At 44.8% G+C, this 55,026-nt stretch overlaps 1 protein-coding gene across 1 annotated transcript; it reads right to left on the bottom strand.

Annotated features, from left to right (window-relative positions):
• Positions 1-5,182: 5,182 nt before the first annotated feature.
• On the bottom strand, positions 5,183-49,894 carry LOC143769668 (uncharacterized). Its single transcript, XM_077258431.1, has 5 exons — positions 49,756-49,894; positions 45,806-45,923; positions 18,354-18,500; positions 18,194-18,256; positions 5,183-6,631 (listed from the first exon to the last, which is right to left on the bottom strand). Exons 2-5 carry the CDS (start codon positions 45,896-45,898, stop codon positions 6,602-6,604), a joined length of 333 nt encoding a protein of 110 aa, XP_077114546.1. The 5' UTR covers positions 45,899-45,923; positions 49,756-49,894; the 3' UTR covers positions 5,183-6,601.
• Between the last annotated feature and the right edge of the window lie 5,132 nt (positions 49,895-55,026).

Here is a 55,026-nt window from a genome sequence, read left to right on the forward strand (position 1 = left end):
TCAGTAAGACATTGCTGTCAGAAAATGTAAATAGTTGCTATTTTATTGTTTTAACTACTCCTGATTGTTTGCTGCTAAAACCCGTCCAGGGTAAACTTTAAAAGGTGACCCCTTTGTTGACCCGGGGTCACTATTGCTGTTTCCTTGAAGTTTTGCACAAAAGTTACACAAACTGTGAAATCATGGACTGTGCATGATTCAAACTTCCTTGTAAATAGTTTGCACCTTCTTAAGGGTGCCTCCTACTGGTTTTAGTTAAAAGACACTTTGCGAAGATACCTTTCCTATTGGTTTTAGTTAAAAGACACTTTGCGAAGATGCCATTCCGGAGCCTTTGCGTGGACTGGTAGGCTGAGAAGACGAGCTACCTCAGAAAGGCTTGGTCCCCTCTTAAAGGGGATGCGTGGAATTGAACTTGAAAGCGATACTGTTTTAGAACGGTAACATGATGATGCTTTGAGAAAAAGAATGTAACTGTTTTACATGAAAAGTTATATGTGTTTAAATTGTTTGAATTTTGAAATCTGAAAATAATGTTTTGTGAAAGGAAAAGATGCAGAGAGCCCGCAGGGGTAGAAGTAGAGATCTGCGTAGTTGAAAGTAAAGAAGTAATGATGAAGGTGAGGATAGAAGGTAAACCCTGCATCCCCATAGAAAGTTACTTTGTTACTAAGGACAGAAAGCGAACCCGTAGGGGTTAGAGAGTGAGTCCTTAAAGGAGCCGAGTAGAGCTGGCTCAGAGTTCTTTAAACGAAAGGAATGTTATGTCTATACTATGTATAGTAGCGAAAGGCAGTAGGCTCTGGCTGAACGGGGCGGTCCTGTAAAAGAAAGGAGAGGCAGTAGGTCTGGTGCCATAGGGACAGGCGGTCCTGCAGGTTCAAAGTAGGAGAATGTGAAGTTACCCTACCCTGTAATGTGATTATAGGAAGGCCTTTGGTAAACTAAGAGTGTATGTTTCTTAAAGGCAATGTTAATTTATTGTTCCAGAATTTGCACTAAGTAGAATACCCGGTTGGGTAACAGGAGTTATGTATAGCCTGTAATTTATAATGTTGACTATGTTTGTAACGTTAAAAGTGTCCTCACCTCCCATAAAGGGAAGCCTGTTCAAGTATACTTATTGTTTTGCACTCAACAAAATTGTATGTCTGTTTACTAATCTGTATTGTTGTTTTTCTTCCCAGTCCCGGAGTACTGTGTTTAACCAGGGGGGAGTGCAGCGCCCCAGAGTTCTGGTCGTTGCAGTACTGTGGCTCTGCCACTAAGGGGAGCCATGGTACGTTCGATGGCACTGAAGGAGTTCCTCCAATCAGGTATCACAGACACCAATATGTTTCACAGCAGGGCCTCCGGGGGGAGCTAAGGGTGCTATTCATTAGGCCACTCCCCACCATAGTGGGTAAACTGGGGGTCAGGCAGGAAGTTAGAAGAGAACGCTGACGGGATTGAACAGAGCAACACCCTGTGGCAGAGGGTGTTGTGAAGGGAGAGACTGTAGGGTCTCTGCCAGGGGTGGGATCCTGGCAGAGGCTTGGCATTGAGAGAACGTAACGGGACCGTGCCTGCTCAGCTTAGCGGCGGTGCCCAAGAAAGGACTAGAAGCGAGGCAGATTGTGCTGAGTGAGAAACGAGATCAAGCAGAAGGAGAATACCAGCAGGGGTTTTGTTGAAAGAGGCAGCACCCTGCTGAGGAGCAATACCGGTGGCCGGAACGCCGAGGGAGTGGATTAGAATACAGCTTCAAGCCATACTCCAAACAGCGGCAGGACAGTCGGTCTCAGGCGGGCTGTCTACCACATATCACCTATGAAGTCTTGGGGGGCAATTGCGGGAGAGGGGCGTCTCTAGGGTCCCGGAAGAACTCCAGGCCTACCTGACAAACGGGTGCCATTCCAACCTGAATACAGGGAAGGGGTGGATTACAGAGGAACATCAAATCGAGTTGTGAGGGAACTTAAGAAACAGACACAACCGTTGTGGGGTCACTTTCCGTGAGCACAGCAGGGAAGGACTACAACACATAGCGCTAGAAGGAAGGCACAGATCTCCACCTGAGAGGAGGACTCTGGAGGTGCCATTGGACCGGCTGGACTTGCGTAGCCTGGTGAACCGTGTTCTGGACTGAGGACTCAGAGATCTCCAGTAAAGAGGTAAAGAGACTGCAACCTGGTGTCCTTGTTATTTACCGCGACCTGCACCCCACAACTGCACCGCTACACCACCATTAGCACCACTTATTTCACCGGACGTCCCCCACTGACGGACAGGGCCACGGACCGGGTCTAGCCACCGTGACAACCCCAGGACTGAGACCTAGAGGCCCGGCTCCGGGTACCCCTCGGCCCTGCGGCGGTGTGGGGGCGCGCCGCACTAGTACTTGGTTGAAAACCCTTTGTTGGCAATGACTGCCTGAAGTCTTGAACTCATGGACATCACCAGACGCTGTGTTTCTTCCTTTTTGATGCTCTGCCAGGCCTTCACTGCGGTGGTTTTCAGTTGGTTTGTTTGTGGGCCTTTCTGTCTGAAGTTTAGCCTTTAACAAGTGAAATGCTGCTCAATTGGGTTGAGATCAGGTGACTGACTTGGCCATTCAAGAATATTCCACTTCTTTGCTTTAATTAACTCCTGGGTTGCTTTGGCTTCATGTTTTGGGTCATTGTCTATCTGTAGTATGAAACGACGACCAATCAGTTTGGCTGCATTTGGCTGGATCTGAGCACACAGTATGGCGGCTCTGAAGACCTCAGAATTCATTCGGCTGCTTCTGTCCTGTGTCACATCATCAATAAACACTAGTGACCCAGTGCCACTGGCAGCCATGCATGCCCAAGCCATCACACTGCCTCCACCATGTTTTACAGATGATGTGATATGCTTTGGATCATGAGCTGTACCACGCCTTCGCCATACTTTTCTCTTTCCATCATTCTGGTAGAGGTTGATCTTGGATTGATCTGTTCAAAGAATGTTCTTCCAGAACTGTGCTGGCTTTTTTAGATGTTTTTTAGCAAAGTCCAGTCTGTCCTTTTTATTCTTGATGCTTATGAGTGGCTTGCACCGTGCAGTGAACCCTCTGTATTTACTTTCATGCAGTCTTCTCTTTATGGTAGATTTGGATATTGATACGCCGACCTCCTGGAGAGTGTTGGTCACTTGGTTGGCTGTTGTGAAGGGGTTTCTCTTCACCATGGAGATTATTCTGCGATCATCCACCACTGTTGTCTTCAATGGGCGCCCAGGTCTTTTTGCATTGATGAGTTCACCAGTGCTTTCTTTCCTTCTCAGGATATACCAAACTGTAGATTTTGCCACTCCTAATATTGTAGCAATTTCTCGGATGGGTTTTTTCTGTTTTCGCAGCTTAAGGATGGCTTGTTTCACCTGCATGGAGAGCTCCTTTGACCACATGTTTACTTCACAGCAAAACCTTCCAAATGCAAGCAACACAACTCAAATCAACTCCAGGCCTTTTATCTGCTTACTTGAGAATGACATAACGAAGGGATTGCCCACACCTGTCCATGAAATAGCCTTGGCGTCAATTGTCCAATTACTTTTGGTCCCTTTAAAAACAGGGTGGCACATGTTAAGGAGCTGAAACTCCTAAACCCTTCATCCAATTTTAATGTGGATACCCTCAAATGAAAGCTGAAAGTCTGAACTTTAACTGCATCTGAATTGTTTTGTTTAAAATTCATTGTGGTAATGTCCATAACCAAAATTAGAAAAATGTTGTCTCTGTCCAAATATATATGGACCTAACTGTATGTGTATATATATATAAAATGGAACAGCACAATGCTCACCAATGGTGGGTGCCTGGCCCCCCAGACAGAATGGTCCACTCATCTATCCAAGATGCATACAAAGGTAGTAAAAAGAAGGCAGCACTCCAAGACTTTCCAGTAGAAAAAATGTGAAGTTTTAATCGACCCACATCACTGCGCGACGTTTTGGCTCCATGAGCCTTTTTCAAGCCTTGAAAAAGGCTCATGGAGCCGAAACGTCGCGCAGTGATGTGGGTCGATTAAAACTTCACATTTTTTCTTCTGGAAAGTCTTGGAGTGCTGCCTTCTTTTTACTACCTATATATATATATATATATATATATATATATATATATATATATATATATATATATATATATATATATATATATATATATATATATATATATATATATATATATATATATATATAACAAAATATATATTCTATAAAATATATTGATAAATATATATATATATATATATATATATATATATATACACTCACCGGCCACTTTATTAGGTACACCATGCTAGTAACGGGTTGGACCCCTTTTGCCTTCAGAACTGCCTCAATTCTTCGTGGCATAGATTCAACAAGGTGCTGGAAGCATTCCTCAGAGATTTTGGTCCATATTGACATGATGGCATCACACAGTTGCCGCAGATTTGTCGGCTGCACATCCCAAAGATGCTCCATACAAGGCAGGATGGATCCATGCTTTCATGTTGTTTACGCCAAATTCTGACCCTACCATCCGAATGTCGCAGCAGAAATCGAGACTCATCAGACCAAGCAACGTTTTTCCAATCTTCTACTGTCCAATTTCGATGAGCTTGTACAAATTGTAGCCTCAGTTTCCTGTTCTTAGCTGAAAGGAGTGGTACCCGGTGTGCTCTTCTGCTGCTGTAGCCCATCTGCCTCAAAGTTCGACGCACTGTGCGTTCAGAGATGCTCTTAGGCCTACCTTGGTTGTAACGGGTGGCGATTTGAGTCACTGTTGCCTTTCTATCAGCTCGAACCAGTCTGCCCATTCTCCTCTGACCTCTGGCATCAACAAGGCATTTCCGCCCACAGAACTGCCGCTCACTGGATTTTTTTTCTTTTTCGGACCATTCTCTGTAAACCCTAGAGATGGTTGCGCGTGAAAATCCCAGTAGATCAGCAGTTTCTGAAATACTCAGACCAGCCCTTCTGGCACCAACAACCATGCCACGTTCAAAGGCACTCAAATCACCTTTCTTCCCCATACTGATGCTCGGTTTGAACTGCAGGAGATTGTCTTGACCATGTCTACATGTCTAAATGCACTGAGTTGCCGCCATGTGATTGGCTGATTAGAAATTAAGTGTTAACAAGAAGTTGGACAGGTGTACCTAATAAAGTGGCCAGTGAGTGTGTGTATTATATATATATCCCTCTATTGTTCCTCCTGGAAATTTATTGACAAATAGCAGTTCGATCCATTTTTCAATACGTTCTGTCCCTGCACGGTCTGGACAATGTCACAGAGAGCCTCATTTATAAAGGAACATCTTCCAGGAAGAGTAACAGAGGAATAATTAAAGAAAAAAACACTAATTCAAGAATTGACTAAAACAGGGATGTCAGGAAAGCCGCTGCGTCCTCTTTAAAAGAACAAACAAACAAAAAAAAAACCCACAAAAACTAAAACACAATTTTCCCTTAAAATTGCTAGTGAACTACTTGGATATAGAAGTCCCTGAGTTGTCCTGTCGAATGTGACGACCGGTGACAGAACGTTACAGCGTCCATATGGGTTGTCACCCATCATCCTATACACTGTGAAATGTATACTGTATAACTAGAGCTCCGCTGAGCCCTGCTAATTAGATTTCCTTTTTCTTTTCATGTTAGTTTTATATAACTAGCATTAAATGCATGAAACAGAGAGCTCAGGATGAACAGAGTGGCATGTTCTTTCCATAGGGAGTGTATTATATATATATATATTATATTATATTTATATTCTAAATGTGCTATAGACTAGTAATCAGTGCAGTCTCTGGCAGCCTCCTGAAAGGCAGATAGAAATATTTTGCAGCGCACAATGTTTTTTTCGGGATCCAGAAAAATGTATTAAAATGGGATAACATAATAAAAGTCCATGTACTCATAGGTCAAATCGCTCTGTTGTTCCGATTCTCCCCGCTGTTTACTTCATTATGTGCTGGCTACCACATGTGACCACTGCAGCCAATCACAAACCTCAGTGGAACACCTCTGAGGCCAGTGATTGGCTGCAGAGGTCACACGTGGTCCAAAACACGTCATCGATGCACCTAAGTAAACAGTGACCAGAGAGAGCACTGGTACAGCAGGGGAAGGGGATTTGATAGGTATGAACACAGACCTATTATTTTTACATAGCCCCTCCGAAAAAAAACAAACCTTTAAAATAGATCAATTGGATCAGATCAGGGTCTGATCACGACCGAGTACATATGTACATGACTGGATGGAAGCCAATGGGTTAGTTATGTTCTGCCATTGTAAAAGCAAAGATCATCAGAGTTCTTGGTAAAAGCCAATTACTTGTCACAGCCTGCTGTGACTTGTAGTACTACAATACTTAGATAGTCACTGATTAGCTGCCAGAGGATAGTGGTTTCCAGACTTCACATGGAATAAACCATAGGATCGTTTGGATGGAGACCTTGTCAGCAGGTGAGTCGGAGGGAGTTTCTACAGTTCAGGCACTGTATGAATAAACGTAGCATAGCTTGTGAGACAGAAAAAACTAAATCCTTCTCCTCGGAGGGCGTCTTACAGCGCAGTGAGGTCCTCCGTCCACTTCTGTCCTGCAGCTCTAGAGTGGCAATATGTGATTGATGTGGCCCTGAAATTAAAAGACCGGATGTTTATTATACAATTATTTACTGACACATGAAAAGAGACCAAAAAGGACCAAAAAGTGTGCCGGTATACTCCCAATGGATTTTCTGTATCAACATTTTCTATATCTCTGCTTGCTGTCATTCTAGAATTTACTTAAAAGGTGCAAAAAAAATAAAATAAATAAAAATCTGTCTTTTTTAGGGCTCATACTCGCTTGCGTGAAATACGGCCGAGTCTTGCAGGTTAAAACCCGGCTCTGCCGCCGGCACTCCAGAGCGGAGCATGCGGCCGCACAGCAATACATGGAGCTGCACGCTCCGCTCCCAAGTGCCAGCGGCAGAGCCAGGTGTTACCATGCCAGACTCGGCCGTATTTCACGCAAGCGAGTATGAGCCCTTAGAGGCGGTCGTCTCATTATATGACTTGGACACAGTTGTATCCCTTGGAATTAAACAATGAAGATTCGGACTTTGGGGCAGCAAGCAGAGATCTTGAAAAGCCGCAATGAATGGACTCAAAGTATATTGGAAACTTGTACAAATCTTCATTGTGCAAAAGAAAACTAGAAACAGGAACATCCCTTCAAGTATTTCCTTTACATATCATTTGTGCCAGTCTTATATTTTTGGGGTAATTTCAGCTGCTTGCGGTCAGTAAAAGGATCACTCGCTGCTCATACGGGTGCAGCGGTTAGAGGTTTCCAGACTCTCAATCTAAACAAACATTTTCCCAGTCAGTGACAGCAAACAGAGATCTTATATACTGTCTGGAGATTTCACTGATACGGTGGATAGGCGATTACTTGTTCAGGCTGGATTATCTTCTAGCATAATTTAAAGACTAAAGAAGGCATTTCAAGCTCAGTATATTAAAGGGAAGGAGCACTCAGAAAATTACCTTTTGTTCAAATCAGGTTATTTTTTAAAAATGTTTTATTTTATTTTTTTTTCACACCACCATGTATATATATTGAAAATCAGAAATCCCCCAGCGTTTTCAGACTCTTAATAAGAGTAATACTGCCTGTTCTACACATATGACTTTTCAGCAATTACATTATCATCCAGACAGGATTACAATGGAAGATAAAACCGCTATAATCTATAGAGAGTAGATAATGTCACAGCTCACCTCCTCCTGTACAATGACTGATAACACCTCTATATACAGTAGATAACAGGATCCACCATTCACAATAGGTGATGTTACAGCTCACCTCCTCCTCCTGTACAATGACTGATAACACCTCTATATACAGTAGATAACACAGGATCCACCATTCACAATAGGTGATGTCACAGCTCACCTCCTCCTCCTGTACAATGACTGATAACACCTCTATATACAGTAGATAACACAGGATCCACCATTCACAATAGGTGATATCACAGCTCACCTCCTCCTCCTGTACAATGACTGATAACACCTCTATATACAGTAGATAACACAGGATCCACCATTCACAATAGGTGATGTCACAGCTCACCTCCTCCTCCTCATGTACAATGACTGATAACACCTCTATATACAGCAGATAACACAGGATCCACCATTCACAATAGGAGATATCACAGCTCAGCTCCTCCTCCTGTACAATGACTGATATCACCTCTATATACAGTAGATAACACAGGATCCACCATTCACAATAGGTGATGTCACAGCTCACCTCCTCCTCCTGTACAATGACTGATAACACCTCTATATACAGTAGATAACACAGGATCCATCATTCACAATAGGTGATGTCACAGCTCACCTCCTCCTCCTCATGTACAATGACTGATAACACCTCTATATACAGCAGATAACACAGGATCCACCATTCACAATAGGAGATATCACAGCTCAGCTCCTCCTCCTGTACAATGACTGATATCACCTCTATATACAGTAGATAACACAGGGTCCACCATTCACAATAGGTGATGTCACAGCTCACCTCCTCCTCCTGTACAATGACTGATATCTACTGTATATAGAGGTGTTAGGGTATGTTTCCACGGTCAGGAAATAGCGTGTTTGACGCTGCGTAGAGCCGCAGCGTCCAGATGTTACAGCATAGTGGAGGGGATTTCATGAAATCCCGTCTCCACTATGCGTTTAAACACGAATGCGGCAGACCGACGTAACGGACATGCGGCGCGTGTTTTCAGAACGCAGCATGTCTGTTTACAATGCGGCGACACTCCGTCGCTGCACCGTAAATTTCCCATAGATAATCATTAGATGCGGTAAAATGCATAGTAAGTGCGTAACGGCAGCTTACTACGTATGTCTCCTAATTTAAATAAGTTCTTACCTGTCCCGCCGCCAGAAGTCCCGCGTCCACTGCAGTTGTCGCGGTAAGCTAAGTTCTCGAGATAACTTATCTTATCGCGAGAACTGCTGTGCACGTGACCGGGGTTATCTCCGGTCACTAGTCTGGTTCTCACGGTCGCTGAGCAGCTGATTGTGAGAACGCTGCAGTGTAGGTGATCGCTGGAGAGTTATCGCCAGCGATCATCTACAAGCTCTGCTATGTCTGGATGTCAGGCATCCCAATGTAGCAGAGCTGGACTCGTTGTGGGACACTCGTTATTAAGGACTATGTCGGACACAGGGAGTATACTGTTGGTTTATTATTTTTCTTTTTTTCCAGGAGACGAAGGCATCGCATGGATTGAGCATATAATAAAAATATGGTCTAAACTGCGTGGTTTTTTATTTCATTAAAATACTTTATTCTGCATGTGTGTGTGTGTGTGTGTGTGTGTGTGTGTGTGTGTGTGTGTGTGTGTGTTATTAACCCTTTCACAACTATAGGATTAGTAATGGATAGGTACTGTAACTTATTGACGCCTCTCCATTACTAAGCCGGCTTAATGTCACCTTACAAAGGTGACATTAACCACTTATTACCTCATATGCCACCGCTACAGGGGAGTGGTAAGAGAGAGGCTAAGCACCGGAATTGGCGCATCTTACAGATGCGCCATTTCTGGGGTGGCTGGGAGCTGGTATTTGTAGCCGGGGGGGGGGGCAATATCCATGGCCCCTCTCTAGGCTAGGAATATCAGCCCGCAGCTGTCTGTGTAGCCTTTCTGGCTATAAATTATAGGGGGACCCCATTTAATTATTTTTTGGGGGGGTCCCCCTATTTTTATAGCCAGTAAAGGCTAAATATACAGCTGCGGGCTGATATTCATAGCCTGGGAAGATCCATGGGTATTAACCCCTTCCCAGGCTACAAACATCAGTCCCCCAGTCGTTGGCTTTCCCTCTCTGGCGCAGAAAATTGCGCAGGAGCCCACGCCATTTTTTTTTTCACATTTTTTAAAATTAAACAGATATTGCTTTTAAGGCCGGGGTCACACTTGCGAGAAACTCACACGAGTCTCTCGCCTCAATACCCGGCACTGCCGCCGGCACTCGGACCGGAGCGTTCAGCTACATAGAAATACATGCAGCTGCACACTCTGGTCCCGAGTGCTGGCGGCAGTGCCGGGTATCGAGGCGAGAGACTCGTGTGAGTTTCTCGCATGTGTGATCCAGGCCTAACTCTTTATAAACATTTTATTATGTTTATTACTAAACATCGGGCTTGGTATTATCTATCATCTATCTATCTATTGTATCTATCTATCTATTATCTACCGATATATCTATCTCTCAATATATCTATCTATAGGTAGATACAGTTAGGTCCATATATATTTGGACAGAGACAACATTTTTCTTATTTTGGTTATAGACATTACCACAATGAATTTTAAACAAAACAATTCAGATGCAGTTGAAGTTCAGACTTTCAGCTTTTATTTGAGGGTATCCACATTAAAATCGGATGAAGGGTTTAGGAGTTTCAGCTCCTTAACATGTGCCACCCTGTTTTTAAAGGGACCAAAAGTAATTGGACAGATTCAATAATTTTAAATAAAATGTTCATTTTTAGTACTTGGTTGAAAACCCTTTGTTGGCAATGACTGCCTGAAGTCTTGAACTCATGGACATCACCAGACGCTGTGTTTCCTCCTTTTTGATGCTCTCCAGGCCTTCACTGCGGTGGTTTTCAGTTGCTGTTTGTTTGTGGGCCTTTCTGTCTGAAGTTTAGTCTTTAACAAGTAAAATGCTGCTCAATTGGGTTGAGATCAGGTGACTGACTTGGCCATTCAAGAATATTCCACTTCTTTGCTTTAATAAACTCCTGGGTTGCTTTGGCTTTATGTTTTGGGTCATTGTCCATCTGAAGTATGAAACGACGACCAATCAGTTTGGCTGCATTTGGCTGGATCTGAGCACACAGTATGGCGGCTCTGAATACCTCAGAATTCATTCGGCTGCTTCTGTCCTGTGTCACATCATCAATAAACACTAGTGACCCAGTGCCACTGGCAGCCATGCATGCCCAAGCCATCACACTGCCTCCACCGTGTTTTACAGATGATGTGGTATGCTTTGGATCATGAGCTGTACCACGCCTTCGCCATACTTTTCTCTTTCCATCATTCTGGTAGAGGTTGATCTTGGTTTCATCTGTCCACAGAATGTTCTTCCAGAACTGTGCTGGCTTTTTTAGATGTTTTTTAGCAAAGTCCAGTCTAGCCTTTTTATTCTTGATGCTTATTAGTGGCTGCACCGTGCAGTGAACCCTCTGTATTTACTTTCATGCAGTCTTCTCTTTATGGTAGATTTGGATATTGATACGCCGACCTCCTGGAGAGTGTTGGTCACTTGGTTGGCCGTTGTGAAGGGGTTTCTCTTCACCATGGAGATTATTCTGCGATCATCCACCACTGTTGTCTTCCCTGGGCGCCCAGGTCTTTTTGCATTGTTGAGTTCACCAGTGCTTTCTTTCCTTCTCAGGATGTACCAAACTGTAGATTTTGCCACTGCTAATATTGTAGCAACTTCTCGGATGGGTTTTTTCTCTGTTTTCGCAGCTTAAGGATGGTTTGCTTCACCTGCATGGAGAGCTCCTTTGACCACATGTTTACTTCACAGCAAAACCTTCCAAATGCAAGCACCACACCTCAAATCAACTCCAGGCCTTTTATCTGCTTAATTAAGAATGACATAACGAAGGGATTGCCCACACCTGTCCATGAAATAGCCTTGGAGTCAATTGTCCAATTACTTTTGGTCCCTTTAAAAACAGGGTCGCACATGTTAAGGAGCTGAAACTCCTAAACCCTTCATCCGATTTTAATGCGGATACCCTCAAATGAAAGCTGAAAGTCTGAACTTCAACTGCATCTGAATTGTTTTGTTTAAAATTCATTGTGGTAATGCCTATAACCAAAAGTAGAAAAATGTTGTCTCTGTCCAAATATATATGGACCTAACTGTATATCTATAGATAGCTAGATAGATACAATAGATCTATTGTATCCATCTATCCATCTATTATCTATCTATCTATCTATATCTATCTGTGTGTCTAAACATTATTCTTCAATGGAGTATGTAAATGAAGAGGTTGGACAAGAAATGACATCATAATTCTTTTTTTTTTTATAACTTTATTTAGCTTACAAAAACACACACAAATCCGCATAAAAAACGCATGTAAAAACGCATCAAAAACGCAGGTGACCTGCCAGTGACCTCAGGTGCAGATTTGGTGCAGATTTTACCTGCGTCAAATCCTGAGCAAATCCTGACCGTGGAAACATAGCCTTATCAGTCATTGTACAGGAGGAGGAGGTGAGCTGTGACATCACCTATTGTGAATGGTGGATCCTGTGTTATCTACTGTATATAGAGGTGTTATCAGTCATTATACAGGAGGAGGAGGTGAGCTGTGACATCACCTATTGTGAATGGTGGATCCTGTGTTATCTACTGTATATAGAGGTGTTATCAGTCATTATACAGGAGGAGGAGGTGAGCTGTGACATCACCTATTGTGAATGGTGGATCCTGTGTTATCTACTGTATATAGAGGTGTTATCAGTCATTGTACAGGAGGAGGAGGTGAGCTGTGACATTATCTGCTATTTAGGGAAAATTTATTTCACTCACCTGTACTGATAATAGTTACTTATTTTTTTTACTTCCCCTACACAGTTTTACAAAATCCTGGAAAACTCATGTAATGATTCTGAGGTCTGGTAAATGTAAAATATTTTTTTCTCTACACAGATTTGTTCCATTGTAATAAAAAAGTATCAGAAAAAAATATTTAAATTAGGAGAGGGTCTGGAGTGGACAATCACCTACTTGTTAGAAGGGACTCTAATAAGCTGATCACAAAGTGATTGCCTACAGGAAACCCCAGTGATCAGCTCTAATCTAAGAGGAATCCTGGCAGTTAGGCTAGCTTCACACTAGCATTCGGCAGGGCTGCGGACGAAATCCTTCTTCTCTGTGAAGCCCCACCCACTGCCGCGCCTCTTAAGCTCCGCCTACATCTGCATGTGTTCTGTGTATCCTATCTTTAACATTGCGTACGCAGGCCATGCGGATGTATGCGTTTGCTTCCGCATGCGTCGTTTTGAAGCTGCGCCGACCGCAACAAAACGCAACATGTTGCGTTTGACGCAGGATAGCCCAGCATCAAGACGACGCATGCGGAGACATCCTCATACATCCGCATGGCCTGCGTACCCAATGAACACATGCAGACGTAGGCGGAGCTTAAGGAAGAGGCATGGCAGTGGGTGGGGCTTCATAGAGGAAGAAGGATTTCGTCCGCAGCCCTGCCGAACGCTAGTGTGAAGCTAGCCTAAGTATACAATTTCCCCACAGCTCCTCCACAGGAGAGATGTGTGTACTGCAATGCAAAAATCAAGAGATACTCTTAATAGCCAATTTCCACTATGGTCAAAAGATGACGAACCGGATAGAGGACACCACTAGGGTTGAGCGACCTTTAGTTTTTTAGGGTCGAGTCGGGTTTTGTGAAACCCGACTGTCTTAAAAGTCGAGTCGAGTGAAATCGGCCGACCACCGTGAAAAGTCGGGTTTCGGCCGAAACACGAAACCCAATGAAGTAATTTAAATTAACATTTTTTTTTTTTTTCCGCTCTCTCGCTCTCTCCCAGCACAGAAAATTTTGTATTGCACATTCAAAATCCCTACTGCGCACAAGCGATAACATGACGATAGGCGTTCACTCCCCTAAGACCCATGTCATCACTCTGCCCACGCTCATTCATTGGCTGAAAAAATGGCGCTAAACGCGTCATATGAAACGCGACTTTGGCGCCAAGATCGCGTACCGCATGGCCGACCCCGCACAGGGATCGGGTCGGGTTTCATGAGACGCCGACTTTGCCAAAAGTCGGCGACTTATGAAAATGCACGACCCGTTTCGCTCAACCCTAGACACCACCTCATTAATTTTTTTTTCCGGAATTAGACCCCCCCTCCATTTTGAGAAATGCGGCTGTAGACCAAACCAAGATTGCATCATATGTTTGCATGATTTTTATGCCACCTTTCATAAAATGAATTTGCTCTTATGTTCACAGTTTGGCTTCTGTTACATATTTTGAACTTTTGTCTCTATCCAACTTTCTGTCGGTGTTGTTCTAGCTCCTCACTGCAGTCACAGGTTGTCTCACCGCTTCCTCGACTCGAGCAGTCAGTCAATCTACAATGTGAAGTTATTGTCGCGGTGGCAGCAGGAGGCCCAGATGAGCGGAACGTTTTGAGAAGACGCGCTCCTCCACCGTAGTCTTATGAATTCACGGTGTCTACCAGCGAGATGTCTCGCTCGGAATCAAACCTTTTATCCCGGGCTTCCCCGCTGCTCCTGGAGCTCCATCTTGATAGAGCAGCGCATGCAACATGATCCAGACACAAGAGCGACGTCCCCCAAGAGAAAGCGAGACGTGGGACAAGAACCTGCCTACATTTATACAATTTTATACAAGTAATAAAAAAACAACAATAAAGGATCTACTGCCCCGAGTCTAACATTTTAGCGCCTAGTATAGGGTTATACGACCATTTTCTACACACCCGAGAAAAATGGTCCGATTATTCCGTTCTGAATTTGATCAAATTGACGTCAGTTTTCTCAGACGTGTAGAGAAAAAAAAAAATTCTCCACCTGGAATGTGCCGGGAAAGATGTAGGCTCACGCCGGATCCCACATCAAAGGGAGAGACACGATATACGCCGTACGTGTACGCCGCATGTCGTGAAGGGTTTAAGAGAGTTTGCTAGTTTTGAGACCTGGGCAGGTATATACTGATGCACTTTTTTGTGTTAATTATTGAATTATTGCTGGAATTGTAATTCCTCTTTATGTGGCTTTGCTTTTAAATCAAATAAACTACTTTGTGCTGAACTCAAATTGGTTGGTCCATTAAAAACACTCATCCCACAGGAGAGAGGATCAATGCATTATTTTTTAGGTTCCCGTTGTTGAGATCCTCCCTAATCTCAAGAATGTGGACCTGTGACGACTGTTTAATAGAAGCTGTGGTCTTAGATGCACATGTCATTGAGACTGAGAGAGATAGCCAAGCACACCCGGACTGGCCCACAGGGGAGAAGGAGAATCCCCAGGTGGGCCCCTCCCCGGGAGTAAACCACTTATCCCCCAAAATGAGCTGTATTTGCTCCAACAAATTTGATTCCCTATCTACAGACAAAAGCACCATCTCAATCATTCAATAAACTACCCGGTGTATTAATAAATTGAAGAAAAGGTAAATTTGCAAATGAAAGCAACGTAATATTTGCATGTAGCTGAACAGTCAGTCCTGGAGTCAAGGTTACTGGTGGACCCTTGTCACTGTAGTCCGACATTGTAGCCAAGCAATGTACTTCTATAAAGAGTTAATATAACAGTAGTGTGCATGTGTGACCACCACTCCATTCCAAAGGGATCCTTGTTTTTTAGGATGAATGGGGGTGGGGAATCCCAGCAATCACACATGTATCACTAATCTATGGATAAGGGATACATTTTTAGTTTTAGGCCATGTGCACACGTTGCGGCTTTTACTGCGGATCCGCAGCGTTTTTGACACTGCGTGTACAGTACCATGTTAACCTATGGAAAATAAAAACCGCTGTGCACATGCTGCGGAAAAAAAACGCAGCGGTTTATTTTCCGCAGCATGTCCATTGTTTGTGCGGAATCCGCAGCGGTTTGACATCTGCTCCATATTAAAAAAAACGCAGGTGTAAAACCGCAGTAGAATCCGCACAAAAACCGTGGAAAATCCGCAGAAAATCCACGTAAAAATCCGCAGGAAAAACGCAGTGTTTATCAAAATCAGTGCAGAAAAATCCGCACACCAGTCCGCAGTGTGTGCACATAGCCTTAGTCATCCAACCCTACAAAGCGTACGGCCAGCTTCAGATTCCGTTCACCCTTCAGATGGACACGCGTTCACATTCCATGTAATTCCACAGAGCAGGCTCGTACTCGCCCACAGGGGAGCAGAACAATCCCCCGGTGGGCCCCTGTGCAAAACTGAATAGTCCTCCGAGCGGGAGATTTCCCTGGAGCAAACTTGTTTTTGCCTAAGCAGAACCAAGAAGTTAGAAATATAACAAATATTTGTGCTAAAAAGGACTTAAATAAATATAAATAAATAATAATAAAAAAAAAAACATTTAAAGTTCAATTTGCAAAAACGTTCAACTATATGAAAAAGGGCAGAGTACATTTTGGAAAAGTTTTAAAGTTTATATTTCATTGTCAAAACCTGGGATACATTTGAAGACAAATGTAAAAATATTTCTAGCTTTGATAAGAAAAATAAATATCACAAAAAAAAAAAAAAAAAATTACAATTCCATCATAGGAATAGGAATCATAGGAATTTTTCATATTATAAAAATAAAGTCTCAGTAAATGTATTTTTTAAAGGAGAATTTCAGGATCTATATTCATAGTTCTATTGACCGATGCAATATGGCTGATGCATAAGAGAAAAATAGAATCAAAATTTTGCACATCGTACGATTCCAGAAGTTTATGAATGAGTGAGTATATGGGAAGAGATAGTTTCAGGCCAGTGACTCTATATCGCGTGGACGCACATCATACATGCCTAAATTAATTTCAGCAAACAAGCGCTCTCAGACCGGGGTAGAGCAGACCGGCTTGTCAGACAAGATCAGTTATCACCTTCCTCTCCTAAACGCTCATCATGGTGGAGGCTACGGGCGATGAAAGGAATAGATGGAGAAGCCGTATTGTTCGCTAAATAATGTATTCTCCAATCTTATTTATAAGATATGCAATCAATACTCGTACAGAGATAAGAATCCACTCGGCCCCGGCTCCCCGCACTACATTATTTGTATGCTCAATATTTATTTAGTCAAATCAACATAAAACGCTATTTTGTTATTTCAATGTAGTCGGCTTCTTAAAATGCATTGAAAGCCGTTTCATTTGTAATTATATGTAAAGCCTGCCGCTTGCCCAAAGGAAAGTCTATCAATCTTCCTTCACCATTTACAGACCTTATTGCTCAAGGACGTAATTGTCGTTTTTATTAACTACATTATATAGATCGGATACTGCAGAGACTAAAAAATTACTGATCTTTTTTTATTCCTTTCATTTTAAAAAGCCAAGATAAAAAAAACGTAACAATATATTAGAAATATATATATACATACACACGAGAAAAAAAAAAAATTTAGTAAGATTATATCTAAATTTTGCTAAGTGCTTTTTTCTTTTTTTCTTTTTTATAGTGTGTGTGTGTGTGTGTGTGTGTGTGTGTGTGTGTGTGTGTGTGTGTGTGTGTGTGTGTGTGTGTGATAGATATATATATATATACATACATACATACATACATACACACACACAAAACACTATATGTGGCGATAAACTAATACTGCACATCACCATGAAACACCATCCCCTCCGTCACACATGGTGGTGGCAACATGCTGTGGTGAGGCTTTTCTTCAGCAGAGGCAGGGAAGCTGGATGAAGCAAAATACAGGGCAATCCTGGAGGAAAACCTTTCAGAGGCTGAAGAAGAAGACTTGAGATTAGAGCCCAAGTTCACCTTCCAGCCAGACAACGTCCCTAAACATAATGCGAGAGCTACAATGGATGGTTTGGATTAAATCATATTCACATGTTTGTGAATGGCCCAATCACAGTCCAGGACCTAAAGCCCATTGAGAATCTGTGACAAGACATGAAAATTGCTGTTCACAGACACCTCCTTCCAATCTCACTGAGTGACAGCGAGTATGTAAAGAAGAAGGGGCAAAAATGTAACCTCTTGTGGTACAAAGCTGGCGAGACAAAAAAGACTTGCAGCAGTCATTACAGAGAAAGGGGGTCCTGCAATATATTAACTCAGGGGGGCAGAATACAAATACAAGACAAATTTTTCAGATATATATTTTTAAAATATTTAGAGAACCATTTCTCATTTCCTTTGTACTTCACAAATGCTTGCTACTTTGTCTTGGTACATCACATCAAATCCCAATAAAATACATTTACGGTAACTTTGTGGGTGCAACATGAAAAAAGGTGCTAAAATTCACAGGGTATGAATACTTTTTCAAGGCAGTGAATACATACACAGTATATCACTAATAAAATAATTAATGGTAATAAAAAAACAAAAACAAACATTCTCACCGATTCTCCAGCCATACATCTCAGGCAGATTTGGGGGGTTTCAGTTTGTGCTTTTTGAAGGGGCTAAAATATAAGAAAAAATAAATATATTAGATTATAGTTTAACAGAATGAAAGACAACGAAAAAACACAAAATAAAAACAAAAAATAACTACTGTACCATACAGTGCTGCTGAATGCCGCCATTCGGCACAAAGCCATTAACAGGTTCTTTTACGGGCGCTACCTCCGCCTGCCAGCACACCATGTCATAGTCATTCAGCAAAACCCCGTTTGTATAACTTTCCAACCCTTGGCACGTACGCTTCTGTGCAAAAGTAAAAAAAAAAAAAAAAAAAATAAGAAAAATTGTAAGAAATTATGTGACACAGTTAAATTACCAAACATCAAAAAAATGTCTTCTTTAAATGGGTTGTCTACCCTTGGGGACAATTTTCATTTTCTTACATAAATGCATGGAATTTGGGCTATATATTTTTGCCATTCATGTTGCATCTTTTGCCTTCTGCAGCCTTCGAGGTGCACAGTCTATTGCTGGCTGCAGAACGGGTTAACTGAGAATCCATCAGTGAGCCCCGTTCTGACAGTCTAACAGGAGAGCTTGTAACTTATCAGTCTTTCTGAGCTCATCTAAGCTGATTCATGACCACATCCAAGTGCAGTGTACAGGGAAGCAGAGCATTTAAAACCATTATGGGCCCTAAAAAACCCTCAACGCTGCATTTGTCGTAGACCGTGGGCCCAGTTAATTTTTTTTTTGTAAATAATTCCCAATTAGTGACTGCGATAAACTCAAACAATTTCGACTTGCGCCTTTTGTCAAGTTGTCTTTGGTGAATTTTTGCGCCAATGTAGATTTTCCAGATGTTTTAAACGGATTCATGAGAAAAGACTTTTTAAAAGTCGCACAGTGTGATGTAGCCTTATTCCAGTCTACCCCCTGGAGTGATTTTGTGTCGCTCTTTGTAAGACACGTTGCATTTTTAAGAGGGTTCCCCAGGAATAAAAAAAAATAAATTAATTAAATGTCATAAAATTAGCAAATCTTATTCGTTTTGTCTAGGGAGGTAAGAACTACAGAATTAAAATGGTCGCCGCCTTGTTTCACTGAGAAACCTGTCCTAAATTGTTAGGAAATGGTGTTTGTGAGCATGTGCAGTAGGAAGCCCCGCCTTCTTCATATGTAGGAAGTTGTGCTCCACTAAAACTTCAGTGGTGCTTCTGAGGTAAGAAGAGGCTGCTCACACGGCTGTCCACCCTGTCTATATAATCTAATACTGAAGATACCAGGGGTGCTGAGGTAAGAAGAGGCTGCTCACACTGCTGTCCACACTGTCTATATAATCTAATACTGAAGATACCAGGGGTGCTGAGGTAAGAAGAGGCTGCTCACACTGCTGTCCACACTGTCTATATAATCTAATACTGAAGATACCAGGGGTGCTGAGGTAAGAAGAGGCTGCTCACACTACTGTCCACCCTGTCTATATACACCGTGTGCAGAATTATTAGGCAAGTTGTATTTTGATCACATGATCCTTTTTATACATGTTGTCCTACTCCCAGCTGTTCAGGCTTGAGAGCCAACTACCAATTAAGTAAATCAGGTGATGTGCATCTCTGTAATGAGGAGGGGTGTTGTCTAATGACATCAAAACCCTATATAAGGTGTGCTTAATTATTAGGCAACTTCCTTTCCTTTGGCAAAATGGGTCAGAAGAGAGATTTGATGGGCTCTGAAAAGTCCAAAATTGTGAGATGTCTTGCAGAGGGATGCAGCAGTCTTGAAATTGCCAAACTTTAGAAGCGTGATCACCGAACAATCAAGCTTTTCATGGCAAATGGCCAACAGGGTCGCAAGAAGTGTGTTGGGCAAAAAAGGCGCAAAATAACTGCCCATGAATTGAGGAAAATCAAGTGTGAAGCTGCCAAGATGCCATTTGCCACCATTTTTGCCATATTTCAGAGCTGCAACGTTACTGGAGTAACAAAAAGCACAAGGTGTGCGATACTCAGGGACATAGCCAAGGGAAGGAAGGCTGAAAAACGACCACCTTTGAACAAGAAACATAAGATAAAATGTCAAGACTGGGCCAAGAAATATCTTAAGACTGACTGTTAAAAGGTTTTATGGACTGATGAAATGAGTGACTCTTGATGGGCCAGATGGATGGGCCAGAGGCTGGATCAGTAAAGGGCAGAGAGCTTCACTCCGCCAGCAAGGTGGAGGTGGGGTAGTGGTATGGGCTGGGATCATCAAAGATGAACTTGTGGGACCTTTTCGGGTTGAGGATGGAGTGAAGCTCAACTCCCAGACCTACTGCCAGTTTCTGGAATACAACTCCTTCAAGCAGTGGTACAGGAAGAAGTCGGTATCGTTCAAGAAAAACATGATTTTCATGCAGGACAATGCTCCATCACATGCCTCCAACTACTCCACAGCGTGGTTGGCCAGTAAAGGTCTCAAAGAAGAAAAAATAATGACATGGCCCCCTTGTTCACATCATCTGAACCTAATAGAGAACCTGTGGTCCCTCATAAAATGTGAGATCTACAGGGAGGGAAAACAGTCCACCTCTCGGAACAGTGTCTGGGAGGCTGTGGTGGCTGCTGCACGCAATGTTCATCGTAAACAGATCAAGCAACTGACAGAATCTATGGATGGAGGCTGCTGAGTGTCATCATAAAGAAAGGTGGATATATTGGCCACTAATTTTTTTGGGTTTTGTTTTTGCATGTCAGAAATGTTTATTTCTAAATTTTGTGCAGTTATATTGGTTTACCTGGTGAAAATAAACAAGTGAGATGGGAATATATTTGGTTTTTATTAAGTTGCCTAATAATTCTGCACAGTAATAGTTACCTGCACAAACAGATATCCTCCTAAGATAGCCAAATCTAAAAAAAAAAAACCACTCCAACTTCCAAAAATATTAAGCTTTGATATTTATGAGTCTTTTGGTTGATTGAAAACATAGTTGTTGATCAATAATAAAAGTAATCCTCTAAAATACAACTTGCCTAACAATTCTGCACACAGTGTAATTAATACTGGAGATACCAGGGATGCTGAGGTAAGAAGAGGCTGCTCACACTGCTGTCCACCATGTCTTTCTGAATAACGATATTTAGCATCTCAGAGGCTTCTGTCCCAACATTCTAGGGGACGTTTCTGTCAGAGTAACATGGTGATGGCCATTTTAATTGCATATGTGCAAGGCAAGGCAATTGTGATGTGCTAATTAAATGTATTAAGGAATTTATTTATAATGATATTTCCTTTGGATATTACTTTTTCTATTCCCAGAAAACCTCTTTAAGACACTTTTCTTTTTTTACTTGTGGCATTCGTAGCTGTTATTTTTTTTTAGCACCAAATTTTTCAAAATGGTACACTAGGGCTCTTTTATCAAGAATCTTTATTTTTGTCTTTTTGTGCCTTTTTAGAGAAAAAAAAAATATCACGTGCGCTGTTAAAATGGTACAGGCAGCTCTAGCCTTTATATAAAAACATTTCTGGCATACGGGGGGGGGGGGGGAGAAAAAACAAAAATACTTCGGGAAGTATTAGCACAGAAAAACAGTAAATCAGCAGTACACATCTGGATTGCGAACCCACACACACACAATGCAACCAGAGAAAAAGAATCCCCCTCAAAAAAAAAAAAAAAAGATGAGGGAGTAGAAAATAGAGTTCAAAAACAGGTACAAATGCAAAAATAAACCAGGCCGTTTGTTGTCTTACATCCCAGCGTCCGCCGTCTTACGCCCCAGCATCCGCCGTCTTACGCCCCAGCATCCGCCGTCTTACGCCCCAGCATCCGCCGTCTTACGCCCCAGCATCCGCCGTCTTACGCCCCAGCATCCGCCGTCTTACGCCCCAGCATCCGCCGTCTTACGCCCCAGCATCCGCCGTCTTAGGCTTATGCATCTGCACTACAATCGGGTTACTTTATTTTTTTTTAGACATCCATGATTTGGGACACAATTATCGACAGCCCAAACATCGTAAGTGAAAGCAGATTGCACTTTTATCTGATAAAACAACACTGTACCAAGAACGCTGTCTACTCGGCTGCCTCCACTGCCCGTCACAGACGTCCTCCATGAACCTATTAATAATGATGTACTGACTGTCATGCACCACAGTCAAGGTGAATGGGAAGACTACTCCTTCATATATTTATCACATGTAGCCAACCAGGCGGAACTAACGTGAAACATATGAATAATACTTGATGCATTCAGAGGATTATTCGGAGAAGCCCTTTTCTTTTTGGACAGGTGACCCTTCTGCTTTGGATTAGACGTGAATCATTTAATCCACTGGTGGCTTTAAGCTCCCACAGCAAGCACTAATGGACTTTACATTTGCACTTAGCAATGGAAAATGTTTTGCGATCCCACCGACATTAATTCTGGTCTACTAAACTGCTGTGACCATACGAGTAACATATCCTGGCTTCCAAGTCGGGCAAAACATCATCTTATTAAAGCCGAGAGATACTCTGTCCTCTAGTATGAGGACTTATAAAAATGGGATTACGAGACACAGCAAGTGCGATTTAATGGCCGGTCCTGTATCTGGTACAGAAGGAGCATTTAGCGGATTAAAAAGGACACTGTATACAAACAAAGCAAAATGGCCGATAACATTATCTGCACTAATAACCTAGTGTTACTTATAACACGGTCACTATAAACCTGTCCATCAACAGCTGTTCCTCTGGATTCCGCCATTAATTTCAATAGATAGAGAGTAGTAAGTTATTTCTAGACTCCGCCATCAGCCACTTATGTCCAGCAATAACAAAGGATTAGGCATGTTAAAATCCAATATGCCCAATCTTTCTTCCACCTCCAAAATCTGACCTCAGTGCAAAGTAAGTAGAACCCTATAAGCATAAGGTAGCCATCTATCCCTGACAAAACTGTCTAACAGTAATGAGTGAATGTGTTGGGATAAGGTGTTATCTGAGCATGCTCGGGTACTAACCAAGTGTCTTCGGCGTGCTTGAAAACAAGTCCCCGCGGCTGCAGATCTCGTGCCTGTTAGACAACTGCAACACATGCAGGGATTGTTTGTTTGTTGGCTCCCATAAACACTAGAATATATCACTGGAATGGGATTGCTTTCAAGTTGATTGGGGGCAAGTCAGAGGCAAGGCATCCTCTTCATACAGATAGACAGAAGGTGTCAATGGCGGGCACCACCTGACAGTCCAATATAAGAGCTCATGCACATGACCGTATTTTCTGTCCCAGTGAGAGAAAATAAAAAACGTCAGATCACACTCGGACCAATGTTATTCTATGGGGCCGTGCACGTGAGATTTTTTTGCCAGTCCAAGACAAAAATAAACAAATCAGGGATCCCCAAGTTTGATTAGATATTCGGTTCGCACTCGGCCATGCAAGTCAATGAGTCCGTGGAAAAAAAACACCAGGCTGCACTCAGGTGGCATCTGAGTGCAGTCTGATTTCCAAACACTGACACAATGGAGAAGGAGAAATTTTGTTCTCCATCTTCTCCTCATCTGAGAGAATCGGACCACAGTCTGATCAAAGTGTGATTTGCGTAATCGACCCGATTCTCTTGGAGAGTAGAACACACGGTCGTTTGCACCTGAGCCTGAGAGTAATGAATCAACGGCATCAAGATGAAATGATTAGATTTTATGCAACTTATAGTTTTTTGCCCATTGAAAGCAGGAGGACGTCAGACTAGAATTTTGCGACTTCTCACGTACAGGCACCAACCTTCCTTTCTTGAAATAGTTTGCAAAAGTACAGAATGGAATAGATGGGTTTCATCTCACTAATATATTCATAGCAGAAACCCCGGGTTTACACCACACTGAGTTATTACAGCTCATCTAAGAGCCACTTTTAACAATCGACTGGAATTTCAGCTCTTTGATTTTGTTCTCGTAAAAAGAAGAAAACGCATATTGTTATGCAGTTCAGTTCTGCATCCAAAGAAAGCGGTTAGGTAAACAGCGCCGGGTTTTATTCATTTACAAAGATTTAATCTGAATATCTACTTTACATGCATTGCGGCCCTTTCCTATATCCTATTTGGCTGGAGAAAAGAGGAACACAGGCACAACTTTTGGGCTTTAAAAAGAGCAAGAGATGCAAAATTTAAGAGTAAACTTAGCAAAGTTTCCCTTAGCCCTGTGCTCCCCACCACCAGTCCTTAAGGTAAGTTGCAATTACCTGCCTGTTAGTCCTTAGATACATTTTTTATTTTTGCAAAGTCCTGGATACACCCTTTAAGGACTGGATTGGGAAAATAGTACCTTCGCGGGTTATTACTTAACCCCTTCATGACCCAGCCTATTTTGACCTTAATGACCTGGCCTTTTTTTGCAATTCTGACCAGTGTCCCTTTATGAGGTAATAACTCAGGAACGCTTCAACGGATCCTAGCGTTTTTTTCGTGACATATTGGGCTTCATGTTAGTGGTAAATTTAGGTCGATAATTTCTGAGTTTATTTGTGAAAAAAAACGGAAATTTGGTGAAAATTTTGAAAATTTCACAATTTTCACGTTTTTAATTTTTATCCTGTTAAACCAGAGAGTTGTGTGACACAAAATAGTTAATAAATAACATTTCCCACAGGTCTACTTTACATCAGCACAATTTTGGAAACAAAATTTTTTTTTGCTAGGAAGTTATAAGGGTTAAAATTTGACCAGTGATTTCTCATTTTTACAACAAAATTTACAAAACCATTTTTTTTAGGGACCACCTCACATTTGAAGTCAGTTTGAGGGTTCTATATGGCTGAAAATACCCAAAAGTGACACCATTCTAAAAACTGCACCCCTCAAGGTGCTCAAAACCACATTCAAGAATTTGATTAACCCTTCAGGTGCTTCACAGCAGCAGAAGCAACATGGAAGGAAAAAATTAACATTTAAATTTTTAGTCACAAAAATGATCTTTTAGAAACAATTTTTTTATTTTCCCAAGGGTAAAAGGAGAAACTGGACCACGAAGGTTGTTGTCCAATTTGTTCTGAGTACGCTGATACCTCATATGTGGGGGTAAACCACTGTTTGGGATCACGGCAGGGCTCGGAAGGGAAGGAGCGCCATTTGACTTTTTGAAGGAAAAATTGGCTCCATTCTTTAGCGGACACCATGTTGCGTTTGGAGAGCCCCCGTGTGCCTAAACATTGGAGCTCCCCCACAAGTGACCCCATTTTGGAAACTAGACCCCACAAGGAACTTATCTAGAGGCATAGTGAGCACTTTAAACCCCCAGGTGCTTCACAAATTGATCTGTAAAAATGAAAAAGTACTTTTTTTTTCACAAAAAAATTATTTTAGCCTCAATTTTTTCATTTTCACATGGGCAACAGGATAAAATGGATCCTAAAATTTGTTGGGAAATTTCTCCTGAGTACACTGATACCTCACATGTGGGGGTAAACCACTGTTTGGGCACATGGTAAGGCAGGGCCGGTTTTAGGCAAAGTGGGGCCCTAGGCAAAAGTTTAAAATGGGGCCCCAAATGCTAACATATTGCACCAACAGAAACATTTTGGTTGTAGCTACATGCGCTGATTTCAGGCCACTAAACGAGCGTGATCAACAATATTGAAGTCATTCGCCACTTGTTTCCAGCCTCTTTACACTGGCTGGGGACAGAATGATCACTAGTAAATCAATCTGTCCCCATACAGTATCATCTTAGCAGAATATCTGCAGTTTTAACTGGGCGATGTGCTGATGAGAACAATGATTTTTGTTCCGGCATATACTGTACATACATACACCGTACATACACAGATACACATACCGTACATACACAGACATACACCTTACATGCATACACACATACAGTTATATACACAGATAGTATACACATACCGTACATACATATACCATACATACACACAAATACACATACATACACCGTACGTACACACAGATACACATACAAATACAGTATATTGCAAACACATACATATACCATACATACACACAGATACACATACATACACTCACTGGCCACTTTATTAGGTACACCTGTCCAACTTCTTGTTAACACTTAATTTCTAATCAGCCAATCACATGGCGGCAACTCAGTGCATTTAGGCATGTAGACATGGTCAAGACAATCTCCTGCAGTTCAAACCGAGCATCAGTATGGGGAAGAAAGGTGATTTGAGTGCCTTTGAACGTGGCATGGTTGTTGGTGCCAGAAGGGCTGGTCTGAGTATTTCAGAATCTGCTGATCTACTGGGATTTTCACGCACAACCATCTCTAGGGTTTACAGAGAATGGCCCGAAAAAGAAAAAAAATCCAGTGAGCGGCAGTTCTGTGGGCAGAAATGCCTTGTTGATGCCAGAGGTCAGAGGAGAATGGGCAGACTGGTTCGAGCTGATAGAAAGGCAACAGTGACTCAAATCGCCACCCGTTCCAACCAAGGTAGGCCTAAGAGCATCTCTGAACGCACAGTGCGTCGAACTTTGAGGCAGATGGGCTACAGCAGCAGAAGACCACACCGGGTACCACTCCTTTCAGCTAAGAACAGGAAACTGAGGCTACAATTTGTACAAGCTCATCGAAATTGGACAGTAGAAGATTGGAAAAACGTTGCTTGGTCTGATGAGTCTCGATTTCTGCTGCGACATTCGGATGGTAGGGTCAGAATTTGGCGTAAACAACATGAAAGCATGGATCCATCCTGCCTTGTATGGAGCATCTTTGGGATGTGCAGCCGACAAATCTGCGGCAACTGTGTGATGCCATCATGTCAATATGGACCAAAATCTCTGAGGAATGCTTCCAGCACCTTGTTGAATCTATGCCACGAAGAATTGAGGCAGTTCTGAAGGCAAAAGGGGGTCCAACCCGTTACTAGCATGGTGTACCTAATAAAGTGGCCAGTGAGTGTATACCGTACATACACAGATAGTTATATACATATAGTACACACATACCGTACATACATATTAAATACACCCAAATGCACATACCGTACATACATACATATACCGTACATGCATACACACACATATACCGAACATACAGATACACATACACGTACCGTACATACACACATACAGTATATACACATACCGTACACACATATACATACACATATACTGTATGTACATGCACATAAACATACATATATACCATATATCCATACAAATTTATTTCACATACACAGATACACACATACTGTACATGCATACACACACAGCCATACAACTATACCATACATACACACATATACTGTACATACACAGATACACACACACAGATAGAAACATACACATAGATACACACAGATGCGCACATACATATACAAGCATATACATACATACATACTAATCTTGTATAGGTGATCAGATGAGCCCTGCAGGTCAGTTCAGCTGGAGAAGGCTGCAGACCCCACTGTGGGGGATGGGGCACAGAGCAGACAGCACCTGATGATAAATTCCCAGTAAGGGAGGAAAAGACTCAAATTCAAAAAGTTCCATGACTAAAATTATAAAGAGATACGTTATAAAGAGCACTATAACTGCACATTACTTTTCAGGTCACTTCACAGCATACATTTTGCTGCCGTGCTGCCCCTGCAGTGAGCTCCTCCCCCATCTCTTCTCTGTGAGGAGACGCTGCAGCCTGCTCTGAACAGAACAGTGGAGGGAGCAGAAGACCCCCTGTAAGTCCTGCTCTTCCTCCATGATGGCTCTATGTGCTGTGCTGTGGGGCCCTGACTGTAGGTGAGCACTCACGATTGGGACGCTCCATGCAGGGGGACAGACGGCAGCCAGTGAGCGCTCTCCTCAGTCTGGTCACTGTGAGGTAAGGAAAGCGTTCATTGGCCAGCGTCTCTCCCTGCATGACACGCCCCCTTTTTGATCTCCTGCACTTCGCGCCCCGCTCTCTCCCCGACACTCGGTGTTCCATGATTACAGGAGGGAGTGAGAGGGGCCCGACCCTGCATGATACCGGGCCTGCCTGCAGGGGCCCCCCTCCACCTCTGGGCCCTGGAGCAGTGCCATCAACAGTATGTCTGCCCCTGGCTGGGGGCCCCTAGGGCAGCGGGGGCCCCAGGCAGCTGCCTAGTCTGCCTGCCCCTAACGCCGGCCCTGTGGTAAGGCTCGGAAGGGAAGGCGCGCCATTTGACTTTTTGAATGGAAAATTAGCTCCAATCGTTAGCGGACACCATGTCGCGTTTGGAGAGCCCCTGTGTGCCTAAATATTGGAGCTCCCCTACAAGTGACCCCATTTTAGAAACTATACCCCCCAAGGAACTTATCTAGATGCATAGTGAGCACTTTAAACCCCCAGGTGCTTTACCGAAGTTTATACCGCAGAGCCGTGAAAATAAAAAAATAATTTTTCTTTCCTCAAAAATGATATTTAGCCTGGAATTTTTTATTTTCCCAAGGGTAACAGGAGAAATTGGACCCCAAATTTTGTTGTCCAGTTTGTCCTGAGTACGATGATACCCCATATGTGGGGGTAAACCACTGTTTGGGCGCACGGCAGGTCTCGGAAGGGAAGGCACGCCATTTGGCTTTTTAAATGGAAAATTAGCTCCAATCATTAGCGGACACCATGTCGCGTTTGGAGAGCCCCTGTGTGCCTAAACATTGGAGCTCCCCGACAAGTGACCCCATTTTGGAAACTAGACCTCCCAAGGAACTAATCTAGATGTGTGGTGAGCACTTTGAACCCCCAAGTGCTTCACAGAAGTTTATAACACAGAGCCATGAAAATAAAAAATAATTTTTCTTTTCTCAAAAATGATTTTTTAGCCCACAATTTTTTATTTTCCCAAGGGTAACAGGAGAAATTGGACCCCAAAAGTTGTTGTCCTGTTTCTCCTGAGTACGCTGATACCCCATATGTGGGGGAAAACCACTGTTTGGGCACATGCCGGGGCTCGGAAGGGAAGTAGTGATGCTTTGTATTGCAGACTTTGATGGAATGGCCTGCGGGCATCATGTTATGTTTGCAGAGCTCCTGATGTGCCTAAACAGTAGAAACCCCCCACAAGTGACCCCATTTTGGAAACTAGACCCCCCATGGAACTTATCTAGATATGTGGTGAGCACTTTGAACCCCCAAGTGCTTCACAGAAGTTTACAACGCAGAGCTGTGAAAATAAAAAATAATTTTTCTTTCCTCAAAAATGATTTTTTAGCCCGCAATTTTTTATTTTCACAAGGGTAACAGGAGAAATTGGACCCCAATAGTTGTTGCCCAGTTTGTCCTGAGTATGCTGGTACCCCATATGTGGGGGTAAACCACTGTTTGGGCGCACGTCAGGGCCCGGAAGGGAGGGAGCACCATTTGACTTTTTGAACGCAAGATTGGCTGGAATCAATGGTGGCGCCATGTTGCGTTTGGAGACCCCTGATGTGCCTAAACAGTGAAAACCCTCAATTCTAACCCCAACACACCCCTAACCCTAATGCCATCTCTAGCCATAACCCTAATCACAACCCTAACCCCAACACACCCCTAACCCTAACCATAACCCTAACCACAAGCCTAATCTTAACCCTATTTCCAACCCTGGCCCTAATTCCAACCCTAACCCTAAGGCTATGTGCCCACGTTGCGGATTCGTGTGAGATTTTTTTCGCACCATTTTTGAAAAATCCGCAGGTAAAAGGCACTGCGTTTTACATGCAGATTTACTGCAGATTTCCAGTGTTTTTTGTGCGGATTACACCTGCGGATTGCTATTGAGGAACAGGGGTAAAACGCTGCGGAATCCACACAAAGAATTGACATGCTGCGGAAAATACAACCCAGCATTTCTGCGTGGTATTTTCCGCACCATGGGCACAGCGGATTTGGTTTTCCATAGGTTTACATGGTACTGTAAACCTGATGGAACACTGCTACGAATCTGCAGTGGCCAATCCGCTGCGGATCCGCAGCCAAATCCGCACCATGTGCACATAGCCTAATTCTAAGGGTATGTGCACACACGCTGCGGAAAACGCTGCGGGTCCGCAGCAGCGTTTCCGCAGCTGCGGGTCCGCAGCAGCGTTTCCGCAGCAGCGGGTCCGCAGCAGCGTTTCCGCAGCAGCGGGTCCGCAGCAGCGGGTCCGCAGCAGCGTTTCCGCAGCTGCGGGTCCGCAGCAGCGTTTCCGCAGCTGCGGGTCCGCAGCAGCGTTTCCGCAGCTGCGGGTCCGCAGCAGCGTTTCCGCAGCTGCGGGTCCGCAGCAGCGTTTCCGCAGCTGCGGGTCCGCAGCAGCGTTTCCGCAGCTGCGGGTCCGCAGCAGCGTTTCCGCAGCTGCGGGTCCGCAGCAGCGTTTCCGCAGCTGCGGGTCCGCAGCAGCGTTTCCGCAGCTGCGGGTCCGCAGCAGCGTTTCCGCAGCTGCGGGTCCGCAGCAGCGTTTCCGCAGCTGCGGGTCCGCAGCAGCGTTTCCGCAGCTGCGGGTCCGCAGCAGCGTTTCCGCAGCTGCGGGTCCGCAGCAGCGTTTCCGCAGCTGCGGGTCCGCAGCAGCGTTTCCGCAGCTGCGGGTCCGCAGCAGCGTTTCCGCAGCTGCGGGTCCGCAGCAGCGTTTCCGCAGCTGCGGGTCCGCAGCAGCGTTTCCGCAGCTGCGGGTCCGCAGCAGCGTTTCCGCAGCTGCGGGTCCGCAGCAGCGTTTCCGCAGCTGCGGGTCCGCAGCAGCGTTTCCGCAGCTGCGGGTCCGCAGCAGCGTTTCCGCAGCTGCGGGTCCGCAGCAGCGTTTCCGCAGCTGCGGGTCCGCAGCAGCGTTTCCGCAGCTGCGGGTCCGCAGCAGTTTCCCATGAGTTTACAGTTGAATGTAAAGCTATGGAAAACAAAAAACGCTGTGCTCATGCTGCGGAAAAAACTGCGTGGAAACGCAGCGGTTTACATTCCGCAGCATGTCACTTCTTTCTGCAGATTCCGCAGCGGTTTTACAACTGTTCCAATAGAAAACGCAGTTGTAAAACCGCAGTGAAATCTGCAGAAAAACCGCGGTAAATCCGCAGCGGTTTTGCACTGCGGATTTATCAAATCCGCTGCGGAAAAATCCGCAGAGTACCAGAATACGTGTGCACATAGCCTTACCCTAGCCCTAACCCTACCCCTACCCCTAACTCTACCCCTAACCCTAGTGGAAAAAAAATATATATATATTTTCTTTATTTTATTATTGTCCCTACCTATGGGGGTGATAAAGGGGGGGGTTCATTTACTATTTTTTTTATTTTGATCACTGTGATGGGTTATATCACAGTGATCAAAATGTACATTGAACGAATCTGCCGGCCGGCAGATTCGGCGGGCGCACTGCGCATGCGCCCGCCATTTTGGAAGATGGCGGCGCCCAGGGAGAAGACGGACCGACTCCGGGAGGATCGGTAAGTATGAAGGGGTGGTGGTGGGGTGAATCGGAGCACAGGGGGGTGGATCGGAGCACAGGGGGGAGCGGACACTAGGACGGGGGAGCGGACAGGCGGACGCAGGGGAGTACCGGACTGAACGGAGGACCGGGGAGCAGATCGGTGGCAGTGGGGGGGGGGGCAGATCAGGATTTCCAGCCATGGCCGATGATATTGCAGCATCGGCCATGGCTGGATTGCAATATTTCACCATTTTCATAGGTGAAATATTGCAAATTGCTCTGATTAACTGTTGCACTTTCAACAGCCAATCAGAGCGATCGTAGCCACGTGGGGGCAAAGCCACCCCCCCTGGGCTAAAGTACAACTCCCCCTGTCCCTGCAGATCGGGTGAAATTGGAGTTAACCCTTTCACCCGATCTGCAGGGACGCGATCCCTCCATGACGCATACGGTGCGTCACAGGTCGGATTGACACCGACTTTCATGACGCAGCGTATGCGTCAAAGGTCGGGAAGGGGTTAAAGGGGTTGTCCTGGCTTGAGCTTCCATTCTATAGGTCCTCTACGTAAATGCAGACTTCTTAATCCTCACAGCGTGCAGTGCGAGTGCTGTCAGGATCCTCCGGTGCCAGGCAGGCAATATGCATACATGCGTTCACATGCCGACTAGACGTGAGGACGAATTGAGTGAGGACGGACAAGTCTAGTCGTAATGTAGCTGGAAGTATGCAAATCACATACTTGTGGTCAAATGACTGCCTGCTCCAGGTGCCAGCGCTGGAGAATCCAGTAACTGCAGACTTGAGCCCCCCCCACCTGGACAACCCCTTTAACCAAGGATAGGTGATAACTTGCCAACCACTGGGATCCCCATTCATCAGGATAACAGGACTCTTGTGATAAGACTAGATACAGGTCAGAAATAAACATCAATAGCAAATCAGTGGAGAGAATTCAACACCTAGTACCACCGCCAACCAGCTGATGAATATGCCAATATACACGGGCCTGTATTATTCATAGTGGCCACGCTGGGTATTGCAGTTCAGTCTTATTCGCTTGATAAGGGTCGAACAGCAGCAAACTACAATACTCAGCTGATGGCTCCAATATTGGAGTATCCAGGAGGTCCCCACATACATGAGATTAAATGTCACCAATTGCAGCAAGAGTGGATGTCTATTTATTAAGCATGGGGCGGGGGGGGGGGGGGGGTGTCTCGACTCTTTCCAACCACCCACGAATGTTTTGGGGTGGGTGGAGGTAAAAGTTTGGGCATCTTGCATTTCCACATGCCTGATCCATTGTACTCATGAAAGGCAAGTTACGCCAAGGATGTGTAGAGAGTGGGAGGTACAGGTTGCCCGTCACCTCAGGCTTATGGCAACTGAAAAATAGGTCATCAATATATCAAGTTTGGAAATACAGCTTTAAAAGGGAATCTGTCAGCACGTTTTTGCTACCTTATCTGAGATTGGCATAATGTAGGCAAAGAAAAGCCAAATCCAATGATGTATCACTTAAATTATTGGGTGCAAGAGAGCTATGGGCTCTGTATGTACAAAGTCCATAGACAGTGAGCTGCTTATCATAGGACGCTGTCTACTACGTCTGAGTGTCTGTAGAGGGAACTGTACTAAACCAATGACATCATTAGGGGTGGACATACCGCATGTACAGCCGATGCAGCTGCAGCACCGGAGGTGGAGAGGGGTCCCTGCAGGGCGATTAAAACTGAGGGCAATCTGGCCTGTTTCTCCAGCCCTGAGGTTCCAGGATGCCCCTAGCAAGAATGCTCTCATGTGCGGCAGACAGGGAGTGATCCCTGCAGCTCCCTACAGGGAAAAAAGACAGTGGAGCGGAGCTGCAGGGGTCAGTCCTCCACTTCCAGCCCACACTTCCTATCACAGACGCGCTGTTGAATGACGTCAGCATTCAGCGCGCGCCTGTGTCATGTTACATATAAAATGACTGCTGATGGAGCAGCTGTTGACCAGATGACCAGTCCGTCAGCTCCCCATTAGAAAAGAAGCTTTCCAATGCTCCAACAGCGCGCGCCTGTGTCAGAGAGAAAGTTGCCAGCAACAAAGATGCTGCAGCTGCGGGGGAGCGTGTGGAGCAGTGGTGTGTGTGTGTGTGTGTGTGTTAGCGTGCGGAGAGGTGAGTGGTGATATATGTGTGTGTGTCAGCAGGTGGAGAGGTGAGCGGGGCGTGTGTGTGTGTGTGTGTGTGTGTGTGTGTGTGTGTGTGTGTGTGTGTGTGTGGGCAATGCTTGGGTTGGTGGTGGAGAAGGCAATGATGGAGGTGTGTACATGTGTGGGTGTGTGTGGGCAATGTTGGGGGTGGTGGTGGTGAAGGCAATGATGGAGGTAGTGGAGAGGGCAATGATGAGGGTGGTGGAGGACAATGAGGGATGTGGGGGATTGGGATGAGAGGAAGGGAGACTTATAATGGACTCACAAACGGGGGGAGGAGGATGATAGATATTGATAAAAAATGAATTTGGTGGCGGAGGAGGGTGCTAAGCCCGATAGCATCATAATGAATTGTGAGATGGGAGAGGATGCTATCGGGACTTAATATTTATTGGGGAGTGGGAGAGGAGGCGATAACGTGCATACGACACTTTATAATGAACTGAAAGGTGGAGAAGACGCTGTCAGGGACTTATAATGAATTGGGAGATGGCGGAGGATGCACAGTACCTGATGGCGTCTTCTCCCACCCCCAAATTCATTATGATGCTATCAAGGACTTATAATGAATGTAGGGGAGACACAGGACAGGGACTAAGGCTATGAGCACAAGTTCAGGATTTGCAGGAGAAAATTCTGTTACATATCCTAATGTGTTGGCAGGAAGAAAGTTGCTAAAATAATAATTTTTTTTTCCACATTTTTCCCATGCTGCACAAATTGATATGAGACTTTAATCTGTTGCAAATCTGCAAGAAAACGGTAATTAGTCTTACCGATAATTGTATTTCCAGGAATCCATCCTGACAGCACCATGGAGGACGTCCTCCTTATCCATAGTGGGACAGGAAACCACGAGAGTTTAAAAGGACCCTCCCCCTTCCACCCTTCAGTGATCTTCCCAAGTAACACATCTGGATGGATGCAAACAGAAATTTTATTTCGAACATAACAGGTTTAATACAAATGTTACTCCACATAAGTATATCACATATTTATATTAGGGAGGGAACTAACCGTGCTGTCAGGATGGATTCCTGGAAATACAATTATCGGTAAGACTAATTACCGTTTTCCAGGTCACCACCTGACAGCACCATGGAGAAGTACCAAAGGAAACTTCCTGTTCTAGGGTGGGACTACTGCCTGAAGCACCTTCCTGCCGAAAGCCAATTGGGAAGAGACTACGTCTAATTTGTAATGTTTTGAAAAGGTGCTAATATTAGACCAAGATGCTGCTCTGCAAATTTGATCTACCGAGGCCCCCCTTTCTCTGCCCAAGATGCGGACATAGCCCTGGATGAGTGAGCTTTAAGGCCTACTGGAGGATTCTTTCCCTGTGCTTGATAGGCTATGCTAATAGCGGATCTAATCCATCTAGCTGTAGTGGATTTTGAGTCTTTCTTCCCCTTATTAGGACCCCCGTAGAGGATGAAGAGATTGCTATCTCGCCTCCAAGCCCTAGTCATATCCAAGTATTTCAGTACGGTTTCCCTGACATCTAGGTTATGGAAGAAAGATTCTTTGTGATTCCTAGGGAATTGGCAAAAGGATGGAAGTATAACTTCCTGGTTTATGTTTGAAACTGAAGCCACTTTGGGAAGGAATCCTGGGTCAAGCCTTAATACCAGCCTATCGTCGAATACCTGTAGACAAGGGTTCTGAATGGACAGGGCCTGAAGTTCCCCCAACCTTTTGGCCGAAGTGATGGCTACCAAGAAAACTGTCTTTAGGGTAAGATTGGTAACGCTAAGGCTAGGGTCACATTGCGTTATGTGACCGCGTTTAACGGACTACGTTACACCGCGGCATAACGCGGTGTTAACGTAGTCCGTTAACGCCGCCATAGCCTGTAATGGTGAGCCCATCGCTAGCGCACGCCCACATTGGGCGTGCGCTAGCGATGTCGCGTCATTTGAGTGACGGACCTCGGACGCTGCTTGCAGCGTCCGCGGCGCGCCCGAGGTCCGTTCCTCGCTAGTGCAGATCGGGGATCTGCGCTAGCGGGGACACCGAACGAGGACCCTAGGGAAGCATTGCGTTAGCGCAACCCGCTAGCGCTATGCGCTAAACGGATTGCCCTAACGCAATGTGAACCTAGCCTTATATCCTTTTTTATATCAAAGGGCTCCTTACATAATTCATTAAGGACTAAGTTAAGGTCCCAGGGAGGGATAATTTTTCTAATTACGGGTCTTAACCTCATAACTGCCTTAGAAAAACGAGCGATCCATGGGTGGGCAGCCAGGGAGGTATCATAAAACACGCTAAGGGCTGATATCTGAACTCTTAAGGTACTCGGTCTAAGCCCTTTCCTGAAACCCTGTTGTAAGAAGTCAAGAATTTTGGGTATGTTAGGGCAATCAACATCGATTGTTGTATCTCCACAAAAGCTGCAGAATTTTTTCCAGATTTTAAGGTATATCCTTGAAGTCACTGGTTTTCTACTTGCTAGTAGGATAGAAATTACTTCTTCTGACAAGCCTCTCGCTTTCAGGATCTGCCGCTCAGGATCCACGCAGTTAATTGCAGATTTCCTGGGTTCTGATGAAGGACTGGACCCTGTGAGAGTAAGTCCCTCAACTCTGGAAGATGGTACGGGTCGTCTACTGCTAGCTTCTTTAGGAGAGGAAACCAGCTTCTTCCGGGCCAGAAGGGAACCACCAAGATCACTTGAGCCCTGTCCTCGCATATCTTCCTGAGGACCCTCGGTACTAAAGCCAGAGGGGGAAAGGCATACAGCAGACCCCTGCTCCACGACTGAGAGAGGGCATCTATCCCTGCCGGGTTCTCCTGAGGGTTCAGGGAATAAAATGTTGTTACTTTTGCATTTCTTCTGGTTGCGAATAGGTCGACAACCGGAGTTCCCCAGCGTCGACACAGGGTATCGAAAATCCTGCTGTTCAATTCCCATTCTGTGGGTGATAATTTTTCTCTGCTCAGGAAGTCCGCAATCTGGTTTCTTGAGCCTTCTAAGTGGACCGCTGAAATCGAAAGTACCAATCTCTCTGCCCAGGTGAAAATTTGATCCGCCAGGTGCTGTAGTTTCGGGTGCCTTGGACCTCCCTGATGACGAAGGAAAGCCACCGTCATCACGTTGTCCGATAGGATCTTTAGGTGTTTGTTTTTCAACAAGGTCTGGGCTGAACGCAAGACCTTCCAAACCGCATGAAGCTCTCTGTGGTTTGAAGAATTGCTGCTGTCTTCTAGACTCCATTGTCCCTGATAGTATCTTCTGAGTACCTGGTCACCCCAACCTTGTTGACTTGCGTCCGTTGTCACCGTTGACTGCTGGAGTCTGGACCCAAGAGGCACCCATCTGGAGGTTTTCCGACACCATCCACCATTGTAGGGACCGTCTGACCCGGTGGGATAGTAGAAACTCTCTGTCCAACGAAGACTGTCTTCTGTCCCATGATGTTAGAACCGCTTTTTGTAACTGACGGGAATGGAATTGACTCCAGCTGACACATGGGATACAGGCTGTCATGATGCCAAGGATCTTCATTGCATCTCTTATTGTCACTCGACTTCTTGTGAAGCGTCAAATTTTGTCGGATTGCTTTCCCTCCGGAAGAAATGACTTCCTGATCTTCGAATCCAGTATTATGCCCAAAAACTGTCTTCTTGATCTTGGAGTTAGGTGTGATTTTTCCCAGTTCAACACCCAACCCAACTTCTGCAGTGTGGAGATTACCAACTGGGAATCGACGTTGAGTTGCCCCACTGAGTCTGCTACCAAAAGGAAATCGTCGAGATATGGGATTATCGTGATATCTCGTTTTCTGAGATAAGCCACGATTTCTATGACGAGTTTTGTGAAAACTCTTGGAGCCGACGCTAAACCAAATGGGAGGCAACGGAACGGATAATGGAAGATTGACCCATCCTTTTCTACCGCAAATCTTAGGTATCTTTGATGATGTGGAAATATTGGTACGTGGTAATATGCACTTTTTAAGTCTAAAGTGCACATTACCACGTCTTTTCCTAGTAGGGGAATTGTGGAGCGGATGGAATCCATCTTGAACATTTTGTACTGTAGCCATCTGTTCAGAGGCTTGAGGTTTATGATGGTTCGGGATTCTCCTGAAGGTTTCTTTATAGAGAAAAGACCCGAGTAGTGACCTGTTCCTATTTGGTGAGGAGGAACAGGAGATATCGCCCCTATCCGGAGGAGATCCTGAACGTCCAACCACATTGGAGAGGCTGAAGAGAGACGGACGTTGGATACAAAATATCTTTCTGGGGGAAGGGATTCGAATTCTATCCTGTATCCCTGAGATATAACCTGCAGGACCCACGGACTTTGGGTAATCTCCTCCCACTCCCCTAGGAAGTTCAGCAACCGTCCCCCTATCCTGGTGGCGTCATTTTTTCCGGAACTCTGATCTAGGATTTGAGGAACCTGGATCTCTACTTCGGTTCCTATCTCCCCCTTTCTGGTAGCTCCATCTGCCTTGTTTACCTTTGCCTCTATAGTCTGATCTCTGACTGTAATAGGGCCTACGAAAGGGCTGGAATTTTTTCTTTTTCTCTTCTGGAAACCCCTTCTTTTCATCAGAAGCCTTTTCCAGAATGTCATCAAATATAGGCCCGAAGACTCTGCCTCCTGAAAAGGGAATGGAACATAACTTGTTCTTTGAATGGACATCCCCAGACCAACTCTTTAACCATATGGCCCTTCGGGCTGCATTTGATAATGACTGATCCCTAGCAGTGAATCTCACGGACTCTGCAGTAGCATCTGCCAGAAACCCTGTCGCTAGTTTTAATAAAGGGATAGCATTAACAATAGATTCCCTAGATGTTTTGGCTGACAACTGTTCTTTTAAATCGTCCAGCCACAGATGCATTGATCTCGCTACAGATGTTGCCGCTATATTTGTGCGGATCACTGCAGCCGAACTTTCCCATGCTCTCTTTAGGAGACCATCGGCCTTCCTGTCCATAGGCTCCTTTAAGTTCAAGGAGTCTTCAAATGGTATGGCAGTTCTTTTGGACACCTTCGCTAAAGGGATGTCGATTTTCGGTATATCCTCCCAGTCTTTGACCTCCTCATGGTCAAAAGGGAGGCGTAGCCTAAAGTCTCTCGGAATAGAAATCCTTCTTTCTGCCTCTTCCCACTCCTCCAATATCATTGAGCTGTGGGAAGAGGTTATGAAGAGGTTAACAGCTATCAACTGTGAGCCCCGTGAGAGACCGGTGGCTGAGACTTACCGAATGTGTGCATTAACCGGGAAGACCTTTGATGTCTGAGACCGCAGGCCCCCGAACGTCTCATCCTGGACGGACTGGGTGGTTGAAGGCTCTTCAACCTGCATAGTTTGTCTCACTGCCCCCAGGAGCTCATCAATATCATTAGAAGAAAATAGGTACTTTTTCCCCTTCTGAGGAGGCTCTCTGCCCACATCCTCTTCCTCCATGTCAGATTCAAAGGAACTGTCCTCGGAAGACAGATCCGATTCCCTCTGTCTCTTTTTAGATCTGGGAGGATCCTGGAGATCTGGCTGGATAGACTGAGGAGTAGATAAGTTAGAGATCGAAGCCTGCACGTCCTCTCTAACCATGGCCCTCATGCTTGTTATCAGGGATGCCTGTTCCTCCCCTACGATACGAGCAGTGCACGTCTCGCACAGAGGTTTCTGCCAGGAGGCGCTGAGTTTTGAGGCACATAATGGGCATTTCTTATTCCTCTTCTTATCTCCGGATGAGGTATGCCCCTAAAATAAACAAGATTGACGCTGATCGCATGTTCAATAAGGACCGAAGGAGACTCCACTAGGTGGAACTCACGTGAGCCTGGGTAACCGGGACCTCCGCGCTGACTGTAGCTACCGGGTTTGCCTCCATAGTTGCCGCTGCTGCAATCGCTGCGCACAACCTACCTTTATCCGAAGCTGCTTGTCCCAAAATACCTCCGCAGGAGGAAGAGGATGACCGTTCCAGTTCCTGGCCGTGACCCGGAAGTGACGCGGCCGGCGAACCGGAAGTTACTTGCCGCCATGTTCCCGCCGGCGTCCTGAGCTGTCAGCGTGCCTCCGACTCAAGAATCGCATGCGAAGGGAGCGCCTTTGCAGGAGCGAACCACAGGTACTACCGGGGACATCCTCCAAGGTCGAGAGCCCCCCCCTGGGGGAAGCGACCTTTTTTTTACCAGGAGCAGCGCTGCACTGGTCATGCTGAGGGACCCTATTACTCGGGTGTCAGCAAAGCAGAGACCGGATAGTGGGAAGGAAGAGGCCGAGCCCCCCCGATCCTCACACTCTGCACGGGACAGACGAACTCTCGTCGTTCCCATCCACAGTGGGACAGGAAAAACACTGAAGGGTGGAAGGGGGAGGGTCCTTTTAAACTCTCGTGGTTTCCTGTCCCACTATGGATAAGAAGGACGTCCTCCATGGTGCTGTCAGGTGGTGACCTGGAAAAATATAAGCAGCATGTCCATGAGACTTCAGGGATCTTATTCACTTTCCTGTACTGTAAAATCTAGCATACTTTCCGTGTGCACACAGCCTTACAGCTAATTGGGGAGAGTCACAGACTGAATAATTTATATTATTGGGAGTCAGTGATTATATAGGTAATGGGGGGCACAGTGCTGCTTATCACTTTATATGTTTAAATGTGTGTGGCTAATAGTATATTAATGGTGGGGTACATATCTGCATTCGGGGGAGACATGCATGTATACAATGTAGGTGACCTTGTTATTTTAAGTGCTGCGATGATCGTGACAAGACAAGTCGTGGCTGGGAGATGTCGACATGAAGGTCTGACCAGATGGAGAACAAAGAGGAGAAAGCGGCTCTAATCAGACGAGACTTCAGCGGTAAGTGCCTGGATGTAGATATTATTCTGTCTGCGCTGTGACATGGAGTGATAATGTTATCTGTAAAATCCCTTATTCTACATTCTCACATTTGTGTGAAATGTTTGTGTCCTTCCAGGGTTTTTCAATCGGATGGCACATGGGATTATAGAGTTTTATAGGTCCCATTCACACATCTGTGAAAATCACGGATCTGAGAATGAGATCCGTGAGGGTCAGAGAATGTTCTGTTCTGATCTTGAGGATCAGAATAGGACATGCTCAATGCGTCGGTAAAAGCTCGCAGCATACCGACACTGTACACGGATAAAGGAATGTAGCCTTATGTCCCTTAGTATATAGTGTGCTCACTTATTATGTATAACACCGCCCTTATTACGTACCATCCTCTCTAGTTATATATGGTGCCGTCCCTTATTATATAGCTTCATCTGCTGTTATGTACAGTGCTGTCTCTTACATAGTACATTCTTGTTATTTCTGTTATTCACAGCGCCCTCCTTTATTACATAGTCCCTTCTCTTTTTGGATATAAAATGACTGCTGATGGAGGAGCCGGTGACAAGACGACCAGTCCATCAGCTCCTCCATAAAATAAAGAAGATTTCCCATGCTCCACCAGCCATCATTGCATTATACAGCTAACAAGACAGGGCGGTATGTAATAAAACAGGGCTCTATATAATATGATAAGTAAGGGACGGTACTGTACATAACAAGAGAGGGCACTGTATAATAGCAATATACATAATAAAGGAGACTGTGAAATATATATATATATATATATATATCTGCAGCTTTGTCCCATAAAAGGAGGGGGGCCCAGACATTTCTTGCACAGGGGCCCCAAGCTGTCAGTGCCTGCCCCTGGATGTCATGGTGTACCATTCAGCAGATTTAAAAAAAAAAAAAAAAAAAAAAAAAAAAGGTTATTTCAATTCACAATGAAAATCTCCTTTAGCAATGCATCAAAACTGAAAAATATTATTTTGCAGAATACTGCCTCCAGTGTGTAGTCTGGTCCATACTTCTCTCCATGTCAGCAAGACGTAGGAGACAGATGGGATAGAATTGATGGACAAACATTGTTTTCAAAGAAAAAAAAACTAATATTAACCCTACACAGATCAAATTACATGTGGAGCCATGTATCTAGCACAGGCAATGTGTACAGGTAGTTTACAATGGAGAGGCTGCTCAGGAGCAAGGACATGCTTGGGCCATCCTACCAGCAACCCTTAGTGGCCAAGGTGAGATTTGTCCAGTCCTGACCCGCTCCTCACCAAAAAAAGCCAAAACTTGCGCTCTCTTCCATCTCACACCTTAGCGGTCGTTGTTACTTTACATTTTTCACGCGAAGAGCAGCAGCGTGTGTGAATGATGTGCTAAGGCTTCTCGCATGATATGAACTCTGAGCCCGACAACTAAGCAAAAGGAACGTCTTATCGTAGATTATAAAGTGAAAAGAAAATCTCCAGAGTTTTGAGAAGAAACACTTAACAGCTTGTTGTTAAGGAGTAAAAAAACATATCGACAGTTCGCTGGGAACGTGGAAAATATTAACGGCAGATAAAACACAGGACGAAAATGTTCAGAAATAAACACATGTACGGAGGCAGAGTCCACTGTGATCAAGCTGCAATTTTTATATCATGGAACTAAATACATCTTTTCTTGGTGGAATCTGACTTTTTTTTTTATTCCCAGAAACACAGGATTAATTTCCAAATTCTGGAGAAATGCTTTAGAAGGAAGATTTACCTCCATAACAAACGTTGCTTTATTGTTGTGATGTATTCAAAAGTGAAAACTAAGCAACTTTGTATTCAGTCTATGATGGGGGTGGAGTCTGTTTTGTGTCTACAGCTACTTTGCAGACTTGTGTCTCCATGGTAACAGACTACAAACAGTGTAGTCAGAGTCTGGAGCTCCAGTTCTTGTGTCTGTAAGAAACATTCATTCAGCTGACGGCTCTCTCCACCAAACCCACAAGCATGTGTTTCCATAGGGTGGTAAGCCAGTACCAGATACCTCGCGTGGCAGCTTACCTTCTACAGAAACAAAATGATCAGGTAGTTGAAATTTACCTGTCATGGTTAGGACATGGTTAATGTCCTGTTCTGTCAGGGTTAATTTTGCTGGCCTCTGTTTTGATCTGGGAGAGGTATTTATACTCACTGCAGACTAGGATTCGCCGCCAGCTATACTTTCTGTTCTAGTCTGTGTGCCTGGTTTGCAATTGCTGTGCTTGCTCTCCGTGCTGTACTGTTTGCTTGTTCTTCTGGATTTCTGACCTCAAGCTTCACTTCTGACAATCCCGTCTCACCCCTTTGGTACTTCGTGATCTCCTGGCTCCGATCTTAGCTTGTTTGACTACTCTCTTGTGTTTATCCTCTGTTCCCCGGCATCTGGCACCGCCCCGATCACCTCCCACTCTGTCACATGGTTCAGGTCCTGGTTGTACCTGGTTAGTAACCCGGCGCTTTTGCTCAGCTCCCTTGCTGCTGTGTGCAGCGTTTTCCACAGCAGTATTACCCGGGAGCAGTGACATTACCATCCTGTCCTTCTTACCTCCCACCATTATCTGTCAGAGTAGAGCCAGGAGGCCCCCTCCCTCATACAAAATTAATGTTTGGCAGGCTTGGCCGATACTACAGGGGATATCCAGGACTTAGATACTGAAGATCTATTATTAGGATAGGTTATCAATATGAGATCAGTAGGGATGCAACAGGCGGCACCTGATAACAATTGGCTGTTTGTAGCTCCTGCAGTAGTTAAATGCACAGAGCGTATAAAGCCGAAACACCACAGCTCCGAGCACTGTATAGTGGTCATTCTTCAGGACAGCAGCTCAGATCCTATTGAAGAGAATGGGAACTGACTGCAGTCTTCATAGAGGCCACTATACATTGTACGAAGCTGGACTGGCGTCAAACCCTGCGTACATCTGCCAGTGAAAGCTGTAAGCAAAAGTGATGAGCAAACGTGTTCGGATAAGGTGTTATCTGAGCATGCTCGGGAGCTAACCGAGTGTCTTCGGTGTGCTCAAATAATATGTTCGAATCCCTGCGGCTGCATGTCTCACAGCTGTTCGACAGCTACAACACAGGCATGGATTTCCTGTTTGTTAGGCAATGCCTGCATGTGTTGCTGCTGTCGAACAGCCGTGAGACATGCAGCCGCGGGGATTCAAACATATTATTCGAGCACGCCGAAGACACTTGGTTAGCTCCCGAGCATGCTCAGATAACACCTTATCCAAGTACGTTCCCTCATTACTAGTAAGCAACTGAATGGTGGTGGTGACGTGTGTCTGGTCTGATATTGATGGCCTAACCTGACAATAGCGCATCAATGCCTATGTCCCAAAGAACTCTTTTAGTCTAATGTATAAGTGGAACAGGCTGCCATGAGAGGTGCTGAGTTCTCCTTCAATGGAAGTCTTCCAATAGAGGCTGGACAGACATCTGTCTGAGATGGTTTAGTGACTCCTCCATTGAGCAGGGGGTTGGACACTATGATCCTGGAGGTCCCTTCCAATTCTAACATTCTAGGATTCTATGATATCGAAGCATTAAAGGAATTGCTCAAGTTAAATACATTTGTTTTCTCCACCATTAATTCTATAAAATAATTGAAACTACAATCACTAACAAAAGATGCACAGATAACGTCCTGTTCAAGGCACCTGACCGCTGCAGTTCATCACTGAAGGACAATCATTTTCCGCCATGACTGATAGCACCCGAGCTTCAGCCAAGTGCTCAGTACCGTGCTTGGTGCGCCTGCGACTAAGCGATTCAGTGCACCCTCCCCACCTACATTTTGCACATTTATCTGCACCAAAACGTGACGACTTGAAAAGAATCATTGGACAGTAGTGTTGAGCATTCCGATACTGCAAATATCGGGTATCGGCCGATATTTGCTGTATTGGAATTCCGATACCGAGTTCCGATATTTTTGCGTTATCGGAAATCGGAATCGGAAGTGTGCGGTGCGTATGGTTCCCAGGGTCTGGAGGAGAGGAGACTCTCCTTCAGGCCCTGGGATCCATATTCATGTAAAAAATAAATAATAAAAATAAAAAATATTGATATACTCACCCCTCCGGCGGACCCTGGCTCTTAGCGGTGCCTCCGTTCCTAAGAATGCAGGGAGTGAAGGACCTTCGATGACATCGCGGCTTGTGATTGGCGTGAGCGGTCACATGAGTGGTCACGCGACCAATCACAAGCCGCGACGCCATCGAAGGCCCTTCACTCTGCATTCTTAGGAACGGAGGCAGACGCTTGGACCGGTGAGAACCGGGGCCGTCGGAGGGGTGAGTATATCCATATTTTTTATTTTTATTCTTTATTTTATACATGAATATGGATCCCAGGGCCTGAAGGAGAGTTTCCTCTCCTTCAGACCCTGGGAACCATTCCGATATTTTGTGTCCCATTGATATCGGTATTATCCGATATTTTTTGGATATCGGCCGATCCAATCCGATACCTTTGCATATCGGAAGGTATCGCTCAACACTATTGGACAGTAAAAACTTATCTTTTGTAAAAACATCTATTCCCTTTGAAAGAAAATGCTCATAGCTAGGACCTGCCCCGTGACCAATTCAGGCACACAACAGCCTTCAAAGTGTTTTGCAGGAACAAGTAAAAAAACTTAAGAGGGGCTGTCCCCTACTCGGGCAACCCCTCCTCAATCCTTGTGTTTCCCGCTTGTAAAATAATAACACCTATACTCACCTCCGGCGCCATTCCAGCAGTGTCGGTGCAAGTTCACCAGGGCATTGTGTGACATTATGTCATGCGATCCCTGCGGCCATTCAGCACTTGCTTCATTCTCCTTTATTTGGACGAATAACATACATGAGAGCAGCAGCAGTAAGCGATTAATCTGAAGGTGGCCAGAGTGAAGTCAGCGGTGAGTGGCAGCGGGGATTGCATGACATAATGATACACAACGCCCTGGTGAGCCTGCACCGACACTGCTGGAAGGACGCAGGCCCCGGAGGCGAGTGAAGGCTTTAGTATTTTACAAGCAGAACTCAGGGATCAAGAAGGGGTTGTCAGAGTTGTGGACAAACCCTTTAAAACACAAAGGGGTTGTCCATTCAATGTTATTGCTGACCAATGAGATCAGTGGGTTTCTGGGTGTCGAACCCACCGTTATCAGATGCCACCCTGAAAAACAAAGCACAAATATATACAGCGCTGTCTGGTAACCTACATTGAGTGGATGGTCTATAGAAGCGTCCATACATTGTCGCTTCCTCAAGTTCGCCACGTTCAAATCCACAACCATGTCTTCACACATCTCCATTTTCTTTATTTACTTCACCGGGACCCTTAGAAGAACAGAATCACAGTAAAGACATCACATAATACAACTGTCGTGCCAATTAATAAATAACATGGCTCCATTATAACAGAGAAAGGCCCCTTATAATCACAGGTCAGCGTTGGCGAGTGTCGAAACAGCTGCGAAAAGCGTTTATGGGAAGAGAACCCTTTCACTTGTCCACAGATGTCACATTATCCGGGTGTTTGTGTACCGGAACGCGTCAGGCGAAGATGAGTTATACGGGGTCATCTGGTTTCCCAAAATGGAACTTTCCCTGGAACTCGCGTGTAAGAGTCAGAAACGTTCCCAATAAAGCCCTGGATCATATCAGCTCTTACAAAACATTATCTAAGCCTCGCCATTAAGATAAATCAGGGTGTACTTTGTATTACTCGGCTGAACCTGACCTTTCACTCCTTTTACTGATAAACTTTACATTTAGTTCCAAAGTTTAAAGGGAACCTATCACCCCGTTTTTTTTCGGTATGAGATAAAAATACTGTTAAATAGGGCCTGAGCTGTGCATTACAATAGTGTAGTTTGTGGACCCCGATTCCCCACCTATGCTGCCGAAATACGTTACCAAAGTAGTCGTTTTCGCCTGTCAATCAGGCTGGTCAGGTCGGATGGGCGTGGTTTCTTCCCCCAGATATTGCGTAGTTTTCCGTTGGTGGCGTAGTGGTGTGCGCATGTCCAAGGTCCCGAATCCTGCACAGGGGTGTGAAAATAGCAGCGATGTCCGTTATTCCATTGGTGATCGGTGGGCGCGGCCATCTTGCTTTGGCCGCGCGTGCGCAGAAGCGGCGCTCTGCTGGCCGCGGCTTCAGGAAAATGGCCGCCGCGATATCCATCTGCGCACGCGCGGCATCCCGCAGCCATTTTCCTGAAGCCGCGGCCAGCAGAGCGCCGCTTCTGCGCACGCGCGGCCAAAGCAAGATGGCCGCGCCCACCGATCACCAATGGAATAACGGACATCGCTGCTATTTTCACACCCCTGTGCAGGATTCGGGACCTTGGACATGCGCACACCACTACGCCACCAACGGAAAACTACGCAATATCTGGGGGAAGAAACCACGCCCATCCGACCTGACCAGCCTGATTGACAGGCGAAAACGACTACTTTGGTAACGTATTTCGGCAGCATAGGTGGGGAATCGGGGTCCACAAACTACACTATTGTAATGCACAGCTCAGGCCCTATTTAACAGTATTTTTATCTCATACCAAAAAAAACGGGGTGATAGGTTCCCTTTAACAATTTTATCATTTTCCTTGAAAAATGGAAACATTTCTTGCTCCTTTAGGTAATGAAACGTCATAAAAGCTCATCCAGAACATTGTTACTGTATTACAGTGGATTTTGCCCGCTGCGTGAAAGTGCCGTATTCCGTCCCAGAACATGGCGCCTCTGCGCAGCATTGTGTGATGGAGCTATTCTCCCCAGAATCAATACTTCTAGACTGGAATATTTCCGTGATACATTATCCAATGGAACAAGGCATGATCTTCTCCTGTCTATTGCATATGTGATAATGTGTGCAAACTGTAAAGCGCTGCAGAATATGATAGCGCTACATAAAAATAAAGATTATTATTATTATTATAACTAGAGAAAAAAATCCCTTTATATGAAATAATAGGCATACGGCAGAAAAGAACAACCCCTATGGGTGCGGTATTACGGCTTCTACTATTTAAAAAAAAAAAAAAAAAAAAATCACTTCTCACGATACAATAAAATATAAGAATATGAACAAAACAGAAACGCAACGCATTTCAGATCACTTAAGACCATTCTTCATAGCACGTGGAACATTTCATTAAGCCAGATAGCACTTTATTGGATAGTGGGAGTTGTATTTTTCACCGATTCCTGATCTGATGAAACAGGTCCAGCAGGGGGTTACCTGGACTTTTCATTATTATATGGCTCCTGATACAAATCCTATTGACTTCCACAGGGTGTAAGAAAATTAATGAAAAGATACATAGACCCCAAGACATCAGCAGCCTTCACGATTTTAGCAAGCCGCCATTTATGAATTTAGGCTACAACTTTCTAACCACAAGGAGTTTATCTGCACGCTCAGCCTAAAACATATTGCAGTAGGACAAGTTTGTTTAGCGAAGGGGATATATAGGTACAAATGGCTGGTTCAGTTAGTTGTTCAATTTATTGGAGGATTTAGGTAAAAGGTAGAACCTATTCTAAAACATTGTACTTAAAATTCCAGAAGCCATGCCCGTCCCATAGGGTAATTACAGGACTAGCCGGATCAAATTGCTGAGCAGACAACTTTCCACGACTGGTCAACAATGGGAAACAATGTGCAAAAGGGCTGTGATCACATCTGGGTTGGAAGTTTCAGAAGCAGAATCGGCAAAAAAGGAGACAAAATAGCGCAACAAGCATCAGAAATCAGACGGGCTTCATTATAGTGAACAGTGACCGCCAAGTGCCCAGCACTTCTGTCCTTTAAGGGAACAGTAATATGGAAATAACAGATGTGAACAGACCTTATTATAGGAGTTTCTGCGAATGATGCACATGTATCAGAGTTTCTGATATTAGTACAAAACGTTACTAATGACAACTCTAGGCTAAACAGCTATATTATAGGGACAGCTAGAACACTGCAGTCTGCAATAGTCTGCTAGCCAACTTCAGCACCAAGGCAGACATCTAGTGGCCCAAACAGTAAGACATGCCATAGTCACCGTATGTTATATGCTGGTAGAAAATTTGGAGGCCCGTTGGCAACCTGTTCACAGGAGTTAGACACTTCTTGTATCTTGCACCCAACGTATGGGTGTTCCCTGGAATAACTAGCAGTGCGGACCTAAGAACTAGACAGAAAAACTTCAGGAGCTGCTGGAACTGCAACCTGGTACAAGGTACTAGATAACGGGATCTCGTGCTAGTATTGGGGCGCTGCAAGAACGGGATCTCGTTCTAGTTTTGGGGCACTAGATAGTGTGATCTCGTTCTAGCATTGGGGCGCTGCGACAACGGGATTGCATCCTAGTATTGGGGCACAGCGATAATGGGATCTCGTTCTAGTATTGGGGTACTGCGATAACGGGATCTCGTTCTAGTATTGGGGCGCTGCGATAACGGGATCTCGTTCTAGTATTGGGGCGCTGCGATAACGGGATCTCGTTCTAGTATTGGGGCACAGCGATAATGGGATCTCGTTCTAGTATGGGGTACTGCGATAACAGGATCTCGTTCTAGTATTGGGGCGCTGCGATAACGGGATCTCGTTCTAGTATTGGGGCACAGCGATAACGGGATCTTGTTGTAGTATTGGGGTACTGCGATAACGGGATCTCGTTCTAGTATTGGGGCACTGGATAGTGGGTTCTCGTTCTAGTATTGGGTTACTGTGATAATGGGATCTCGTTCTAGTATTGGGGCACTGCGATAACGGGATCTCGTTCTAGTATTGGGGCGCTGCGATGATAATAATAATCTTTATTTTTATATAGCGCTAACATATTCCGCAGTGGTTACAGTTTGCACACATTATCGATAACAGGATCTCTTTCTAGATCTCGTTCATTATTTTGGGGCAGTGAGCTCACATACAGTAACATATTTAGGGAGGTCATAACTTGTATATTGTGCCAAAGGTCATGCTAAGTTCTGGCATGTTCTTTAGATGTGGATCTACAAGTGCTATCATAACCTTCACATCTACAGGTATTTACAGTTTAGAGTAGACTGCCCAAGACTGATTTAACCCCTTCTTATGCAGCAGAGCGGAGATCACTTACCCACCGCACCCTATATTGTACTAGGACATGGTTTGGCTCCTTGGGATAAAACTTACCGTCCACACGGCCTGGTACAAGTGCGGAGACACCAGGGAGCAGCTCCGCTCTCCGCCCGCCCGGTGTGCAGCCGCCGCCCGCCCATTGCCGGCGCACACACACAGCTCAGAACGTGTATAGTGTTACAATGTATCAGCCGGCCCTCCTTCCGGCCAATCAGCGAGCGGCATTCGAATGCGGTGACGTCATTCACCAATGTCTAAAGGAAGCAGGGAAAGCGGATAATCCCTTAACCCCTCGTGTCCCGTCTCTGATCTTTCAGCACAGCGATGGCAAGCTATAGCGCAGTTAATGTACTTTATGGATATTTTGTAAGCATTTCCGAACAGGAGCTTATGGTAGAACTTTGTTTTTGCTCCAGTGCATCTAATTTAAAAAGTGAAGCAACTGTGCAAATAGTTTTCATTAAAAGTTGTATCTGTAGAGCTTTAGTACAGGACTATGGGTCTCCATGGACACAGACTACAACTAAATCTTGTAGTCTGCTCCTGAAGTTACTTTCACTAGTCCTCTACAAAATGTACATTGTAATAGCTCCGAAAGGTCACATTACAGGAGATCTGGTGGAGTGTATTGGAATGTGATTCCAGGACCAGAGGCCTAACTAGGACCTGGGCCCTCATCACCTGAAGGTTGGTCAGATGTGTGGCCTCTTGTAGCGGTCTACATCCTCCATCCTGGCCCCTTCCTGGTATAATGTTCCCCATCCTGGCCCCTTCCTGTCATAATATCCCCTATCTTGGCCCCTTCATGTGATAGTATCCCTCATCCTGTGCCCCTTCCTGGTATAATGTACCCCATTCTGGCCCCTTCCTGTGATAATATCCCCTACCCTGTACCCCATCCTGGTATAATGACCCCCATCTTGGGCCACATCGTGGTACAATGACCACCATCCTGGTATAATGTTCCCCATCCTGGCCCCTTCCTGTCATAATATCCCCTATTTTGGCCCCTTCATGTGATAATATCCCTCATCATGTGCCCCTTCCTGGTATAATGTACCCCATGCTGACCCCTTCCTGTGATAATATCCCCTACCCTGTGCCCCATCCTGGTATAATGACCCCCATCTTGGGCCACATCGTGGTACAATGACCACCATCCTGGTATAATGTCCCCCATCCTGGTCCCTTCCTGCGATAATATCCCCCATCCTGTGCCCCATCCTGGTATAATGACCTCCATCTTGGGCCACATCCTTGGAACAATGACCCCCATCCTGTGTCTCACACTGGTATAAAGTTCTAATTATTTTTTACAACATATAAAAAAATAAAATAAACAATTATTCTTACCTTCCTCTGCTCCTACGACATGCGGCGTCCTCTTCTATAGCCGGCAGCTGACTTCATTACGCGGGGGCAGCGTGTGACGTCACTGCTATGTATGCCGAAGTTATCTTCCGGCTTCTGATTGGCCGCCGGCATGTAGTGCAGTGCAGGGACCTGGTGGGTCTCTGTGCTGAAATACTCTTAGCTGAATTTGCACATTCACCTAAAATAGGCGGGCCTCCTTCCCCCACAGGCCGGTCGCGGTTGCACTCTCTGTGACTAGCAATTATTAGGAAACCATATGCAGATGCTTCAGATAAATACAGTAGACATTTTAATATCTAGTGATATACCATCTTGAGGCATCCAAATATGTAATTGTATACTCATAATGATGTGCGTGCCATTTCCAAAAGACAACAATGATGCACAGAAAGGGAGCAGAAAACCTCAGAAAATAATTTGGATTAACTTTACCGCTCTTCACTTCTGGGTTCTTCCAATTAACGGGAAACACAAGAGCCAATTCTCATGATTATTGCAGGTTAAAGATCTTTTAAGGACCTAATACAAGTAGAATTGTTCTCATTTAAAGGGAAGCCGTGGTGCAGAAATGCTACTTAACTGCAGATAACGGGCTGCTCTTCAGGTAATTAGCATTAATGTCATGTTTGGCTGCTTTACTGGAACAGCAGCTGCAGGGAGAACATGAACTTATATCCCTCCTTTGGCCTCAGGCTTCCAGTCATAGGGGTATTGCACGGAGCAGTTACAGCATTTTGATTGACAGCCAGCTCTGACATACACACACTGCAGAGCCAGCTGTCAATCAAAATGCCGGTGACTTTGTGACTGTGGCAGCCATCTATTGCCAGAAGTGGCGATTTACCATCTATACATACATCACTAATGTGACCTGCTGTGATCGAGCCGCCATCTTCCAGAGTTGACTATGACACGTCATGATTATGGTCTAGTTAAAAATCCCAACGAGGACCATTAACCCATCAGCCATAGTCTGGTTTTTGAGGTGGCTGAAAACTATCTTGCAAACTGGATATTCACTTTTCTGATGAGCAGTGAGGTTAAAAGCTTCCAATAATCTCATAAATGAAAAAAATATGGTTTTCATGAAGATAAGTGAAGGTGACTTTTTCACATTTTAATAACCTTCACTAAATCGTCGCATCGACATGATAATCGCTATGTAACCAAATACCGTTCTCCTGAATCGTAATATTCGAAAAGTCTAACTTGTAGAAATTTCCAGTGATGACAGAGTCGCAGAAATGAAAGCGGAGTGGGGATTAATATTATTTATCCCCAGATATTTCACACAATGGTAATTTGTATGCACTTCCCTTTGTGAGAAGAAAGATTTATATTGGTATATTAGACTTGTCATAATTGACTTTAATTCCAGAGAGGCTTCTGAACCCTTCAATTTCCTGTAATAAATTAGGTAATGAGATGAGGGATTGCAAAAACATCAAAATGACACAGACTGCATAAAAAACGACCCAACTGACTGGATGCTTCGCCAGCGTGGCAGGAATGACCAGATGTGCTCCCCCTGCTGCATCTGATCAATGTGGGAGATGCTACCCTCACCAAATCGTTAAATGAGAAGTTACTTATAAAATCACTCTGTAAGATGTGCATGGAACCGGACTACTTCATTCTTCCAGTCTTCTACTCTTGTGATGCCAACGCAACCTTTCCCTTAAGTGACACTGTAATAAAAATGTATTATATGGCAGCAATGAATGCGTAGCTGCCTAATACGCGATGACATCAAGTCTTGCACAGCATCACCCACTATAGCTAATAGAGAGAACGTCAACAATTGGGCTGACTACCTGCCTGTTCTGATGTGCGACGATCTCTCCCAGCCCAGAGAGGACAGAGACCGCTCCTGGCGGCGATTCTCCTGCCTCCTGTGACGTCAACAGAGCAATACCTTCTTTTGTGCTCTGCTGTCACTGCTGATGTCCTGCTGTTGACAGTCAGCTCCACACTATGTTAGGCTGAGTGTGTCACGTCCTCTTGGGAGATCTGGAGTTATAATATCACTACGTACCTCCATTTGGCATGGGTGTTTGTGTCCCATATAAAATGGATTTGATTTCCTTTGGTGCTGAAGAGGTTAACGACCCTCTCTATGCTGGCCAGAAACTTGCAGCTCCATTTTCAGCTGCTTCAGATCTGGTCATTACCTCTCCCTATAAAACCTTGCCAGTGAAAGCTTTGCATCCTAGCACCTTGGAGACGCGGTGCTGAATTGGAGATTGTTGTGTGCTGTGCTTTTTTGGGGGTGTATGCTTTCCTCATCATCCTATTTCCGTTTGGTTGGTACATTCCTATCCTTCCCTATATACCTCTCTACCTTTGGTGAATGGTTGTATGTTTGTTGCTTTCTGATATCCTTGTTTTGTCTTTGTGTCTTGTTTACCTTATAGTTCTCATGTAGTGGGGGAGGGGAAATATTTGGGTTTAACAGGAGCATAGTAAGGTGGGAGACTTGGGGCTTTCTACCTTCAAAAGTACCCCCGGGACAAGTACAGTTAGGGTCCCAGTTCCAGGGACAGTTTGAGGCCCCCCTTCCTTACTGAAGACCGCTGAGACGGCTGTCAATCAAAAACCACATCGGCAGTGACACCTCATTGATAGAGAAGAGCGGATGAGAAGGAACTGTTATGTTGACGTGATGTCACAGAAAGCTGGAAATTTGCCACCAGGAGCGGTCAGTGACTACTCTGATCCGGGAGAGATCGTCACACTGCAGAACAGTTAGCAAGTACCTGCTGATAAGTGCTCAGCCCCATAGACAAAAAGAAAGGCCTGGATAACCCCCCTGAGATACGCAGGGGGCTGTGTATGTGTTCTGACACTTTCTATCATAGCAGCTGTAACTTTACAACTCATTTTTGCTACAGTCGCTCCTTTGTGGAACCTCATTCCCCATGCGCAGCAATAGGTCATGGGTGACAATGGCCGTGTCGTCAGCTTCATCGTTACCCTTCTTAGGAGAACTTTTGGTAAGAACTAACTTTGCTTGATCTTGAATTTTTGTCGCACCAACTGTACCAACCTGATATCAAAATTTGAATCTGAATTTACCTGCAAATAACTGACCCAGATTTGCTCGATGTGCCTTGCTGAAGGCAGCCGGAGTGGAGCGTGCTCGGATAAGGTGTTATCCAAGTATGCTTGTGCTTCAATTGAGTGTTTTCAGTGTGCTCAATAAAAATGCTTGAGTCTCCGCGCCTGCATGTCATGCAGGGATCATCTAACAAACAGGCGATCCCTGTATGTGTTGCGGCTGTCGAACAGCAGCGTGACATGCAGCCGCGGCGACTTGGGCATATTTTTCGAACACGTCGAAATACTCGATTAGGACACGAGCATGCTCAGATAACACCTTATCTGATCACACTCGCTCATCACTAAGCGGGATCTGTTAACTTCACACAACTTTGCAGACTTAGGAATGTGCGACAATTACAACCTCTTCCCAGGATAGAGTCTAACAAGATCCCACGGATAATGAGTCCTCGCTGCTCCATCTATGTGACTGATGAAGGGAGACATGGCTTGCACTCGGCTTTTCCTGCCAGTCCCATAGTAGTGAATGGAGTGGAGCTCACACGCTACCTCTCAATTCACACAAGTGACATTGGAACCCTTGCTCTTAGATCAATAGGGGTCCCAGCAATCTGGGGTCTCAATTAGTCTTATATGTGTTCGGAATACAATTAATGACCTTACTGAGACTTATTATTTTCAAAGGAGTCCTGATCCTGAACCACAGTGGCTCAGTGGTTAGCACTGCAGCCTTGCAGCGCTGGAGTCCTGGGTTCAAATTCCACCAAGGACAACAGCTGTAAGGAGTTTGAATGTTCTCTCCGTGTTTCCAAAGACATACTGATAGGGAAATTAGATTGTGAGCCCCAATGGGGACAGTGATGATACTGTCTGTAAAGTGCTGTGTAATAT

Source organism: Ranitomeya variabilis, chromosome 4, assembly GCF_051348905.1.
Source record: "Ranitomeya variabilis isolate aRanVar5 chromosome 4, aRanVar5.hap1, whole genome shotgun sequence".
NCBI classification, from domain to species: domain Eukaryota; kingdom Metazoa; phylum Chordata; class Amphibia; order Anura; family Dendrobatidae; genus Ranitomeya; species Ranitomeya variabilis.

Coding starts and splice junctions, on each gene's coding strand:
- LOC143769668 (XM_077258431.1), bottom strand. CDS start 45,898: ATGGAGATGTGTGAAGACATGGTTGTGGATTTGAACGTGGCGAACTTG. Junction 18,501..45,805: donor CTATAGACCATCCACTCAAT/GTAGGTTACCAG, acceptor ACTTTTGCACAG/AAGCGTACGTGCCAAGGGTT. Junction 6,632..18,193: donor GATGTATGGCTGGAGAATCG/GTGAGAATGTTT, acceptor TTTTAATTTCAG/GGCCACATCAATCACATATT.